Raw genomic sequence first — 60,217 nt, 5'->3', positions numbered from 1 at the left:
AAAATGACCCAAAAATTGGGACTGTCCCTATAAAATCGGGACATCTGGTCACCCTAGTTGTGTCCAGGAGAATTGCAGAAGTCAGCAGCTACGAACATGCTCTTTAAGAGATGAGGCAATCTAGGAACTCCTGCTGAGTGGGGCCCCATGAAGTGCACGTGCTCTCCCTTGGGGTGCAGGGGAAGGCAGGTTGCCTTTGCTTCGATGGCTGTCCAAAAGTTCATAGGGTTGATGTAGGGGTGAGTCTCGGGACTGACTAACCAGGGCTGGCCGGATCGTGTTGTGCAGAAAGACAACGCACCAGCTGGGGGAGGCCTCAGCTTAGTCACTGCTGAGACCAGGTGCGGGGAATCCTGGCTGTATCAGGCCAGGCCCTGGAGAAGTAGATCCAGTCAAGCGCCTTCCTTGTTCTGCAGCCTCATTCTAGCTAGTACTGGGCTGCACAGAGAAGAGGATTGGTTTGCTGCTGATATTAAGGTCTCTGACCTGGCTCCTGAGTTCCCCCTTTCAGAATTCCCCCCCTTCCTGTCATGCTGCTTTGCGGCTGCATGGGAGAGTTGTAGACTAAGGGGGGGAAGTGACCGTGAGGTGTCTCGGAGCCAAACAGTTGGTGTGATGAGAGACAGTGAGGCCGGAGTGTTTGTTACACTGGTGCTAACCAGAGTCACTACAGCTGCAACTTACCTTCCTCATGTTGGCTGTTGCCCCTTTCCCAAAGGTGCTAGGCCCAGGGAGTCTCAGCCCTTCTCTGGCAGGTGCCCCTACTGCTGTTTGGGTTCCTAGCACTGCCAGGGAAAGTACAAATTGCACCCCCACATTTCTCCAGGGTAAGAGTTGAGAGGGAGACACCAAATTCTAGTGGCTAAAGCCAGAGGCCATATATTTGTGGTAGTAGCTGGGGTACTTATCACAGCTGTGCTTTTGAGTGCTGTAGAAGGGTAAGAGCAGAGAAAAGGAGTGTTAATTAGTCCTTTTAAGGAAGCCTAACCCATTTGTCCTGTTGATTTGTAGGTATTGATGGCTGAGTGCCCTCTCCCTTGACAGCCCACTGCTCATAGTCTGCTGCTTTTCCCAGGAAGGACCCAGGTATGGGGAACTATGTAAGGGAAGGCAGCAGGAGACCTGTAAGGGAATTTATTGGTCCCCTTTCTTTTGTTTGGCTGCATCTCAGCCAGGCAGCCTGAAAAGACTCTTGCATCTTAGGTACTGGCCTTTTTGCTGACCGAGTGTAGACACAGCGCTCTGGGCCACCTTAACAGAAGAACACTCTGCTGAAGAAGTGCTGTCCTGGGTCTTTGCAGCCTGAGGTATCAACTACTGATTTCCCCCCCACCCCCCTGCTGCTTTGTCCTGTCTGACTCCCCGGCCGGAATGAGATTCCAGCAGGTCCCCTCACACCCCTCTTTGTTCCCTGGTTCCTCAAGTGAGCAGCAAGGATTAAAGGAAGAGGTACAGCTGCTCCTAGGGGGGCACAGAGCTCAGGATGCCACAATCCCAACCCAGCTGCAGCCTGCACTAGGTCACCTTAGGGAGCTGTAGAACAGGTGCTGCCCCCTTGTGGCCATGGGAGAGCCAACCCGTAGCATTTCACAACAGGATGCTGCCATCTGGCAGGCGCTAGCCCCTGTGCACCTCCAGCAGCTGCTGGATCCCACCTTGGCACAAGCCGCATTTCAGGGTGGGTGATGTGATCCCTGTATTGAATGGGCATGCTGTGGCCAGCCCCTGGTAGCAGTGTGGCTCAGTTGGCAACGGGGGCTGTGCCTCTCCAGCCAGTCCCTTGGAGCTTTAGCTCCGCCTGGGGAGGACATCTCACTGTTCTCAAACAGGACCCAGGGCTGGACTGATAGTGGAAGCTGCAGGTGGGGGTACACTAGCTGGCCTCTCTGAAGGGGTAGCTGACTTCCTGTCAGGGAGCAGCCAGGGAATAAGTAGCTGGCAAGAAGTGCCAGCCCCTGGGAAGTGGGGGAAGGTAGGGGAGACTATAATGGGCCATACTGAGAGGTGAACTGTCAGGCTGGAGGGAGGTTGCTAGAATTCCACAGGGAGCTGTCCTGGGGCCAATCTTCATTAACATTTTTATTAATAACTGGCACAAAGTGGGAGGGTGCTAATAAAATTTGCAGATGACACAGCTGGGAGCGAGTGCCAGTCTAGAGGAGGATGGGAATATCCTACACAAAGATCTGGATGACTGGGGGCATAAAAATGGGATGAAATTTTAATAAGTGCATGACCTTGTACTGTGCACTAAGAATTTTTGCTAGAAGAGGGGGATGTATCAGATGGAAGTACCTGAGGAGAAAGATCTGGGTGTATGGGCTGATCGCAGGCTGGCAATGTGATACAGGATGTGAAAAAGCCTAATGCAGTCCAAGGATGCATCAGGCGAGGTATTTCCAGTAGACAGGGAAGTGTCAGCATCATTATACAAGGCACTGGTGAGACCTCCTCTGGAATCATGTGTGGAGTTCTGGGCTCCCTGGTTAAGAAAGATGAATTCAGACTGGAACAGATGCAGAGAAGGGCATCTAAGATGATCCAAGGAATGGAAAAACCTACCTTCTGAGAGGAGATTCAGAGAGTTTGAGGGGAGACACGATTGCTCTCTATAAATACAGCAGAGGGATAAACAGCAGGGAGGGAGAGGAGTTGTTTAAGTTAAGGGCCAATGCTGGCACAAGAACAAATGGAGATAAACTGACCCTCAAGTTTAGGCTTGAAATTAGGTGTTTTTTTAACCCTGAGAGGAGTGAAATTCTCAAACAGCCTCCCAAGTGGACCAGTGGGGAAAAAACCCAGTATCTCCTGTGGCCAATTATGGGACACTAGAGGGTGAGGGCTCTGAGTTACTACAGGGAATTGTCACCCCGCTACCCTCAGATAAGAGCCCAAAGCTAGTTCCCACACCAGGCTGCCTAGCACCTCACTTCTCCCCCTTACCTGTGGCTCCTGCTCCCACAGTGACAGACCGAGGCTGATTGCACTGCCCCTGTTCAGCATGAGGGAAGCCTGGCCCATTCAGCCAGCCTGGCTCCAGGGCCATGGAGCCAGTGCTCAAGCGCTGAGCCCCTCAGAGGGAAGTTGCTACCTCTGCACTAGATTTATTACCATTGACTCACCAGGGTGCTGCTTGCAGCCTGGCCCCCAGGGTTTCTGCAGGTGTGGAATCTACCCCAGTGAAGGTCCCCCCAGGGAATGAGTTTCCTGTGAAAAGCCTCATTTCTGACATGCAGCTGCGTTGGTTTCTCCTTCCAGAATACTGCTGAAAGAAACTTGGGCCAGGCAGGGATAAGATGGCACAGCCAGCCAGGACCCTGGCTTCCACCGCCGTGGCCCGGCCCAGTTCAGGAAGAGCGAAGCTGTACTCACCTGCAGTACCTGAGCTGCACCTGGGGCTCAGAGCAGCCAGTAGCTTCCGTCCATTTCTGCCCAATGGCTCCTGGTTACTGCTGCAGCAGGAAGACAGAATCCACAGCAAGCTGCTGTGGAGGGGGACTGCAGGTCCAACACAGCTGAAGGGGCAGGTGCCCCTGACAGTATGGAGCAGAGCCCAGGACCCTGTTTCACCTGCTTGTGCAAACCTCATTTATCACCGGACACCAAGCGGGTCAGGAGCAAGGGGCTGCTTCTTCCCAGGGCCTGGGCCCAGCCTGGCCCCCTGCTCCCATCAGTCACAGGGATACAGCCGTGACTCTCACTTGCGGGCAGGGGTGGCCAGTTTTCCTGCCCCTGTGCAAGTGCAACCTGGACCCCTCCCCTCTTCAATCCCATAGGGAGGTGCAGCACCTGGAAGCTGCAGGCCCAGCCTGGACTGCAGAAGGGAAGCGTGACTCAAGCTAAAGCATTGCATGCTGGGACCTGTAGGCTCCAGGTCATGCTGCCTGCCATGCTGGGTGTAGACTTGGGGCCAGCCCCAGGCTGCCGGGAAGCTGACAACGTGATTGGCAGCTGGGGGGCAGGCGCTGACCCCCACAATAAGAGGGTGAACACCCTTGGTGCTCCCTGGGCCAGCGGCAGCGAGAAGAGAAAGGCTGGGGGCGGCGCACTGGTATACATCATACATTTATTAGTGAATATCCCTCTCAAAATCAGCCACAACATTAAAAAAAATAATGATTGCACTACTTGATCAAGCCGAACTAGCAACTTTCATTTTAAAAAAAGTACAAATCTGTTAAAAATTTCAATCCGTATAATACACATATATATAATACAACAGACTAGGTATGTTAAATGCTACAAAACCAATATGAGTCCAATGGAATGGAAAAAAAACAAACACTTTTAGAGCTTTAAGAACCTTTTTCTCTATATATTAGCCTTTTCTCAAATACATACATGGGAAGATGAGGTAACTGTAAAATGTGCAAGTAACAGAGCAAAAAAATTATATATATATTTATATATATATATATATAAACCTTTCTAACACAGAACACACATCCTAGCACCGTCCAGGGGGGCTGCCTCACTGTGGGGGAGGCGCCGAGCTTTCCCTCTGGAGGGCCCGGGGACTGGAATAATAGAACAGTGAACAGTCCACTACCCCACCACAGGGACTCATTGGTAACAGTGGTATCTACAGCGCAATCAGCAATCACAAACATCCTAAATAATTGGGGGGCTGTTTTTAAATGAGACTTTAGCTGCTCATTGGAATAAATTCTGCAGCACATGAGCTGTGAGCTTTCGAGTCACCATCAAAAGAACCGTAAGGCTTTTCACAGGGCAGCTGTAAAGGGGCTTTAAAACTGGGGGTGCCAACACTGCGCCGAGTGGCTCTACACAGAGACACGTCACTGCGGCTATGTACAGAAGAGACCTTTGGTTATTCGTGTCGGTGGAAAGCTGGGGGAGGGGGTGCTGGCCGGGCTGCTGGTGTCTGTGCGGGTTGCCCGAGCTCAGGAGCCGGCGCTGGCCTGGCAGGCAGGAGGAGCCAGGGGAGCTGCTGGCTGGCCCCAGAGCAAACCCCAGCCCCCTGCCTCAGCCGGCTGGAAGGGCAGCTCTCCCGGGGCAGTGTGAAAGCTTCCGCCACAATCTGGATTGTGCATAATGGAGCAGCTGGGTGCGTCTGGAGACCATCACGATCCTGCTGGCCACAAGAGCAGGAAGGGCCTTCGCTGTTGCCACAACCCAGGCTCACGGTGCAAGAGGCCTGAAGGGGCCAGGCTGGGAGGCTCCCAGCTCCACCTTGAGCTAAGCTGGGGGGGGGTGGCTGGGGGACCATCCTCCTGGGACACAGCCCCCCGCCCACACGCTGCCAGCTGGATTCTGAACACCAGCTCCCCCCCAGCACCGACCACTGGGGGTCTGGCTTCCTGGGACCCCTCACCCCCAGTCAGGAACTCCAGTGAGCAGCCCGGCTCCTGCTGCCCAACCCCAAACCCTGCATGGCTGTGGGGACCCGGCCCAGTCCCCCAGGCTACATCCCTGGACGCCCCTCCCCCCCGCTCCAGAGCACAGTATTGCTGAGCCAGCGCATAGCACTGACCCGCTGTTTTAAAAAGGGGAGCCCCCACCACTCCCCATCCACAAAACCCCTCACCCCACCCGCTTCCTGTCCTAGCTACGGCCACCATGGCCCAGCCAGGGCTTCCCAGCAGCAGACAGTCCCACCTCCCTGCCCCGCTCCACCCTGGGGGAGGGTGCAAAGCCCCAGTCTACCTGTGGGAAGCTCAGAGAACCGGGGGCCATTCTGGCAGCCAACCCTCGCCCCAGGTGCAAGTGAGCTGGGGGAGGGGTGGGGCACAGCAACTGAGAAGGGGGTGCTGCTCTCTCTGACGCCTCCCTCCCCCCCAGCTTCTCACCTCTGGCCGGTGGAGAGGGAACATCAGCATGCCTTTGTTGGTTAAGCTGGCTCCTCCTCCCTGGACTCCTCCTGACTCAGTTTACCTTGGGGGGAGGGGGGAAATGTCCTGAAAGTCTTACGGTCCTCCAGAGGTGCTGGCCATGTGCAGTCCGGTGCCCGGCAGTAATCAGCCGAGCACAGAGTCCCTCGCCCCCGCTGGCCAGGGAGTCAATATGACGTTCCAAGCCGCCCAGGCACGCATGCATATAGTGAACGTCGACCTGCGGCCGGCGTCCGTCTCCCCCGCCCCAGGAAGACAGTTCTTCTCGTTACATCATGCAACACAACTTCCACAACAAACACTTCGGGCACCGGGTTGGCCGCTCCCTGGCTTTGACTGGGAGGTGTCTGGGCAGCACAGCGCACGCCCACAGGACCAGACCCAGGGCACAAGCAATAGATCATGCAGAGGCATTACCAGGGCACCTTCTCCCCGGGCTGGGGTGGAGGCAGAGGCAGAGGGAGGGGAGGGGGAGCACCAGCTCAGCTTCTCCATGATACAAGCTGGGGGAAGGGAAGATCCATAAATCAATGCCCACCTGCTGCCCCCCTCACCCCCACCACCGCTCAGCGCTGGGCCCTGCTGGGAGCCTTGCAGCTGCCCGACAGCTCAGCACAGAGCAGCCGTAGCAGGACTGGGGGCACGGGAGGCTCCTCCGTCACCCTCTGCACAGGGCAGTTACAATTCACCTCGAGAATATCTAAAAATGAGATAGGAGCCCGCTCCGGGGCCCCTGCCCGGCAAGCTGGGACGTGTGGCATGCAGGGTCCTCACTCGGGGATGGCTGCTCTCCAGCCACGGTGCGGGGGGCTCCCACCGGGCACACAGGCAGGGATGGGTCAGCGAGGCGCGGGAAGAGTATAGCTGGAGCTCAGCCTGCTTCCCCACCCCCGCCCCTCACTCCTGGCAGAGCGGCCGGCCGGCCCAGGGAAAGGGAAGGACAGTGGAACTGGGACAAGCCAGGCCCAGCCCGACCCACTCTCCATGGGAGGCTGGACTAGGGGGTGGGAGAGGCCTGGCCCCTGGTAATGCCTCGGGTTGCTGTGCCTGGTGCACCACTGACCATTTCCTCCTGCTGCCCGCCAGGGCTCCGTCCATCCCGGGCAGCTCGCCTGGCCCTCCTGCTTCGGGCTGCTGGTGCGATCAAACCTGCCAGGCTTCCTCCAGTGCTGTCCTTGCCGTGCCCGGGGCAGGCGCCACATGCGGGGCTGGGTCACGCAGCCACAAACGCAAACTCAAGAGAAAACCCAAACCCAACAGATACAAAGAGCGGAAAGCGATGGCGCGAGGCCGGTGTCTTTGGGGTGCACGGAGCACGGGGAGGCGCCTCCGCCCACACCCCCAGCACCATTCCAGGGCCAGCTCCGGCGCCACAGGGAGTGCACCAGGCCCAGGGAGAGGAGGAGGGGTGTCCGGGACCCTAGATTGCTTCTATTCTCACCACAGCCGAGGAGAGCCTTGGGGCTAAGCACACGGTCGGGCCCAGGGGGCGGGCTGGTGGCCCGGGCCCCTCGCCCAAGGTCCTCTTCCTCTAGTGAATTGTGCGGCAGAGGGTCTGTGAGCCTCACTCGGCCTCCCGGTGCACCTCGGACGCGTCCGCCCGGCAGATCGGGCACGTGCGGTTCGCCTGGGGGAGAAGGACAGGAGGGTGAGACCAGCAGCCCTATCCCCTGGGGACAGAGCACCACGTCTCCAGGGCACCCCAGCCAAGAGACAGCCGCATTCGTCACCAGAGACCAGGGCTCTTCCCTGCGGTAGCTGGCTCTTCGGGTGCTGCAGCCAGCCAGGAACCCAGGACACCGGGGGGGTGTTTAGAGAGCAGGGGCTGTGCACATAGACACGCTACGCCCCCGTGCCAGCCAGCTGCCACCCTGCTCAGCTCCCACCCTGTGCAGCCAAGGGCTCTGAAAGCGGGCTGGGGGCAGGTGGTACGGTAAGGAAACACGTGTCCCTGTCCTCCCTGGGCATGGGGGCGTCCTCTCGGGACTTTGCAGTGTCTCGCTGCAGGAGTGCACAGCTCTGCAAGGCACCCTGCGTGGGCCTGGCTTTGGCATCTGGGCAGGGCCCAGCCTCAGCACCCTGTTCTCAATGCCCGTCTTACACGTCGACGACGGCTGCTCATCCCCCAGCAAGACTCAGGAGCTCGTTTGCTCCATGGGCTGTCGCAGGGGAGTAGCGCGTGGCGTGTGTGACCCCCGAGTCCAGCCAGGCAGGGTGGGGAGCGGCCGGGTTAGGGGCTGTCTGACCAGGCTGAAGGCTCTGGCAGGGTTTGAAGATGTTTAGCCTGAGCTAAGTAGTAGCGGGTTGCACACATGCCCAGTCCCGGCTCACTGGCATGGGCAGCAACAGGAGCAGGGGGGGAGGGCACCCACCCCGCCCTTCATACCCTCACACGGGCACGTGCATGGCCCCGAGGGACAGGACAGTTCAGCCACACCCCGTTTCACACACGTGCGCTGCAGGGGGATCCCCACTGACACTCCAAGAATATCGGGTTTACGCAGAGGAATCAAGGGGTATGGGGCAGCAAGACCAGCGATTCACCCCACCCCTCTGCTGCCCCAGAAGCAGCTACCCACCACCAGAGGGAGCTGCTGAAACCCGCTCCGGGCTCGGATTCACAGAGGCACTGGATCCAGCGGCTCGGACACCCCGGAGCCCTCCCCAGGTGGGCGCCCAGCTCCCCCTCCCCCCCGTGTATCCAGGCGGAAGCAGCCCCCAGCGCAGGTACCTTTAACCATTTGTCGACACACTTGGCGTGGAACTCATGGTTGCAGGGCAGAACCCGGAGCAGCTGCCTTGCTTCGAAGTCGCTGAAGCACACGACGCACCTGGGGGAAAGGGAACCATCACCAGGCGCCAGCCCCAGCAGCGCCCCCACGCCTGCGCTCGGCAGCACCGGAGGGGACATGCCGGGTCAGTGCAATGCCCTGAGACTGGCCCCAGCTCCAGCCCCCTGGGAGCTCAGGTACACCCCGCATGCTCCAAGTCCAGCACCCCGGGTGCTCAGATACACCCCCCATGTCCCGAGCCTGGCCCCAGCCCCCCAGGAGCTCAGGCACACTCCCCACGCCCGGCATCACTCACAGGCTCTGCTCCGACTGGTGGCTCTCGGGGTTGAAGCGGTACGATGGGAGGTGTTCGATGTCTGCTTTGGTGAGGCCTCGCGGCTTGGCCTCGCCCAGCCGCTCAGCCAGGTTCAGTAACGCCTGGGGGTAGAACGGGGACACAGAGCTCAGCTCCCTCTTGAAACTCCACACACAGGTCCCCAAGCCCCCCTGGCCAGGGGCCAGCAGCCCCTTCCCCAGCCCTCATCTGAGGGGTCCCCGCAGAGCGCCTACCCCTTCCCCGAGTGTCTGCCCCACACCCCCACGGCAAGGTTCCTCCCCAGCGAGCAGCTGAAGTTCCAGCGGGAGAGGCTGGCACACCTCGTAATTCTCCATCTCCACATCGTCCACATCCAGGTCGAGGCTGAGCGTGGGCCCCACGGCCGTTGGCGACACGGGGAGCATTGAGCTGGGGAGAGAGGGGGCGGGGCAGTTATCCAAGAGCAGCAGGACCCTGCAGGGTGTGTGTCACATTTTGGGGGGCGGGGGGTTCAAGAAACCACAACCCAATCCCCCACCCCCAGCGTAGCAGACACCCCCTGGCGGGGCAGAGGCCTGACACCCGCCCCTGGGGGTGGGAGGAGACCCAGCCCCGCAGACGCCCCCCGTGGGTACTCACAGGAAGTACGGCAGGAAGCTGGGGTAGTAGGGGGGTGGCGGCGGTGGGGGGGGGCGGCAGTGGCTGCTGCAGTCGGTATCGCTGGGTATTCAGACGCCGTGGCATCATGGGCGGGTATGGCTGCAGGGAGAGAGCACGGGGCCAGGTGAGCGGCCCCTAGCCAGGAGGGGCACACCCAGCCCATACCCCACCACGCAGACCGGGCAGAGGGGGAGCAGCCACCCCAGGCAGCCGGCGCAAGGGATCCGGGGCCCCAACTCCACCGAGGACACCCCTGCTTCCCACCAGCACGGCCCTGTCCCATCTCCTCTCTGGGGGTGTGGCTGCATTCCCCGAGCACAGAGCCGGGGGGGGGGGGGGGGAAGGCTTCCCCTGCCCCAGCCGCCCCACTCCCCACGTGGGGACTTACCACGCCGAATGGCAGATCTTGGTGCAGCGGGTCGTGGGGGAGGTAATGCAGCGGGACGGAGGGGGACAGTGCTGGGGCGTGGGGAGAAGGCGGGTAGGCGAAGCCTCCAATGGGATGCTGCTCCCCTCGCAACTCCACTTCATTGTCTATCCTCTGCAGAGGCTGGAAGGGGGGGGGGGGAGAGAGCAGGAGCTCAGTGTCGGGGTCCCTGCGGTGCACATGGGGGCAGGAGGAGGGGGGCTCGGTGACAGGGGTCCCTGCGGTGCACACGGGGTCGGGGGCTGCTCTGCCCTGCCAGTGAAGCCCCCATGGGGATCGGCAGCTCACACAGACACCGCCCTGCAGGAAACCTCGCCCTCCCACCTGCTCCAGACACGAGTTCATCCCAGGAGCACGGCTGCAGCGCGGGCACTGGCCTGGCAACACGAGCCCCAGAGGTCACCGCGCCCGCCCTGCCCTGCCGAGCTTGCCAGGGCCAGGCAGAGCCGGAAGTGCCCCTGCCCAGCAAAGCTGCGCGCCAAGCAGGGACCCCGGAGGGCAGACTCACCCCAGCCCATTCCATAGCCACAGGGTCTGCTCCATGGCCAGGAGCCCAGCCCGTCCCCCGGCAGCACGCGGACACCGTCCCCGTCCCCACACTCACCATGCGCGGGTGCTGGGCCTGCAGCGGCAGGAACTGGCCGAGGGAGGCCATGTGTGGGGGCTGGTGCGGCGGCACTGGCGGGGGCGGGTGCAGGATGTAATGGTCGCTGGAGAGGATGGGCGGGAACGTCTGATAGGAGACTGGCAGCTGCTGCATGGCACATGCCTGGATGAGCTGGGAAGGAAGGGAGAGCGCATGGGGAGGGGGTGTCAGTCTCCCAGCACCGCACCCTCGGAAAGCCCCCTGGCTGCCCCATCCCGATCGCCCAGCTGGGGAGGGGACAGGGGGCAAGAGCCACAGGGTTTTGTGGCTGACAAAGGTGTCACAGGTCCAAGCAGCTGTATCCCCGCCGGGCCACTAGCCCTTCACTCCCCCAATCCCTCCTTTTCAGGGGCTCCGTCCGGAGCTCCCCTTGCCGGTTACCGGCCCTGCTCCCTCTCCCTCGGCATTTCCCGGCTCGGCATGCCCAGAGGTCCCGCGCTGGGCCCAGGATGCCGGCTCCCCACGAGCTCCAGGGGCTGGGCGCCCCGGACTCACCGGGGGCGGGAGGCAGCAGAGTGGGTAATGCTGCCCGCTGAACATCACTGAGCATGCGGGGAGCTGCTGCGTGCTGCACCCGGGGATGTGCTGGCCTGCGTGGATAGGAAAGCCCTGCGTCGTTACCGTGGTCACCGTGTAGGAGAGGGGGACAGGGCCCTGGTGCACCTGCAACGGGAGACACATGAAGCACCGTCAGAGGGCCCCTGGCGCCTGCCCCAGCCACGGCTGAGCCCAGATCCCCGTGGGGCCATCGCACCAGGCCGTGCGCTCCGGGCCCAGCCCTGTGGCTCCCAGCACCTTGCCAACGCAGCCCTTGGCTGGGCAGAGACTGGGCACGGCCCCTGGCAGGAGCAGCTCGAGGTGGGGCAAGGGGCTCCCCCCAAAAACAGCCTCTCTGGGCACCCAACCCTTTGGCACTGGGCATCTGCGTAAGTGGAGCAGGATACGCCGCAGGGCATCGGGGACATCGCCCCATGGGTCATTCACCCAATAGCCCCTGGGGGTTACCCTCACGACACACACCCCGGGAACCTGGAGCACAGCCCTCCCTGCAGGGGAAGGGAGGCTGCCGAGCCGGTTCTGGGCGAGCCAGGCAGGCACGGGGTCTCCAAGCGTGCGCACAGGCAGCAGGGCCAGGCACCGCCACAGCGTGCATCTGGGGTGGTCGGAAGGAGGCCCTCCTGCCGCAGCACCCCGGCTGCTCTGGACACAGATGGCCGCAGGAATTCAGAGTCTGGCTGCGGTTAGCTCTTGCCGAATAGCAGCTGGTGCGTGGCCAAGCTGGGCCGGCAAAGGCTCATAATCCGGACTCCACAGCCACGCACAATCTCCAGGGAGGAGAGACACCCATCGCCTGCGGGGCTGCGGCTGGCCAGGCCACGGGGTGCTCGGTGGCCCTTTGAGAAGGGGCATCAATCAAACCGGACCCAGGACTCAGCTCCCCTAGGGCTCTACGCCAGCGGGCAAGTCAAGGGCTCAGCCTCTGCCCAGCCGGGTCCTTGGGCCCTGGCAGGCACTCCAGGAACCTGCGCAGGGCTGGACAAAGCTGCCACGCAGCATGTCAGAACTTGTCTGCTACCCCCTGGCTCCAGCCCCAGGGACATCCATTGGCACCTGGGCGATAACTGCTGACCTCTGGGACGTGGGCCTGCAGGGAGGGGGCTCCGCAGGGACGTCACCCTGGCCCTCTCCCTGCTGGGGAGGTCCACACCCCTGCCCCTCCTGCCCCCAGGGACAGCGCAGTCCCCACCCCTGCCCTACCTGCTCGTGGAGATCCACCATGAATGGGCTCTGGTGGGGCGGGTGAGCAGCTGGGTGAAGCATTCGTGGCGGCGTGCTGGCGAGAGCGTACGCTCGAGGCTCATCTACAGGGAGATGCTGCTGCGGGGAGGGGAAGGCAGGGTGCAGGTAGTTCTCATCCTGGGCCAGCAGGGTTTGCAGAGGTCGGTCACGTCGTCCCCACAGACGCCTGGAAGGGGGGCTGTGTGGCCGCCATGGGGAAGGAACAGACCAGGAATGACCTCAGGGCCCTGCAGCCGGCACAGACAGGGCAGTGCCTGGGCCAGCCCCACGCAGACATTACACCCTGGGAAAGCAGAGGGAGGGGCTGGCAGGACTCAGACCACAGCAGCACTGACCATGCGGGGCTGGTGCTGCATGGGTTGGAGCAGAGCCGGCTAGGAGAGCACCCTGGGTGTGCAGAGAGCTGGGACATGAGGTCCCCCCTCAGCACCCCCAAGGGCGCAGCTCCTGCAGGGCTCAGCTATGAGTCTGCCCGTGAGTGCCAAGTTCAGACCAACACACCTCTAGCACACCCCATTCCCGGGCAGGGTGAGCCTTGGCCGCCTGGCTGGAGTCGGATACACTGGGGTCGGGGGCACCCAGCCATGCTTGGCTTTGCCCCAGCAGGTGAGGTCGGCCGGGCCCCCGAGCTGACAAGCTCCCCGGGCTGACAAGCCCCCACGCTCTGAGTTCCGGATGCGCTGCCATCTGTCCCGCCAGGCTCCTCGGAGGGAACGGGCACAGCCTCAGGCGTGGGCCGGCAGCGTTCCAGGGGTGTCCCCAGGGAACCAGTGCCCGGGGTCGTGCTGCTCACGCGGCCGGGAGGGGCCCCGTACGTTACAAATCACTCCCCTACCTGCCCACTAAGATCCCAAAGAGCTGCTGAGCAGGCAGAGGAGATCCCCTTCCTCCCACTGCAACGGCCCCAGAGCTCTCCCGGCGAGCCGTGGCTGCCCCAGCCCTGCCCATGGAGGAAGCTGAAGGAAAGGCCCTTCTTTGGCGAGAGCCAGCAGGTGGTGGCAGGGGCACTTCCGGGTGAGGGAGGGACTGTACCTTCGCCTGAGGTGCTCGGGGCTGCTGCAGGGTCCCCCCGAGAAACGCCACGGGTTGAAGGGGGCAGAGGGAGGCCGCCTATTGACTGCCAGTTCCCATGGTCGCATTGGTGACGTTGGGGAGGCAGAAGGGCGCGCCGGGCCTCAGGCTCCGAGCGGGACGAGACACCAGCACCTCACAGCCTGCCAAGAACGAGAAGGCAGTGAACCCCCTCAGCCCTGCGAGCCGCCCGGCGCACCCTGTCCAGGGCTCTCCCACCCGTAGGCAACAGCACCAGGGGCCTCGGCCCCAGCGGAACCCCTACTTCACGCCCCTCCCGCACACAGACTGTCCGTCTCCGTCTAGCTCTTTCCTCTGATCCCCGAGTCCCTGCCCGGCGTCTCCCCCGTGCGCTCTGCTCCACCTGCCCCCCAGGGCTGCCGAGAAACCGACACGCTCCCATTGCTGCTCCCCTCCTGGGGCAGGAGAAGGCAGGGAGTGCCAGACCAGCGGTCTACACATGCAGGGGTCCCCCCCAGCAGGGTGGGGCAGACGAGGGAGAAACGGGAGCGAAGGAGGAGAGGAGGGCACGAAAGCAGCCGTGCCAAAGAGAACCAGGGGGGAAGGGGGCTGACCTCCAGCGCACACCCCTGCTCCAGGCCAGCTGACTGTTCAGAAGCACAAGGGCCTGGGCATATTCTATTCAATGTGGTAATGATGCAGTTAACAGCTGGCCCCGCAGCACGGGTGCCCCCAGCTGTGACCCCGACGGCCTCCTGCGAGGGGCTGGGCAGCTCTCACTCCACGCCAGCATCTAAACCCCTGGGATTAACATTTTTGTAATGCTTTCCCACAATGCCCAGGGCCTGGCGAGGCCAGGCACCCGCTGTACCAGGTTCCCATAGCGTCTGCACTGCTGCTAGTGCCAAGACCTTTCGGGCCCTGCTGCCTATGGCATGCTGGGACCTGCAGAGGCACCCTGAGCAGCTACAGGAGGCCTCGGGCAGTAGGGCGTGGTCAGCGCCCGGCGAAGGAACGAACATTCCCGATGGGGCTTTCTCCTGAGCAAAGGGGGAGCTTAATGGGGCAAGCCCACTCCTTGGGGCACCCTGGTTCGCTGGCGTGCCAGCCTGCTCAGAGCCAATGGCACAACAAAGCTGGCCTCCGGGAGGGGCCAGCCCCCACCCCCAGCAGCGCCATCTTGCTGGAAGTGGCTTGGTTGGGGCAGCGCAGCAATGGCGCGTAGCTGGGCTGCTGCTCACAGTGGGAGGGATGTCACTCAACTAGACAAGCCTCCGGGCGCCACCGAGGACACGTGCCGACCTGCTGCCACCAGTTCCTGTTGGGCTCTGGGCCGCGCGCAGGGGGCTGCTCTCCCTGGGGACCCGGGCAGGGCAGAGCGCGCATCTCATAGCTAGAGCCAGGGCTCCTGGGTTCTCTTCCCACTTCTGCTACTGCCGTGCCATGCCTCTCCCACTCCGTGGCCCTGAGCCGCCTGCCCAAGCATGAGAGACTCCGGGCACTGGTGTCTCTAAAGTGCTTGGGTTCAAACCGCAGGGCGGCGCCTGCCCTGTAGCTATGAGAAGGGGCAGTTAGGGGGCCATGGCCCCTCCTGGCTGCAATGGTAGAGAGAACCTGAATGGTACGCCTTCCCCCGCCCACCCAGTGCTGCTCCCCAGCCTGTCAGCACCAAGGGGCTCCCCAGTTCTGCCAGCTTGCCCCCTCCACACTCAGGTGTCTCGCTGTGGGCTGAGGAGCCTCAGGGAGGCCCTCAGGGAGCTGGGTTCGGGTTTTCTCCACATGGCCAAGTGCTCCTGGCCCAGGCTCCACAGTAAAGCCTCAACCGGGCACAGGGCGCTGGCCCGGCTCACACAGCTGCTGGCACAGCACTGGGGTTTCACGGGGCCGAGCCCACGGCAGGGGGAGAAGCGAGCTCTGCCAGCCACAGCCTCAGCCTTCCCGTCCCTGCGAGCACCACAGCTCTGCACCAGCCAGCGCCCCAGGATCGTCCTGGGCCCCTCGCTACACCAGGCCTGCTGTCGTCACCAGCCCCCTCCAAGGGCCCCCTATGCAGGCTGCTGCCCGGGACCTGCCCTCCTGCCCCTCAGGTCAGCCAGCTCCCAGGGCTCCACCCCGCTCCCTCAGGGACACAGGCACTGTCAGCGTTCCTCCCGGGGGCAGCCAGCCCACCCCACCCCGGGCACCAGCGCGGGGGGGGGGGGGGGGGATGAGCCTCCAGTCCTCCCTGAGGCTACCCAAGAAAAGCAGAGCCCGAGGGGTGCCGTGGGGCAGTCACGCTGGGGGCTAGGCAGTGGTGCGATGCTGCTCCTGAGAGCCCATTGCGAGACCACGTTCTCCACAAGGGTCCGGAGATCGGGAAGTGTTGACGCCCCCAGGGTGCCACCTTCCCCTTTTAATCCTATCCAGGAGCTTCATTCGTTCCTTAGCTGGCCAGCCGCTCTCTGGGGCAGGGAGCGGCTCTCTCTGCTCTGGGTCTGCACAGCACCAAGGGGCCCGTGGGCAATACAGCGATACACACAATCAACAGGAAGGTGAAACAGCATCGTGGGCGCTCGGCCCATCAGCCAGGCCAGCCACACCACAGCAGCCTGTGAGCAGGCCCCAGCCTTCCCATGATAGGGAGGTGGGATTACTGAAAACCCTACCCTGCTCCCCCAGAGATCACAGGCAGCTGTAATTACGCAGGCCCTGACACGGCTGGCCAAGCGAGTGGGGTCCGAAAGCTGCGGACCCCCTCACCGCCAGCTCACACCTTTGGCCGCACTAGACCTCAGTACCGTGTTAGCACATGCATTTCCCAACACCTTCCCAGGGCAGGAAACGCCCCCTAAGAACTTCGACTGAAACCCACCCTCTGGGCGAGGCTCTGCTAGGGCAGCCGGCCCCCTGCAGCTGTCGCTCAGCCACCCGCCCTCACTGGGCGGGCGCAGACCCCTGACCCAGACCAACCATTGAAATGTCACACAGAGGCTGGCCTTCCCCCACAGGGGCACCACCCCAGTGCTTCCACGGGGAATCCACCTCCTGCTCCAGATTCTTAGCTTTAATTTTACATTAGCCCTTCTGGGTGCAAAGATAACCATCCCACTGTGACTCAAGCATGACCAAGGAATGATGTCTGGCTGAGTCTGCAGACAGCCTGAAGCAAGAGCTGTGAGGGGCATGAGGGGCTCGTTCACCTCAACCAGCGGTTAACTCTGGAACCTAATAACGGTGATTTAAGTGTCAGTCTCAACTATTTCACTGCTGATCAAAGCACACTGGAAAGGAGAGGGAGGCACTCAGATGTCTAAATAAAGCAAGGCCACCAATCCAATAGCCCCACGCTTTGGGGAGGAGTCTCATTTTGTCATAACTTTTCCTACCCACCCTCGATTACAGAGCACTTTCAAGCCCTGCCTAGAAACACCAAGTTCCCTGAACTGTAGGGGCGTTCTGAGAAACAACATTATACACCAACGAGAGACGAGACACAGACATGGCACTATCTGAAAGGACTGAGTTTTAGAACAGGCAGAAAACTATAAAGCGAAGCCCTCTGTAGCTTCAGCTGCGCTGGGCCACCCAGAACGCCCCGTCCTGACCACGGAGATTCGAGAACAAAAGGCAGCACTTCCAAGGAGGGGGTGTAACGTTCCCTGCCCCGGGGCAGTGCTCTGCTAATAACTTCTGCTCTCTATGCACCCAAAGAGTCACAGGTGGCAAAGTGTTAGCAATGCAGAGGCAGGCTGACCAGCGGTTAGGGCACTAGAACCAAGGAGACCAGTCTCTGTTCCACCAAAGACTTCCAGTCACGCAGCTTAAGGCCTGAACTCCTGTACATCTCAGGCCACCCCCATGCCAGGCCCAACCACCGGGAAAGCACCATAGTCCTCCAGAGACTGAACTGCTGGCTGCATGCCACGGGCAGAGAACGGGAGCACTGAGATAAACCAATGCCCGAGGCTCCTGCAATGGCAGGGAAGCGACTTAGTGTGAGATAGCCAGACAATCCCAGCAAGCGACCTGAGCCCCACGCTGCAGAGGGGGACAAAACTCCCCAAGGTCCCTGGCAGTCTGAGCTGGGGCAAAACCCCTTCCCAAACTCACACATGGCGATCAGTCAGATCCTGACCATGTGAGCAAGAACCAGGCAGCTGAGAGACAGACTTCCTGGTGCCACCTCAGAGCCCCCGAGGTCCCCTTGCCTGGGAGGGCTCCCTGAGGCTTCAGAGAAAGGAGACAAAAACCCAAACCAGAATACACCGGGCGGGGAATGGGTTTCCTTCCTGACCCTACAGGTGACCAATGGAAGCCCTAAAACATGAGCTGTTAGAAAGAGAAGACATAGAATGGCCCCCCAGGCTGCTGACCCCTGCCCCCCACCATCAGAGGTAACCCCGCCATACAGTCCCACTCATACATCTGTATGAAAGCTAATTACGTTCTCGCCCCCCACTGCTCCTGTGGGGCGGCTGGTCCAGAGCTTCACCCCTCTGCTGGTTAGACCCCTTCCCATTTCCAGCCTGACCCCACTTTTGGCCATTTGGCCTGGGTCCAGCACTGATCTCTAGCTCCAACAGCCCTTGGGCCCTCCTGTTGTTCACCCCCAACCTGCATTTCTGGACAGCAATCAGATCCCTGCTCAGCCCCGGCTTTGCTAGGCTAAACATATGAAGCGCTTTTCCCTGGTCTCGGAGGACCGGCCCTCCACACCCCGATGACCACCGCAGCCCTTCTCTGCACCAGTTCCTGTCTGAATTCCTCTTTCCTGGACATGGGTGACAAGAACAGTGCACAATATTCCAGACGAGGACTCACCAGGGCCTTGTACAATGGCATTAACACTCCTCTCTTTCTACTGGAAACACATCGCCTGACCCAGCCTAGGATAACGCATGCCTTTCTCACAGCCCCAACACACCGGCAGCTCACGGTCACCCTGTGATCGGCCTACACACCCAGGTCCCTCTCTCAGTTCCAACTGAGGAGCCCCAAGCTTAGAGCGCAAAGTCTCGTTACTCGTCTCCAAGAGCACGACCTTGCCCTTGATGCTATTAAACGTCATCCCTTTTCTATTACTCCAGTCATCAAAGGCATCCCATTCTTCCTGAAGAATATTCCGATCCTCCTCTGTACTGACGATCCCTCCCACCTTTGTGTCACTGCCCTCACTTGGACTGTCCATGCACCAGTTCCCTATTTGCGAAATGGAGATCATACTGTTACCCTGCCTCAGATACTACACAAATGGAGGCCCTGTAAGTCCCATACACGGATAGAAAACAGCACCCTACATAGACACATTTCATCTGAGCTATCGAGGGGTAGCCATGTTAGTCTGTATCCACAAAAACAATAAATCTGTTAGTCTTTAAGGTGCCACCAGACTCCTTGTTGTTTTCATTTTAGCTGAACATTTCAGGGGGTTCTGAGCCGACAGCTGACCAGCCAGGAATTTCTCCCCAGACCATTCAGAGCTGAAGGTCGGGGCATGTGCTAGTCAACAGCCATTAACTCAAAGACGCACCAACAGCCTCTGTGGTGGCAGAGAGGCCAGAAGTCCCAAGTAATCTTGGCTAGAAACTGCCAATTTATCAGACTAAAATTTATATTTGCCAACCTCCATCTTCCTTTTAGATCAGACCATGGGCCTCTCCACAGCAGCAAGGCGCACAATCGGAGGGAAAAAAGAACAAAAAAAACAAGAAACTAGCACAACTAGCAAGAGGGGCTGCCACGGCTCTGCACAAAATGTGGCCAAACCTCGGCCTGGCTCAGGCACCAAGCTACGAAGCATGTGTCCCACACAAGGGCTCACAGAGGCAATGCTGGGAGCGACTCTCAGGAGACCCAAGGAAGGGCCTTAGCAAGCAAAGAGAACTCACAGCATTAGAAGCAGCACCGATCAGGCTTTGGGGGAATCCAGACTCGCTACTTGCAGGGGGGCCCCTTTAAAGAGGTGCGGGGAGCCATGCACACCCTGAGAGACAGAACAACCACACCCCCAGAGCAGGCGCGCAGGAGACCCCAGCAGCCCTGAGTCACCACTCCTGAGGGTGGGTCATAGGAAAGAAAGCAGCACAGAAGGCCAGTCGCCTTCAGTTCACAGGAAGGCCCAACATTCATGGCCATAAGGCACTGGCATTCCAGGGCCCTCCAACAGTTTCGAGCAGGCCCCAGGGGTTGGGGGATCTCTACGCCCCCAATGAAGGCTGTCCCCTTCCTTCCTCCTTCCCACTTAATGCTGCAGGCCACTCCACCCCCATGGCTAGGCATGTGTCTCTGCTCCCCTCCCAGCAGAGAGGGCAGTGAGGAGTGCTCCAGGACCACTCCCTACCTGGAGGCCTGGGGGCTCACGCTCAGCCCTCGGTTTGTCGCCCTTCCAGTCCCATTACTGCTACCCTTTGCCTTCGCTAACGTGCTTATACAACATCCAGCTTCCCGCACCCCAGCATCTTCCTGGTGCAGCTGCGCCGGACAGCGGGGGCAGAGGCTTACCACCCTGTCACTTAACCTGCAGGATGGTAAAAGCGTCCGATTACACTACAGGGAGAACCAGGGGCCTATATTCCATTCTTAGCGGCCCCTCCCTCTTTGTCTTGACCATGCCCCCTCCTCCTCCTGCCAAGAGGGGCCGAACTGCAGGCCTCCAGACTGGAGTGCTGGGAGAAGACCCGAACCCAGTTTGACCCCCGGGGGTTTTGGGGTGGTAAAAGGGCATGGGCTGCATAAACCTTCCCACCCGCGGCATGCGAGTGCTTTCAACCAGCGCCGCAGGGCCGCTCTTTGATTAGACAGAACTGACCCATGTTGGAAAACCGCTGCCAAGAACAGAGCCAGACAAGAGCATTCACACACACCCCCCTCCCCAATCTGGTAGCACAGACCAGCCCTCCAAGCCTCTCTTGGCTAAGGGGAGCCTCCTCCAGCATATACATGCCCTCTGGACCAGCCCCCTAATATCCATCATCACCCGAAATTCTCCTCCCCCCCTTGCATTCCAGAGCCTGCCCACCCCCTGGACGCCACCCCAGTACACCCCTGCTGAAATCCTCACCCCATCTCCACAGGCCTCAAGCCCTGCAACTCCCTTCTCAACAGCCTCCCCAAATCCCAGCCCCTGGGCTGCCACTTTCTCACAACCATTTCACCAGCCCTCTTCCCAGACACACCCTCTGCCTCCCCGTTCCCACCCCAACTTGCACTGGGCTCCTCCATTCTTTCACATCATCTCAAGGTTGTTGTTCCAAGGACCTTGTCCTCTGCCACTCCCACCATCTGTAGAAACCTCCCGCCTGTTTATTTACTCTGCTCCATCTGTTTGCAAGTGCCAGCTGTAACCTCTTCGCTCCTGGGTAATTCCCCTTCATTTCACGCTGCCCCACCGCCACTGGCTCACAGACACTGGGGGACGCTGTTTGCAGAAGAGATGATACACAAAGGGGCCAGACTGTCCCTTTCATTGCTCAGGGAGGAGACTAGAAAAAATCAGGAACTCTCTGGGCTGGTGCTCTGCGGTCACTGCCCAGGGCAGATGCACACACATCCCGCACCCTTCGGCGCAAAGGGGCTGGGGAGGGTACGCGGCACCCATCGGGACAAAGGAGAGCAGAACTGGGGCGGGGAGGGATAGCTCAGTGGTTTGAGCATTGGCCTGCTAAACCCAGGGTTATGCGTTCAACCTTTGAGGGGGCCATTTAGGGATCTAGGGCAAAAATTGGGGATTGGACCTGCGTCAAGCAGGGGGTTGGACTAGATGACCCTGAGGTCCCTTCCAACCTTGATATTCTATGATCTATGCTTAACTGCACAAGTGCCAAATATCCAAGGAAACACTCCACGGGGGTCTTTGCTCCTGACACATACAGCTGGAAACTCCCTGGCCTGGGTCTGGGGGCACCCCATAAACATCTCGCCCTGCAGACGCCCCAGGAAAGGAACCACACGGCCGAGGAAGCACCAGCAGGAGAAAGTCAAACTAAGTTTGGAGGTCACCAGGCGCTGTACTTCGCCACCCCCCGCTAGGCACCCCTGGACCGAGCCTCTCCGGGAGCGCCCCAAATCCATGCCACCTCCCCAGGAGCAAAGGGTCCCAGGCCAGGGGGGCCTGTGGGACCCCCCCCATAGCTCAGCCCTGGCCCGGCTGCTGCGATCACTGCTGAACGGGGGGGTTCGCGCGGCGCTGGGTTTTCGGGGCGCCCAGCCAGCGCCCCCCCCCCGGGGCAGGGGCAGGCCCCCCCGGCGGGCCGCCCCCCCGCTGGGCCGGCCCGCGCGTGCGGGCGCTGGGACTTTAAGAGCAGCCCGATCCCGGGCCATGTGCTCGGGGCCACACAAAAGCAACAACAAAGGGAGCGGGGCCGCGCCGCGCCGAGCCCGGCCCGAGCCCCCCGCGCTCCCACAAAGCGCCGGCGGGCCCCGAGCGGCACGTGTCGGCTCCGCCGCCCCGGGGCCAGCAGCGGGGCAGGGGCAGGGGCCGGAGCGCGGCCGCCGGGGGTGGGGGTGGGGCAGGCGCCGCCCCCGCCGCTGCAAGGACCCCGGGGAGCCCCCGGCCCGGCGCAGCCCCGCCCGGCCCTACCTGCGCCTGGGTCCCGCGGCTCGGTGTGGGGGGGGGGGCGGCGCCCGGCCCCGCCCCGCCCCGGCCTCTGGCCCTTTAAGACCCGACGGGGAGCGGCGGCGGCCGGGGCGCTCGATTCACAACATTCGGGGCCGGGGGCGCGCGCGCGCGGCGGGGCACGTGACCGGGCGCGTCACATTCCACCGCCATCTTGCACCGGGGGGGGGCGAACCCCTCCCCCCCCCGCCCGCCCGCCACGCGGGGCACCCGGGCACGGCGTAACCAGGGGCAGCGGGTATCCTAGCAACCGTCGCCGCGCAGCGCGGGATGGGGGCCTAGCAACCAGGGGCGCCGCGGGACCGGCCAGAGCCCGCGGGAGGCTGCGCCGGGCCCAGCCGCCCAGCGCACGAGGCCGGCCCGGGGGGGGGGGGGGACACGGGCAGCGGCTCCTGAGCCCCCCGCCCGGGCCGGGGCCGGCTTCTCCCCGGGCGATTCTGTCACGCCGTGGGGCGGATCCTCTCCCTGCAGCGCCCCACAGCGAGCCCCCAGGGCGGCGGGTTCGGGAAGGGCCGGGAGCTGCGGGGACACCGTCCTGTGGCACCGGCCGTTAGCGCGTCCCAGCCTGAGCCGGCCCGGCCTCTCTCCCCGACTCCCTTTGCCCGGCCGGGGCCTGGCCCGGTGGCCCGCGGCCCTGAGGGGCCCGAGCTGGAGGCTGTTCAGTTTATGGGCTAAATTTGACATCCCCTAACCCTGTGTCTCCCTCAAAGCTGAATCCCCCATAAATACCAAGAGAAGAAAAGGGGGACGTGTGGCACCTTAAAGACTAACAAATTTAGCGCCAGCCCTTCCTGGTGAAAGCCAGAGACTTCGTAGGTGCCCCAGCTCCTGCTTAACTTCAAGAATCTCCCCCTCTCCTCCCAGCACAAGCAACCAGGGCCCAGAGGGAACCATACCAAGATCCTGGCTACGGCCTGTTCTTGCTCTGCAGGAGCCAGTAATGGAGCTTCAGCTTTCACTGACGTTTTACGGGTGGCTTTAATCAGAATCTTAGACTTTTTTTTCAAAAAAAATGCATTTGTTCATTGTTTTTCCATCAGGCTTTTCAGCCAAAGCCAGCAAGTTCTCATTGTAACCAGTCTGTCAGCTTCTTCAAGTATCATCATTTCTAGAGTTCAGAGTACCTTAAGGACATACACATGCCCCCGAGTCCCCCTGCCAATCTGCAGTTTCACAACCATCTTCTCCTTTTAAGTTGTGTGAAAAAAAACCACAAAAGGGGGCCCGAGTGCAATGAAACCCACTCCGCACCAAGTGCTGTTAAACACAGAGTAAACCAACTGTAAAAAAAGAAAATAAATCCCCCCTCTACTCTGGTATCTCAGATGCAGACAGAAGTGTTTGAACTGATGGTATCACGAACACTGACTGTTTACATTTTTTTTGGCAACAGAAAAGTCCAATTGGCATTTGGAAAGGCTTGTGGCTTTATACTGGAACAATGAGGGAGCACTGAACCCTAAAAATATACAGGAGGTGCACCAGAAGCAAACTGAGGAAGCCCTGCAGTTTGTGCCTAGAGACCAGGGGAGCATGCCAAGAGACTGTGCTACTAACTGTCCACTGATCCTCTGGAAACTCACTCAGCTGCTGGGAGTCACACCAGGTACATAGTTAAATGCCAGATGCTGCGTCCAAACTAAGCCTCCCTACTAATATAGAGGCATTTAATGGACACACTGAAAGTCCCGTGAAGAAAGAGAGCCAGCTTACAGCTATGATGTAATGGGAGGAAACAGTCTACAGTCATGAAAACATCCCTGTAAAGTATGAACAAGGCAAAGGGTTTGTGGAGCTAATGAATGTGTAGTGTCATCACTCTAAAAGAAACACTCCAAATGGTCACAACGTTTTAACCAGTCAGGAAGGCAGCAAGCAAATCAACACAGGTGGCCAGGTCACTCTTGACATCACAATCCCATCAATACTGCACAGTCCAGAGTTAATTCGAGATGAGCTAGGTTTCAAAAACAGCTGAAATACTTTAGTGGTTCCAATTCCGGATCAAGACAAACTTCCGAAAACATGATGGAGATGCCCCTGGGCGTTCTACTGAGCAGCACTGGGCCCTCTGTCATCAGGTCCCCGTCCGAGCCCGCTATGGCACATAGCCTCATTGCTCAGCATCCCCACCATCTACATGTGTCATTCACACCAAACAGAACCCCAGCAAACAGCATTCATGATAGACAGAGAGCTGGGAAGGGTCAGGAGACAGTTCAAGTACCCTGCAGCAGGCAGATCTGTAGAACTGTAGCAAAGGTTTAACCATTACTCTTGGGTAAGCAGCCCACTAAACATAATGGTGTCCGCTGCCAGCCTTGCAACCTTCCAGTCGGCAGTTTCTGTCTAAACTGGGTACATACTTGTGGAGCCAGAGAACATATGTTCCCACCCCTCCCATGGGAGCTTCATTACTGAAGTGAATTTAGTGCTGATGAAAGGTACCCGAGTGGCAGCCAGAGAGAGCAAAAGCCTCTAACTGATCTCCAGGGCAGGTGCGAAACAGCAGGCATGTAAGCTTCACGCGTATTGACCAACATACCGCACCCTGCCCTGGAGGTCAAGGGAGTTAAGCCTCTGTGCTGAGGCTGTCAATAAGTACCAGCAACTTTGCAATGTGGAGATCGGCTCAGCAGGTAGTGAGGCCCTCAGCCTCTCTCACCTATGACCCAGCAGATGATCAGAGGGCAGCAACTCTTGGTCAGTACTGAGCTGGGCTGGGAGAAATTCCAACACCAGTCACAAGGGCCCCAGTCTCCTTCCCCATCCTTCTTTATTTAATCTGACCCACACCTTGCTTGTAAGTCTGTGACTTGCCTCAAAATCAATCATTCCCACAGGCTGTGCTCACAACAGCACACCACAGCCTTTGGGAGCTCACCAGGCAACTCTTATCATGCTGCGGCTGCATGCCAACGCTTCCTCCAAGGGGATGTCACAGGCACTCATCGGCTGCTTTGCAGCGTGAGTAAATACACAGCCCATCCTCTCCCTGGTCGCCTAAATCCAAACCTCCCTGAGTCCAACCTCTTTAAGACACCATCTGCTGCTGCAGACATGTACTGCTTCCCATGACCTAGATATAGGACAGGTCTGTAGTAGGATTAGATTGGGTGGGTTCAAGTGGCTCAGTGCATCTCCCTTAAGAATTCTCTTCCCTGATCCTCCCCAAAACCTCCTAGCTGCTAACAATTTTTGCTCAGGCTCATTTTGGTTTCTTCTCCAGGAGCAGAGAGCGGGGAAAAAACCCTCAGCAGCCAACAGCCAGGCTCGGAAACTGCCCATCCAGAAAGCAAACAAAGCGGTCGGGTACCCAAGCCCATAAATCCTTCCAGGTATGTCTACACTGCACTTAAATACCCACGGCTGGCCTATGTCAACCTACTCGGGATTGTGGGGCTTGGGGTAAGGGGTTGCTTAACTGTGGTATAGATGTTCAAGCTCTCAGACCCTCCCGGGGTCCCTGAGCCCAAATGTCTACACTGCAATTGAACAGCCCCATGAGCCCAAGACAGCTGACAAGGGCCAGCCACAAGTTATCATCTGCAGTGTAGACATACACCTAGAGCGCGCAGGGCAGAGATGCTCTTTCTATCCCAAGACCTGTCACAAGCTCCAGGGGCTGCACCAACGCAGCCTTGCTTAGCTGCCCCAGGATAAGCCACTTCCCCCACAGTGCTCCCTCTCCACTCAACTTGGTGCAGTGATCTTCCCAGACAGTACAGGCAGGACGCCTCAGCTTTGACTGCCCACCTCCCACTCACCCCCAAACTGACAGCTGCAGTAATACTCACAGGACAGACATTAATGTGAAAGAAAAAACCCACAAGCCCCCCACGCCCCCCGGGACACATTCTCTTTCTTCACTTGCCCCAAGGTCACCATATCCCTGTGGCCTGGGACTTCATGTCCCCAGCAAGTCAGACACTGCAACAGCCAGCTCTGACCTGGGTACTTGCACAGCAAGGGGAACCCCTCATTCTCTGAAGCCCCTCCCAGCCGTCTTTCAGGAGGGTCCATGCATGCAGAGCCATTCTGCTTGTGCTGATATATTTTTATTCGATTTGAACATACCATGGACCATGCTGCCTCGAGGTTGCTCCGGCAAACAACTCCCCGTCCCAGTGTCTGCAAAGGGCTGGGAGAGGTCTCCTCCCGCCTTGCCATGCCACACCACAGCAACCTTCTTTCTAGGGAATTCCCTACACCATGCGGCCCCTGAGGCTGTTCTCATTTACACCAGAGGCCAACAACAGCCTCTGAAACAGCCTGGCACCTCACAAAGTGGCATAACACCCCCTTTGTTACCCTCCCCCTGCCAAGAAGGCACAGCACAGAATCGGGACCCATTGCCATGTTCTAGAGCAGTGGTTTTCAAACTGCGGGTCGCAACCCAGGAATGGGAGACACTGGGTTGCAGCGGCTCTGGTCAGCACTGCCAACTGGGACATTAAAAGTCACGTCGGTGGTGCTGCCCGGCTAAAGCAGGCTAGTGCCTACCTGTTCTGACACCACGCTGCACCCCCAGAAGCGGCCAGCAGCAGACCATGGGACCATGGGGCGCCGAACGCTGCCCCTGCCCCGAGCACTGGCTCTGCACTCCCATTGGCCAGTTCCCAGCCAATGGGAGCTGCGGGGGGGAAGTGCCTGTGGGCAAGAGCTGCGTGGAGCCGCTTGCGTACCTCCGCCTAGGAGCTGGACCTGCTGCTGGCCGTTTCCGGGGCGCAGCGCGGTCCGTGGTGCCAGGACTGGCAGGAAGCCTGCCTCTGCACCCCCGCTGTGCCCCTCACCGGGAGTCACCCAAGGTAAGTCCACGCCCCAATCCCCTGCCCTCAGCCCCTGCAAAACCCGGAGCCCCTTCCTGTACCCCAAACCGCTCATCCCCAGCCCCAACCTAGAGCCTGCACCCCCAGCCCAGAGCCCTGACCCCCTCCCGCACCCCAACCCTCCTGAGCCAGCCCAGAGCTCCCTCCCACACCCTCTCATTCCTGGCCCCACCCCAGAGCCCTCACCCCCATACCCTAACCTTCTGACCCAGCCCTGAGCCCCTCCCACACCCAAATCACTCATCCCCAGCTCCAGTGGGTCACAGGCATCAATTTTCTTCAACTAGGTCACCAGAAAAAAAAAGTTTGAAAAACTCTTCTCTAGAGTGAGGTGTGTCCATGTACCTTCCCTTTGACTCTAGCCTGGACATTACCCCCCAGACGTCAGAAAGGACAGAATGTTTTTCCCTATCACCCCCTCCTTGGCGCTTCAGAGTGAGCGGCGGCTCTGGGGCAAAGAGCTGGATCTCAGACCCCGTCCACAACAGAGTCCCCAAGACAGTTCACTGTACACATCCGTCTGGCTCTCACAGCATTTGCAAGGCAGCCTTGGGCTAGTGCCTAGGAAGTAAAGTGAAGCTGAGAAGCCTAATCTCACTGCTCAAGCTGAGAAACCCCAAGAGCAAGAACCGCATCAGTGGTGAAAAGAAATTTTGTTACAAGTGGAAACACTACGTAGCCACCTAGGGCGCTAGAAACAAAGTGAGGAAGTTGGTTTGGGGGCGTTTTTTTAAGCATCAAGCCTTTCCTTTGACTCTGTCCCTTTAAAGGGACATGGACAACTGGAAATCTAATCATTTCCAAAAATGAGCTGACAGTAGTTCCACTGGAGACACCTGCTCCAACAGGATCTGTGATTTTCAGAGCCTACTTCTCCTTTTGCCCCAAATTTTCATTTGCACTTTGCTGAGAGAGTGCTGCAAGCAGACAGCCAGCTTTAAGGGACACGTGATAACACTACGCACAAAGTGCTGTCACATGCACCGAGGAACCTCTCCAATACAACAGAGAAGTAGGGTTGTTCCTGTGCTCCCGGTTACAGCACCCTCAGGTATTGCCTGCACCAGTAACAGGGCACATGTGCAGAGCTAACAGCACCCCTTTAGCAAGCGCTGCTACACCGCTGGCAACAGATACACTCAGGGCACAGGAGCCATCCAGCCCTAATTACAGCTCCTGCCAAAGGACCTCAATTGTTAGCCACGTTCCCCGCAGCGCGGCCAGCAAGAGCAAAGCACTTCAGACACTTCGAGCCAAAAGCAAACATGGCCAGCCAGCCAGATCCAGGATGGCAGGGAAAACTTATGTGCTGGGGGCAGGGGGCAGAGATGGGCTGGCACAAGGTCCTGGCTGCAATGTTAAGTGGGGAATCAGGGTCTGGTTCCTCATTTCCCTCCGCTGGTCGGGTCTCTGTTTCATCCAGGGCTTCAAGCAGCGCTCCTCTGCGATGAGCAACCAAAAACGGCCCTTTCCCACTATGCAGATTGGGCCTGCCCCCATGATACACATGTTTCAGAGTAGCAGCCGTGTTAGTCTGTATTCGCAAAAAGAAAAGGAGGACTTGTGGCACCTTAGAGACTAACAAATTTATTAGAGCAGAAGCTTTCGTGAGTGAGCTGTAGCTAAGGTGCCACAAGTACTCCTTTTCTTTTCATGATACACATGTATCCGAGTCAAAAGTTCACACAGCTTTTTACTGCTGCGAGCCCTGCATTGCTCAGAGAGTCTGTCCCTGCTTGCTGGTCCCTGAGCTCCAGGAAATGACACCTGTGCAAACCCACTGAGGGCCCCAGGTGTGAGAGGGAGGCAGGGCTTGGACTGTAGGTGCTTTACTCATCAGGACAGCGCACACGGTGGAAAGAGTGCAGACTGAGTTTGCAGTTCCCAAAATTTGCCCTGGTGAGCTGAGCACATTTGCTTTCGAAATCATGAACACCCAGCCATAGAACCCTGCTTCCAACCTCCCTCCATCCGAGTCAGACGCTTTGCAGAGCAGGATCACGCCTGGAGCAGGAGAGCCCTACAAAGCAGCTCTCCAGCCACTCTGAGCTGCCATGGCTGGGCCAATGCTGCAGAACAGTGTCCGTGAGTGTCAGACGTCACCCCGGGGTCTGCGCAAGGCAAATACCCTACGCATTGAGAGCACTATGTGGATGTGGGTGTTTTCTTTAGGAAAAAACTGGAAATTCCAGTTTAGAGCAACACCTAACCCTTCCCCGCCCCCAAGCGCACCCACATTTTTCAAAGCACAGAAATGCCAAGACAGGGTGCCTTGGGTGACCCCCTAACTCCCCGCCATGGCCCTTCCCTGAGGGGAGCCAGCAATTTGCAACCAACCTCATTCCCCAAACACAAGACAGTTGCAGATTCCTACTGCCCCAGCGCACACTCCAGCCCACGAGGCCCTAGAGACTGCGGCCTTTGCCAGCTCCAGAACCACAGGCAACAAATTCACCTCTCCTCAAAGAAATACCGCATGCCAATTGGCACACAGCTTGTGGGTCTGTGGGCAAAGCGGCGGTCTCGTGATCGTGACTGGTGACAGCGTTACAGTTTGTATCGGACAGCCGTGTCTAAAAGCAGCTGCTCCCATGTGCAAGACCCCACCCAAACGGCACAGAGACACTGGCTTCTCCCACTACAGGATGCCCTGAGGCCAGGTCAGCAGCAGAGACCGGGCATTTGAGTCCAGCCAGCCAAGGTGTGGAGGGGGCAAAAACCAGAGTTTTAGGAGACCTCTTTCTTTCCCTTTATTGGAAAAGTCAGAACCCCACTTTTCTAGAGCCCGCCTAGCTCACTGCATGGGGCTGCTTTTCCTTCCCACCCTAGCCCAGCCACTGTGGGCCAAGGTTTTGGGCAGATCAGTCACATCCTAGGTGAATTAGGGGCACATCCCGTATTGGCTTTTTAACAACAGGTGACTCTGCTTTAATCACAGAACTGCTCCCACAGCCACCAAGCGCTGCCCAGAACAGCCCACCAGGGCCATGCACCTGCAGGAAGAGCCCTCAGCCCCCCTGGTAATCACTGCTGCAATCCTCTAACAGGGGTAATTCAATTCCCTCTGAACTCTCTTCCATTTCAAACAAAACTCCATCACCCCAATTTCATTAGCTGTCTCTGGGCTCCCAGCCCAATCAGTTCCCCAGTACAGAGCCCATGGCCTACACAGGCAAAGCCACACACACACTCCCATCACAGCAGTAGCAACTTCCACTGCACAAATCAATGGGGATTTTAAAAGTCTCTTTCTCCTTTATTTATTCCATGTGCTCCATGAATGGGAGCCATAAACTACGGCAGTCCGAGGCAGCAGGTTTTACTGCTCCAGGGACCGCTACTCTACTTGCTGCTTTACAAGTCAGATGTAGTGGCTGCCATGAGCAGAGGACACACCATTCACGCTCCAGCGCAGGGAGTGCCAGCACACACACCACCCAGCACTCGCATGGGGGCCGGCCAGCCTGGCCCTGGAGTGCTGAAGGGCACTGCTGGGGAATGCTTATTCCCACCAGGTCTGCAAACACCAGGCGGGGAATCTAGGCATCAGCACAGCACTGCACTGGGTAGGAAAGGCACCCGCCTCAGCTGGATGCTGCTCTAACCTCATTGTGCAAGAAACGGAAGGCGCTCAGCTTGCAAACCGGAGAGCACAGCGGCACCATTTCCTGCTGTTCCCCAGAGCTGTGCATCTGCCCTGCCGTGTGAGGCCTCTCCCTGTGAGAGCGTGCCGCTCAGGTCACCGGAACTGCCGGGGGAACTGCCGGGGGCTCCAGATGGCACTCTCCGCTTCCTGGCAATCTCTCCTTTATTACAGCGTGGGAGTTCTCGGCTCCCGCCAGCAGGTGGAGGGACCCTGCAGAGCAGAGACCGGGGTGGAGACAGCCCCGACCTGAAGGCTTCAGCTCCGCTGGACTTGAGCACGAGCCCTCTCAATGGCCAAGAACAGCCCAGAGCTTCATTCTGTCCACGGGCCTTAGTGACTGCAGGCTCAGGGCACGCCTGGGGGACGGGCACTGTCCCGCCCCCTCCTCTGGGACCCCAGGGCAGCTGCCCAGAGGAAAGAGGAGGTGCTGCATGCACCCCCCCCCGGGTACTACCACCTCTTTCTCAGGCTGAGAGGCCTTTCCCCTCACAATCCCAGAGCCACCAGGACTGAGGAGATGGCCCAGAGGAAACCATGCCACCGCCCACTTCCCACCCAGACCCCAGCACTTAGAGCAGCGCCAGCATCCGAAGAGGCAGATTCCACTCAGCCCACACGACTTGGTTCTCTCCACTCCCTTGGCTCCCGACCGACTCACTTCCCCAGCCCAGGAGCCCTTTCATTAAGTCTGTTTCAACGGGAGACCTCTGTGCTTTCGCTCAGCCCTGCTGAGCACAAGCTCCAAGTTCTCCGTATGGCCGTACAGATACCAGCCCCAGCCACCACACGGCACCATCTCCAAGACCAGGGCGCACGCTCCTGGGGAAGCAAAAGTGCCTCTTCAATAGTCAGAGGCAGCCCACGTGCAGGGTTGCCAACCCTCCAGGATTGTCCTGGCGTCTCCTGGAATTAATCTTTAAAGATTAATCTTTAATTAAGGATTATGTCATGTAACAAAACCTCCAGGAATATGTCCAACCAAAACTGACAACCCTACCCACGTGCTTTGGGGCAGTAACAAAATAAGAGACGCAGGGGTTTCTGCCTTGGGGTAGGCCCAGCCCTGCAGTTTCTAGCTCCGTGCCCTGGTGCTTTGCTCTGACCGGATGCAGAATGTCCAAACAAGGGAATCAGGGGTGGGGCCAGGCACCCTTAAGCCAAACAACAGCTGCCAGCCCCCTAAGCCCCAAAGAGCTCACTTCGCGCTCCATCCAAACTAGACATTGCCAGAGGGCCAATCAGAGCCAGTCCTGGCCGTGTTCTGTGCCAGGTGGGCACCCAGCCACTAGGATCCTACTCATTTCACATAGGTTCCCAAGCAGATGGGGATCACCACTGGTCACTGCTGCTCTGGGCTGGATTCAGGTTGGGGGAGAAAGGCTCCCTATCCCGTCACCCAGCTCCCTCAGGAGGGGAACAAGTCGCTCATAAGAACCTCCGCCTGCACCACGCTCTCCTGGACTCACCCCAGGAGAGACTCCTGCACCGATCCCACCGGAAGCGCCACCTGAGGGCCTGTGCTGCCCCTTGGAAACAAGATTCGAAGCAGGGCCAGAATTCATCTAAAAGCCCAAATCCCACCCCAAGAGACTCAGCTGCACAGGGGGCAGCTTCCCACAGCAAGGCTGGCTGCAAAGCAAACACCCAAAGGTGACAAACAAAGGCACCTCAATCAGCTTGCTGCATTAGTCGTATTTTTAGACACCGCTATGAAGCTGGCCTTATTATTTTCATAGCAATGTGCATAATTACCCACAAAGCACTGCAGTGGCATAAGAAACCAGCTCACTCTCCCTCTGACAAGAGCTAGTAAAGGGCAGCCCTGCATCAATTCTGTACTCCTATTATCCTGAGAAGGAGGGGCTGGGGAAACTGAGGGGTGCAGACCTAGTGCAGTGTGTGAATCACAGGGACCAAGAGTTGGTCCTCTCGAGCTCATCCTCATCCAGGAAGCCAGGGAGGGATGGTGTCCAGAAACCAGGCTGCATGCCTCCCCAGGATGAGGTGCCACCATTCAGCCTGAGAGACGGACACCCTGGGGTGACTCAGAGGACAGTGGCAATTTGACCTCCTCCTCTTCTCTTGGGTCAGCACTTGTGGGCCGCTCAGGATGAGTCTGTCTGCAGGACGGGCTGGGAGGGGGAGTCCGTGCATGGGGGCAGCAGGCACACAGACAGGAGTGAGAGTCAGGCAGCGAGGCTGGCATCATTACCACAGCAACGTGGGACACCACCAGAGACAGGACCCAAGAGGTGGCCATGGAGGTGCGGACAATGGGTCAAAGGGGCTGTGGGAATCGCCCCAGCCTGTCGCAGTAGCAGCTATGGGTTTTGGCAGACTGCAGGGAGAGCCAGGAGGCCAGAGAGCGCAGCGATTATGGCAAGCAGGTCCAACCAGCATTTCAGCTGCCAGAGTGGAGAGGAAGAGTCGGGTTTTCAGGATGTGGTGGAGGAAGCAGCCAGGGGAGCATGACGATTCCTTCAGCCTGGGGACGGCAGCACTGCCCACAACAGAGGGGACAGGGCAGAGCGGTTGGCAAGAACAACACAACGCTTCTGCTTTGGCACCGTTTAGCTCACACTGGCGACCAAGTTTAGCCAGCGGAATTTCCACTTCTAGAAAAAAAACAGCCAGAATGATTTACTCTGCACATGGCCCAGGCCAGGCTCACTAGAATGCACTGCTCATTGACTAGACCTTTAAACACTGTATTTAATAAGCTAATGACCTACATTTTTCTCCCCTCACCCCCCATGAGTCCCTAGATGCGAACGGGGCTTTTCAGAAGCCCGCGTACACTGCATACAAGTAATCAGAGAACTATGGATGGATGCTGGCTGCAAAGCGTGTTATATGCCCTGGCAGGCTAGAGAACAATGGCCAGGCAGTTTTTCTATTGCTTTCCATGTATTTCTTTGTAAGCCTCACTGCTAGTGGCAATGTTTGCCAGGCACTTAGAACCAAGATCTCCCTCCCTCCGCCCTCTCCCCACCCCATCAAATCTGCTCCTTCTCCATTTGACAAAACATTTTCCTGGGGTTTGAGTGGAGCTGAAAATTAGTAACTTCAGTAGAGAAAGCAAGTTCCCCCCAGCTCTGGGGTAAGAGCTCTTAGCTGACTGCTCCTGTTGAACCAGAAGAGGGAGCTCTGTGTTTCAGCAGGTCTTGTACAAAGAGTCCTTTAAATTCCTCAGGTTTCAGAGTAGCAGCCCTGTTAGTCTGTATTCGCAAAAAGAAAAGGAGGACTTGTGGCACCTTAGAGACTAACTAATTTATTTGAACATAAGCTTTCGTGAGCTACAGCTCACTTGGTAGCTCATGAAATCTTATGCTCAAATAAATTAGTCTTTAAATTCCTCAGGGACTGAGTGGGGGTGGGGGGGCAGTAAGTAAAGTTTGGAGACCCTTCCATCAGATGAGAACCAGTTTTAAAAGCTAGAGCTGAACTGGGGGTGTCACCCTAACCAACCTGCCTCCATAGGGAAAGGCCAGGCTGCCTCAAGCCTACAAAATGGGGGAGTCCGAGAGGCGGGGAGTCCTGTCGCCTAGCAGGGTAACTAGGTGAATAAGTGAACACGGCTGAGCCATTTTTCAAGAACAGCCAGCCACGGCCAGGCTCAGCAGCCTGACAGAGGCTATCTGAGAACAGATCTGTAACTGGAAACGCAAGCCCACTCTCTCAGTCATTTCTCTTATAGAACCCTTTCAAGTAAAACAAGTCTGGAGTGTGCATCCTATTCAACTCTGCTACCAGGGCCAGCAGCTCTGCTGCATCTGGCCTGCCCAGGGTCCATCGTACAGCCCCCATCCCCTCAGGGAGCTGCCCACTCACAGGGGTGGACCCAGCCTGGGAGAAGGGTGATCTCAGATGCAGGGTTTACAGTGGCCAGTTCATGGCACCCTGTCCTAGCACAGGCTTTGTCAGGAGCTGCAAGAAACACTGTAGCTACTTCCCCCAGCAGCATGGCTTAAGAGATGACATCATACTGGAGTGAATAAAGTCCAACTTAGGTCTACAATGCAGAGCTGCCGCCTGACGAGACTAAATCCCTACACGCAACGTGCCTACGGAGATGCAAGCCAGTACTCTCGGAGCAAGGTTCTGCGCGTTGGGTCTAGGACCTGGGATGGGCATGTTACAGCAGAAGACGGCTACGTTTAACTCAGAGACCGAGCACCATGCAAGCTGCCAACACAGTCCCTGGCTGGGCAGAGTTTGGGACCCCTGTGCAGTATTCACAACCCCCCCAAAATGACCCCATACAGAGCTTCCTGTATGCAGGGCAGCACAGAGAACCAAAGACGCCTTGAAATCCACTAGGGACCTCGTGATTCCAGGCTGGTAACGGGGAGGCGCTCCAATACCACGGTGATGGGTGCCAAGACAAAACCTGAAGTCCCCTGCAGCACTCAGAACCTCCAAGCTGCAGCCCGGCAGCAGCACCCGAGAACTCGTGAGCCAGGCTGACTGGTCCCAACGTCTAAGCGGAGCGAAAGGCAAGGGCCAAACAAGCAGCTGAACTGGGCAGCCCGTCCCGAGGGGAGAGTGACATGAGAGGAAATGTGTTTAAAGAGGCAAACCAGGGCTGTGCGGGCCCATGGTGCTAAGCCGGCAATCCAGGGCAAGGGCCATCTGTCACTGGATGCTTGTGCAGCACCAGTGCCGTATGAACACCTGATGATGATAATTCCACTTCCTTCGATCCCAACACTCCAGCTCTAGCTGCCAGCCCCAGAATCATCAGCAGGCCACAGTGGCCGGGGTCAGAATCCCTGCCCCAGGAGCCACTGGCTAGCAGCCCTGGTCCGACAGCCTGCAGCAGGGGCACGCAGCAAGAGTCAGCAGATTGTCCAAGCTGAGCTACGCTAATATATGGCAGCAAGAGCCCTTGGCCTAGCTCAGCTTGCCATGTGGCTAGTTACCACCTCCCATCCGCCAGCCAGAGGCTTCTCCCCTTTTACAGGGGCTCAAGTAACCATCCTCTGCAGAGAGACAGAGTAACCTCAATGCACCCCCAGCCCCAGGCACTGCCTCCCCCGGCCCCCTTCCCTGCTGCCTCGGATGCTGCCTATGCCCAGACCCCTCCCCTGCAGCCCCTTTGCACTATACCCTGATCCGAACAAAGCCACCACCACGGACCCTGCCCCAACTTCACACAACCCTGCACAGCAGAGACCTTCCCTGCAAAGCCAGCCCCCTGCCTGGGAGCACCTGTCCCCGCATCCCAGACAGCTGAAGAGAGATAAACCCATTGATCCACCCCCCCCCCTTCCTGCCCTCCACATCCACCACCAAGGGCTCGGCCTGTCTACCAGAACCTGGGACTGGACGACAGGGGACGGATCACTCGATAATCGCCCTGGTCTGTTCACTCCCTCTGAAGCACCTGGCACTGGCCGCTGTCAGAGACAGGACACAGGGTCAATAGGACCATTGGGCTGACTTATGTGACCGCTCTTACGGTCTGCCTCCCCAGGCCCACACCCCCTGCACCGGGCTGTGTGTGTGTGTGTGTGTGCGTGCGTGCGTACCTCCCCCCCAGCCCACACCCCCAACACCAGGCTATGTCTGCACACACCCCCACAACCCATCCCCCAGCACCTGGCTGTGTACGTGTGTGTGCACGCACCTCCCCCCAAGGCCAACACCGGGCTATGCCTGCACCTACCACCCCCAGCACCGGGCTCTGTGCGTGTGTGTGTGTGTGTGTGTGCGCGCGCGCGTGTGCGTGTGCACGCACCTCCCCCTGCACTGGGCTATGCCTGCACCTACCACCACCACTCCCACCACCGGGCTGTGTGCGCGCGTGGGAACCTCCCCCCAAGGCCAACACCAAGCTGTGTGTGCACACCTCCCCCGCCCACACCCCCTGCACCGGGCTGTGTGTGTGTGTGCGCACCTCCCCCGCCCACACCCCCTGCACCGGGCTGTGTGTGTGTGTGCGCACCTCCCCCGCCCACACCCCCTGCACCGGGCTGTGTGTGTGTGTGCGCACCTCCCCCCAGCCCACACCCCCTGCACCGGGCTGTGTGTGTGTGTGCGCACCTCCCCCCAGCCCACACCCCCTGCACCGGGCTGTGTGTGTGTGCGCACACCTCCCCCCAGCCCACACCCCCTGCACCGGGCTGTGTGTGTGTGTGCGCACCTCCCCCCAGCCCACACCCCCTGCACCGGGCTGTGTGTGTGTGTGCGCACACCTCCCCCCAGCCCACACCCCCTGCACCGGGCTGTGTGTGTGTGTGCGCACCTCCCCCCAGCCCACACCCCCTGCACCGGGCTGTGTGTGTGTGTGCGCACACCTCCCCCCAGCCCACACCCCCTGCACCGGGCTGTGTGTGTGTGTGTGCGCGCGCGCGCGTGTGCGCACCTCCCCCCCTGCACCGGGCTGTGTGTGGGGGCACCTCCCCCCCAAGACCAACACCCCCAGCACCGGGCTGTGCCTGCACCTACCCCCGGTGTGTGTGCGCACCTCGCCCCCCCCAGCCCACACACCACCTACACCGCCCCACGCTCCCCCCTCCAGAGCCCGCAGGCCCCTGGCCAAGCCGCCCCACGGGGGCAGGGAGCGAGGCCGCCGCCCGGGGTCCCTACCTGCCGCCGGCCGGCCGGGCTCAGCCCGCTCGCATGGCCCGGGCGCTGGAGCCCGCGGGCGCGGTGCAGCTGCCTGGCGCTGGCTCCTCGGGCCCAGCGCTCAGCCCCGCCCCATGGTGCCGCCGATGGAACCGGCCGCGCCGCACACAGGAGCAGCCTCCCCCCGCGGCGCGAATGGACCAGTCCGCGGCCCGCTCCACCCTTGCAAGGAGAGGGGGCAGCTCGGGGCAAGCCAGGGCGGGGCCGTAGTGCGCCTAAAGGCTGCGCCTCACAACCTCCTGGGGCCGGGGCCGTAACGTGCCTAAAGGCTGTCCCCGAAAATCCTGCTCGGCGGAGCCCTGGGCTCGGGAGGATAGACTGCACCCACAGCCGGCGCCTTTCAGCCCCCCACGGGGCAAGTGGGCAACCAGAGCAGGGGCCATAATGCACCCAAACGTGGCGCCCTTTAACTCACCAGGGGGGAAGCACAGACCCTCCCAGGGGAGGGGGCCACCCAGAACCAAAGCAGGGGCCACAATTCACCTAAGCACTGTGCCCCTTGAGCCCAAAGAGGGGGTTCACAGCATGCCCAGCGCAGGGCGTCCCCACTGCACTGGGTACCCCACTGCACTGCCAAGGAGGCACAGCTGCTAATGGGCCAAGGGCAGGAGGGCACACTCCAAAGGCACCAAAGCTACCCTCGCTGGGAGCCAGGCTCTGCAAGGGGGATGCTGCCTGTGGTAGCCCCAGACCAGCCTGGAGACGCCTGGCACAAACATCAGCAGAGCCAGGTGGCAGGAAAGCTGTTCAACAAGGTGCCCATGGCAATAGGTGAGCAATCAGAGAGTCCCATCCTCCAGGCTGCCCAAGAAGGGCTTCATGTGGCTGCTGCTTCACCTCACACCAAGTTACCTTAGCATGCAGGGAGAAACACGTGATCTTGGGCTGGTCAGGACCTTTATGCCCATTTCCCAGATGGAGAAACTGAGGCACAGAGACAGGGATGGGCTCTGTCCCAGGTCGCACAATGAGTCCGTGGTGGAGGCCTGATTTCCAGCCATGCTCTGTGACCACTACATTGTACTCTCCTCCCAGAAATGGACCTAGAACCCAGGTGTCCTGATGCTCTGTACTAATGTAACAAATGCTTTTTAAAATTAAATATGTAGCAAGAGCAGTAGGGATTTTGCAGAGCGGGAGCCCCTCATATGGCTCAGCCCTGCAACCAGCCTCCCAGGTCAGCCTGGAGCACCTCCAGGCAGGCCGAGATGCCAGGCATAGGGGTCTCCATGGGCAAAGGGGAATGAAGATGCGGAGGAGGGGCTCACTGGAGGTCACTCTTAGACGCAACCAGCAGAGAGGGGCAGCCCTGCTTTGATCCCCATAGATTACCAGGCTAGGTGGGACCAATGTGATCATGTAGTTTGACCCCCTGTATAGTGCAGGCCAGGGAACTGCCACAATACCTCCTTTCCCTGCCCCCAGTGGGTTCCCCGGGCACCCAAGCTAGGTTCCGGAAGTGACCCAGATTCTCAGCTCTCCGCTGACCGGAAGCAACAGCTTTCCCCAGTGCCCTGGCATGTGGCTCAGGGGGCCCCTCGCCCCAGAAAGCAGCCTTTGGTGTGAACATTCCCTGCGTTTCAGAGCAGGCTGGGGCAGAGGGTGGGGGAGGGAGTGCCATAGTATCCCCAATAGGGGTGCTGCCAGGGGGTGCCAGGATCTCTGGGTCCCAGGAAGCACCTCCTAGCCAACTGGCATTGTTTCTACAGCTGCATGTTGGCCTGGTGTCTGCCCTCCCGGGGGGGCCTGCACAGCCTCCTGCAGTGCCTGCTCCCCCACCTGGGAACTTCCTCGGCACCCACCTACCCAGCTCTTTCCGCCAAGGGTACCATCCCTGTCTCAGACAGAGCAGAGCTGTAACTGGACTCAGGGCAAGATTCCTGCCCATGGCCCAGCTCTCCAAAGGTGTGTGGGGCTCCAGGCAGGTGAGAGCTGCACCCAGCACCCTGTAGGGTGGCACTCCAGCCACCCAGAGCCTCCAGCACACCGGACCAGGCAATTCTGTGAGGCTGGGAGACGCAGCCTGGCATGCAAGGCCTGACGCCCAGCATGGCAGCAGGCGCTGGGGAGGGGACAGTTGTTCTTTTCACAGTGCGGGACATTTGTTAGTAACTAGCTGTGGCTGCCTGCCAGCCCCCAACACACTGCTGGAGCACGTGGGCAATCAGCTGCTGCTGGGTCCCTGGGGACACCCTTGCCTGGGCACAGCTGCAAGGTGACGGGCTGGAGCAGTGGGGCAGGCTATCGGTCCAAGCCCTGCCCTTTCTGCATCCTCCCACTAGGGGTGGGGCTGCTCACCCTGAGTCCTGTGGGCAAACCCCACAGAGCAACCAGCCAAGCTGTCCAGGCTGGCGCAGCCCCATAGTCTGCTGGCACCTGGTGCCAAGGGAAAGCATGGTAGATGCGCCTTCCAGCAGCATGCTGGGCAGCACCTGGGGCCAGGGAAATGCTCTTGGTGGCACCCACAGCCCTCGAATGGGGTGGCTGCTTCCCACGTTATGGGCTGTGGATCCCCAAGGAGTGTGGCCTGGCCTGGCTCCAGGACCCTGCAGCAAGTCAGAGGGGTCTCTTGGTGCTGAAGTCAGACACAGCCTCTGGCCCACAGCCTCTGTCGGCCACCCTGCCCCTCCTGGGGTAGCCTATTGCCCAGGGTGGAGATTCCTTCCGCATCCCCGTGCCCTTTGGACACCCTGACGTCTCCGCTCTCTTGTTTATTGATTGGCTGGTTGGTTGGTTTGTTTTTTTCCAAACTATGGTGATAACGTCAGAAAATAACCCGGGATGGCACAGGGAGAGCCAGGCTCTGAAGGGGCAGAGTGCACCCCCACTCCCCACCCCAGGAGCAGAGCCCAGGGAGGACACTAGGTGGGTCCATGCCAGGTCTGCAAGGTGTGGTGCTCTCAGGCACATCCATCAATGTCACAGCAGAGCCGGGTACTCGGGGAAATCTTGCTCTTAATCACAGGTTTCAGAGTAGCAGCCGTGTTAGTCTGTATTCGCAAAAAGAAAAGGAGTACTTGTGGCACCTTAGAGACTAACAAATTTATTAGAGCATAAGCTTTCGTGAGCTACAGCTCACTTGCCCAAATGAGAGCGGAGGCCTTCTGGCCCCATATGCCCACTGGGCTGTGTGCACTGTGCCCCCAGGGCACCAGACACCCACCGCCCGTGCCTCTGGCTGCAATGTGCCATGGTGCATTTGGGTCATTCACACTGATATCTTCACCCTGGGAACTGAGCGGGGGCTGGAAGGGCCTGTGCCAGGATGCCCAGAGACGTGAGGGGGGAGGGGGAAGGAAAGGAGTCAGGCCAGCACATGGCAATGACAGTTCCCAGATGCGGGACTCAGGGGCAGGTGTGAGTGACTGGGGGGGCCCAAGAGCTCGACTGCAGATCTGGCCCGGAGGGGGGGGGGCGGGGACTTCCTAGCACACCTCTGGAAGGTGCTGTCTGCTCCTGGCTTCCTGGCCTGTTGTCACGGGTGTGGGGAGCCTGGGGGAGCTGACCCAGCCTGTTTCTGGCTGGGAAGCAGGAGGGACAGGGGTGCTAGAGGCTCCGTGGGGATGCAGTTTTGGGGGTCCCATGGGGAGTTATCACCAAGGCCCCATGTACGCTGTGGCCAGATGGCTGGGTTGCGGCACGGTCAGCCCTTGGGGGTGGTATCACTCACCCCAAACCTGCAGCATCCCTGGGGTCACCAACCCTATGGGGGTCACCTGGCTCTTGCACTACCAGTGCACTGCATGGGGTTGTCTTGAAAACCCCTAACAGGGCCTTTGAAGCTGTCAGGGCGCTTCGGCACTGGGAAGGAGGCTTTCAGGGATGTGGGCTGGGGCTGGTGGGGAGGCAACCCCCTGGGAGAGTATGGGGTGCAATATGGGGTGCACTGCCATGGACAGTCGTCATGTGGGCTCAGAGTGATGGTCCCATTGAGGTAAAGGGGGCAGCTCCCTCCTCTCAGAGCCTGGGCCCCAGGCTAGGGGTTGGCTGCCCCCCAGAGGGGCTAGCAATGGGATTTCCCTAAGCTCTCAGGGTCCTGACCAGAGCTGCCTAGCCCACAAACAGGTGCTGCCATGCCAGGGAACCTGGCTGCCAGGCACTGCCACCCTCCACATGCCTGGAGGGGTCCTGTCGATCCGGGTGGCTCTGAACTTCCTGCTCCCAGACTGTCCCATTCCCACCCGTCAGGGTGCCCCATTCCAGCCAGGCTGGGTGGCGGCACAGGGCTTTCTGCACTCGCTGCGCCTCCAGCAACACTGCACCCCACAGGTGGCTGGCCTCATTTCTGGCCCCGCTCGCTCCCCGTGCCTTTACTCCAACCCATCTTCCACTTGAGAGGAGCCGCACAATCCCCCCTTGTCCCTGCGACCTGGAAGTAGGCCACGTGAATCCCTGGGGCGGTTCAGTGCTGCGGTGCGGGGTGAGCTCTGGGGCCCTACTGCGCCAGGGGAGGGGCTCCTTAGCCCCTGCCAAAAGGCAGGATGGGGGCAGGAGCCCCGAGCTCTGCAGTGCTCCCAGACAGCAGGATGTGAGTGTGGACGGGCCAGGATCCTGGGGTAAGACACGAAACTGGGGGCAGAACTGCCTCTCATTTCACTCCCACCCATCGGCTGCCTCCTTCCATCCCCCTCGGGGAGACCAGCGTCTCTCCATGGGGCTCCATGCCTGGAAGGGCTGCAGTGGACTCCCGAGAAGCTGTGCCCACCCAGGAATGAATTTACCCCGGGGGACTGGGCAGAATCACCACCCCACAATACAGACAATAACTGAGGGGCAGGGACTCACCCGGGGCTGCGTAGCCAGTCAGAGCCGGGAAGAGGACCCCAGCATCCGGGCTCCCAGACCCATGCTTTAGCTGCTGTATCCTGATTCCTAGAGGTCAAGGCCAGAGGGGGGCATGAGATCAAGTCGTCTGACCTACTGGCGCTCATACCGCTTCGCTCAGGCTCCCTCGGACTCCTGGGTCCTGGGCTCTGCACAGTGCAGCCATCCAGTGTGATGCTGCAGGGGCCCAGCGGCTCCTTGTGAGTGTAGGGTCACCCCCCTCCACTCATGGACAGGGCCTGAATGTGCCCGGAGTGCCAATCTGCCCACCCCCCTGGCAACCCTGGCACTGCCAGTTGCACGGCCCTACTCAGGGAGCCCTGGGAGTCAAAGCTGGATGGCAGGGCAGTGGGGCAGCTGCTGAGCACCCGGCAGGGTGGGAGGAGCTGGGGCGACCAGGCAGCAGGGCCCCAGCACGACAGAGATGTGGGGCGGATCCCCCTGAGTCCAATGTGGGGAGTAGCGGGAGCTCCTAATGCCCCAGCTGGTAGCACCAAGGAGCCACCCCTGCCTAGGGCTCCCCCCAGCTCCCAGCAGAGTCCACGGGCCTGCTACTGCACCCTGCCCCACAGCATTGGAGAGGAGGGGCTCAAGGAAGCAGGAAGGGGAGAGCTGGTTTGTAACCCACTAATTGCAGTTAATGATTGATCAGTCCAACTACAGCAGGAGCCAAAGGTCTGTTGTGGTCTCAGAGCTGAGGTGCCAGCAGGGAGCAGGGCAGCATCCCCCAGCGAGCCCCACAGTGCAGGTAGGAGGCACAGGGCAGGGCCACGCTTGAGGTCCTGCTAGCAGCAGGGTCGTGCGCTGCGATGGGGGAGCCGAGACGGCTGGGCTGGGCCTGGTGACGTCACAAAGCAGCACCCCGGGAAGCAGGGATGCAGGGGTCCGTGGGGCCCGGGACAGGATTGCTCCCTGCTGTGGATTCTGCAGGGTGCTCTCTAGGCCCGAGCGACAGGCGCCCACCCTTCCCAGGGGGACAGCCTGGTGGGCCCCGCACAGAGTCTGGATCTTCAGCGTGATTCCTCTCTGCTGTCATCCCACCCTACACTCACCACCAGCCAGGCCCCTGGGAGCCCCTCGTAAGCCCCCCGCAGACAGAGCTCTCCAGGGTGGCTGGGTGTGTCCTCCCCATCGTATGCTCCCACCCTGCGTGAGCAGCTGGGGCTGGAGATCATCACCCTGCGGGAGGGGCAGCAGGAGCCTCTGGGCGTGGTGGGGCCGGTGCTTGGACTGACTTGGAGTGGAGCTCCAGGACACAGGGGCTAAGATCTCCTCTCACCCGCCTCCTCCACGGGCTCAAATGTCCCAGCCTGGGACTGAGGGCAGGATCGGGCCCTGGCCTCCTTGCTCTGGGGGATGGACTCGCTCGCCCCAGCGCCGTGAATGCCGCCTGGGATCCCGGAGGCGCAGGGTGTGCATTGGAAACCCAGCTGTCTTGGGGTCCCCCACATCCACTGCCCTGCCCACTCCAGGTACCCTCCCCTGGCCACACTCTGCCCCTGCTAGCAGGACCCATCCAGGTGCACACGGCTCTGGGGCTCTGGTGTGTGAACTGCTGGGAGGTAGCGGGGGGGGTCATGTCCCAGGAGCTCCAGTTCAGCCCTTGCGGCCAGGAGATGCTGTTCCAGGAGGGGCAAGAGGAGCGGGGAGCCTCTCGCTGAAGCTCTGTGTTCCCCCTCCCGATGTGCCAGCAGGTCCCCTTGGCAAGATGGCCTGGCTCCCACTGCTGCTGCTGCCCTTGCTCTTGGTGGCGGGTAAGGATTTCACTCCCTGGCTGGCGGGAGGGGGGCATGGCACGCGTGGGGGGGCGAGGACGGAGTGGGCTGGGCAGTGAGGGTCAGGTTCTCCAGGGCAGGTGCCTCCCCCTGCAGCAGGCAACCTAGGAGACCCAGAGCAGCTGCCAGCACTGGGAACTGAGTGCCCTCCTCTGGGCAAGGGGCCAAGCAGTAACCCCCAAGGACCCAGCCTGGAGTCTGGGTACCTCCTGGCGTCCCAGTGGCCTGGGGAGCAGCTCAAAGCCAGCTGCTCAGGGAGAGCCATGCCAGGGGCTGGGCTGACACCCCCTGGGCGGGCAATACCCTGGCAGCAGGGCAAGGGGAGCTCTGAACAGCTCAACGCAGGGGTTAACGCTGGGCCAACGTCTCCCTTGCAGTCTCAGGGAACACGGCCCCGAGGTTCAACATGAGCATCGTCTCTGTGCCCGAGGACCTGCCCGTGGGTGAGTGCGGTGTGGAGGCGGGGGGACCAGGCCGGGGTGATGCAAAGAACCAGTCACAGGGTTCAGGCCAGACAGCACCATGGATGCCCAGGCTGAGCTCCTGACAGCCCCACCCGCTCCCTGTACGGCACCCAGTCTCCTGCTTGGCCCCCGGTGGGCTGTCAGGAGATGGAGAACCTACCCCTGCCCAGGGTGAATCACCCGCACTGGGGACAGCTGCCTTCTGTCTCATTGGAACAAGTCAGGGTTCCTGGTGCTACGCCCCAGCTTTGGAACAGCCTCTGGAGGACCCCTGCAGTGTGCCAGAGCCCCAAGGGGGCTCACACTTCCTCCAGGGTGGGCCCCACAGCCTCACCGCCACCTCGGATTGAACCTCGGCTCCAGCCCGCCGGCTTCCCCGGGAGCTCTGCCCAGCGAGTCCAGCTGAGCCAGACGCCGCCGGGAGAGACGTGTCCCCTCCGCGGGGCAATGCCCCTCGCCCAGCATTTGCAGCGACACTCACCCAGCGCTGGGGTTGGGCAGGCAGCGGGCACAGCACAGGGAGTCCTTAGGGGAGCCCAGAGAGAGGCAGGTGAGAGCACGGCCGAGCCTGGCCAGCCCAGAACCCAGGGAACCCCATGGGCCGGGGCTGTGTCTCTCCCTCTGACCTGCCTGGTCAGATCCCCGGTGAGAGCCCAGGCTTCTCCCAGCAGCCAACTCTTATCTCCCCTCTGCCCCCCCACCTTCCACTCTTTCCCCATCGCCCCCACGTGTTTGTTCTCCATCTGGGATCTGTGCCCAGCTTCCCTGCTGGGGGAGGGGGACCCATCTTCCTGTGGGGCGCGGGGCGCGAGGGGTCAGTATCTTGGCGACTGGGTTTACCATTGTCTTCTTGGATGCTCCATTGATATGGGGTCGGCCTTTTCAATGCCCCACCCTGGCTCAGACAGCAGGAGACATGCCCACCTATGTCTCTTAGCCTCCCTGAGAGCAAACTGTCCTCCTTTCCCCCCCCCGACCCCGCCCGAAGCCATGCACAGTATATGGGAAACTGAGGCACACACAGGATTCATAAAACTTGACAGAAAATTCCCACTTCATCTGGCTTCAGCTTCCCATCACTGGATCTTGCACAGCCTTTCTCTGCTTGATCCAAGAGCCCTTTGGGACCCGGGATTTTCTCCCTGGGAAGGGCCTTACAGCCTGCACTGATCTCTCCAGCTCCGCTTTGATGAGCTGCCGGGCTGAGAGGAGCTTCTGGTCAGAGCTGGGGCTACAGCAGGTGGCCCTCGCAGGCCCCAGCTCTGCTCCAGCCAAGACATCTCTCCCTCCCCCCGCAGGAGCCAGTGCCTTCTGGCTGACGGCTGTGGACGCCGATGGCGACCAGTTACGCTATGGCATGAGCGGGAAGGACGCCTTCTATTTCTCCGTCAACACCATGACGGGCGAGGTGCTGCTGGCGGCCTCTCTGGACCGTGAGGTGAGGGGGGGAACTGGGGGCTGCTGGGCACGGAGATAATAGAGACCAGAGCCAGGGCAGTGGGCGATGCTCAGGGGCCATTGCAGCCCCTCTGCCCTTGTGCAGCCCAGGTGGCACCAGGCCCGCTCCCTGAAGCCCCTCTCTCAGGCAGGGCCAGGCAGCAGACACAGATGGGGCCTGGCACTCTCGGATCCACGGGGGAGAAGGCGTCCTTGGCAGGCCCTTGGCAGCGGCACCAGGAGTCTCCCCAGGGAGGGGCAGCTCCCCGGTGGAGCTCCAAGCCATTCCCCAGCCTCTGCCCTCTGAGCAGGGTGCTGGAGGGAGCCCCAGAGCAGCTCCCCTGGGGAGCACTGGGATGGGGGCAGGGGCTGGCAGGGGCTGGGATGCTGATGCTGCAGCCCCTCCACAGCAAAGGGAGCAGACGTGAAAGGAGTCCCAGACTGGGGTAGCTGGGGGCTGTAGGTTGGGAGTGAGGGGCACTGCTGTTCCCCCCATGTTTGCAGGGAGGGGACCTCTGGGGAGTGCAGCTCGCTTTGGTCCCAATGAGCTGCCTTGGGAGGCGTTGAAGTGAAATATGGGGCGAGTCAATGGGAGCGGGGAAGGGGGGCGAGAGGGGGCTGGGCATCCCTTGACCAAAGCACCCCCCCTTATGTTTCCTTCCAGGAGAAAGCCAAACTCAGCGTCACCATCACAGTGACAGACCAGATCAACACCGAGGTGAGGGAGCGGGCAGGGGGCTGGCAGGGGCCATGCCTGGGGGGGACAGGGGCAGGGCGGGGGCCTGGTAGGGGCCGTGCCTGGAGGCAGTGGGGCAGCAGGTATGCGGGTGGGCACATGGGGCGTAGCAGGTTATGCACCCATGGGCGGGTGCGTTGTGCTGGCAGCTCTTTGGGGACAGAAGTGGCAGCAGCTGGTCTGGATGGGTCTCGTCCAGCCCTGGCATAAGCCAGTGATTCCTGGTGGCATCTGCGGGGGCTGGTTGGATCCACGCTGTGCCTGGAGCCTGAGACACGGCGTCCCTGGCGCAGCACCCGTCGCGGCTGGGCCCCTGGGGAGCTGGCCCTGAGCTGGCACCTCTGCTCCTGCAGGTCTCCGGGAAGCTGACCATCATTGTGGAGGACCGGAACGACAACCCCCCCATCTTCCAGAAGCAGCCCTATATTACCGACCTCTCAGAGGTACCGAGCCCAGCCAGGCCTTCCCTGACCCTCGCTGCAGCCCCGCAGCCTCTCCACGCGTCCCGGCTCCACTCCCCCCCCGGCCGGGCAGCCTCCCGTGGGGCAGTGCAGCAGAGCCTGGCCCTGCTTTTCCTCAGCCACCCGGCCTCCCATGGGACAGAGCCACAGCTCTTGGAGCCAGCGCCCCCCCCGCAGGAGCCAGCCCCTGCCCCGAGGAGCCAGCGCCTGCCCCAAGGAGCCAGCACACCTGGCACTGGCTGCCCCATGCCAGCCAGAATAGGATGGGCAGCCGCTCTCCTCTGCAGGGAGAGGTGCCAGCAGGCAGCCTGGCATGGCGCCTGGCATGGTGATGGAGCAGTGCATGCTAGGAGAGACCTGCGGGCTCACTGGGCTGGCGACCTCAGGGCGAAGTGAGGACAGTGGGACCCTCGTGCACTGGCGTCAGGCCAGACACCTTGGCCGCACCGGGGCTGCCCCGGGGCCGGCAGGGCTGCCAGCGCACTCCAAATGGGGAGCTCCTGAGCCAGTCTGGGGGGGCTGTCACTGACCCGTCTCCCCGGGTCGGGCACAGCGGGGGGCGCGTAGCACACGCTGATTGGCAGGGGCATTCGCCTGGGAATTCGTAGGGAAACACCAGGGCTGCAGTACGCGGGGCGATGGGTCCCCAGCGTCTAGGGTTCCCCCAGATGTGCCAGCTCTGGGCACAGCACCCTGATCCCCTGGGTGGTGCATCCAGCCCCAGAGCTGCTGCTGCGAGTGACCCCGCTCTGTCCGCTGGGAGTGCCCAGGGCTGTGCGCCAACTTCCTGGCTGCCAGGTGCTGCCCCGGACCTACAGGCCCCTCCCAGGCCAGTCCCACCCATGTCCTGTGTTTCAGACCCGGCCGATAGGCAGCACCATCTACAGAGTGCTGGCCACGGACGCCGACTCGGGCAACGCCGGCAGGGTGCGGTATGAGATCAAGTCGGTGAGTGCCGGGGCCGGGGAGCCGGTTTTGCGGGGCCCAGGGAGGGTGGGCTGGTTTTGCGGCCGGGGACCCCTGCGGCTGGTGGCTGATAACAGCCTGCTGCAGGCTGGGTGGGGGTGCCCAAGGCTCCTCCTGGGGAGGGCTGGCCTCAGGAGCTGCGTGGGGGGTCCCTCTGTGAGCTGGAACGTGAGCCCCCCATGCCCAAGGAGAGGGCAAGAGCGGCTCCCCACTCCTCCAGCCCCAGGCACTTGAGTGGGGCGAGGGGGGCAGGGACAGGACCCTGCTTGTGGCTGCCCAGCGTGGGGTGGGTCTCAGAGAGGAACAAGGGTCTGGCCCGAGGCCTCTCCCCAGGGAGACGCTGCCCAGCAGATGTGACAACCAGCCTCGCACTCGCCACCCGCCCCGTCCTCGGGCAGCAGCGGGGCCTGGCACCCTCCAGCGCGGATGTCTGCCCCGGTCCGCCAGCCCCCAGGCCAGGTCCAGGCTGCTCTGGCAACCCACACCAGTGAGACTCACCAGCCGGGCACTGCCAACTCCGCCGGCAGCCGCTGGAGAGCAGCATCGTACCATGCTGGCCTCCAGCCACGTGTGGGGGGCAGCTGGTGCAAGAGAGCAGGTGTCCTGTGGGGGGCTGAGAGAAGGGGCATGTGTGGAGTGCAGGGGATGGGGGGCAGCAGCCTGCGGTGCAGACTCGGGGGCGTGAAGGGGATTCTGGGAGCCATGCTGCTAGGGGCAGGGCTGGGGAGGGGCTATGGCTGGAGTGGGTGTGGGGGACCTACGGCTGGAAGGGGGAGCCTATGGCTGGAGGGGTTGTGGGGGGCTACGGCTGGAGGGGGTGCAGGGGTTATGGCTGGAAGGACTGGAGGGGGCTATGGCTGGAGGAGGTGTGGGGGGCTACGGCTGGAGGGGGTGCGGGGGTTATGGCTGGAAGGACTGGAGGGAGCTATGGCTGGAGGAGGTGTGGGGAGCCTACGGCTGGAGGGGGTGTGGGGGTTATGGCTGGAGGGGGTGCGGGGCAGGGCTCCCACTGAGGAACTATGCAGCGCCCTGGAAAGCCCAGGAGTGTGGGGAACACGTGGGTTAGCTCTGCCCCAGCCCCGCCTCGGCCGGGGGCAGGCAGCTGGCACTCACTGCCTGGCAGGGGCTGTTGGCGGAGCTTGGGGGCAGCCGGGAGCTGCTGGGAACAGCACGGGGTGCCGGGGGCTCCGGCTGGCTGCTCCCTGGTGACCGCGGCAGGGCGTGGGCTCTCTGTGGACAAGGAGCGACTCCCCTCCTTTCGAGGGTCCCCCGTCTCCGTCCCTCCCTCGGTGAGTCCCACGGCTTTCTGTGGTGGGGGGGGGCGTTAAAATGCAGCTCCCGGTGCAGTGTCATCTCAGGCTCACACACGGCCACTCTCCTGCTCCCCCTCCCCCAGGTGACCCCCGACGACGCCAAGAATCACCGGCTGTTCTACATCCTGCAGAACGGGACGGTCGTGCTGAACGGTTCCCTGAGCTACAACAACCAGAGCACCTACTACCAGCTCCAGATCAAGGCCACGGTGGGCCAGCCCGGGGCAGGGGTACGGGGGAGGGGGCACTGGGATCTCACAGAGTCTCTGCTGCCCAGGACGGCGGGGCCAGCCGTGCGGGGGCTGGAGAGAATGGGGGGATGCAGGGTGGCAGGGGGCACAGAGGGGCTGGAAGGAATGGGGGGATGCAGGGTGGCAGGGATAAGGGGGGGCTGGAGGGAATGGGTGGCGCAGGGTGACAGGGGACACGGGGGGCTGGAGGGAATGGGAGGCACAGGGTGGCAGGGGGCATGGGGGGGCTGGAGGGAATGGGGGGCGCAGGGTGCACAGAGGGGCTGGAAGGAATAGGGGGGATGCAGGGTGGCAGGGGACACGGGGGGCTGGAGGGAATGGGAAGCACAGGGTGGCAGGGGACACGGGGGGGCTGGAGGGAAAGGGAGGCGCAGGGTGGCAGAGGACACGGGGGGGCTGGAGGGAAAGGGTGGCGCAGGGTGGCAGTGGGCACAGAGGGACTGGAAGGAATAGGGGGATGCAGGGTGGCAGGGGACACAGGGGGGCTGGAGGGAATGGGGGGTGCAGGGTGGCAGGGGACATGGGGGGGCTGCGGGCGCTGGGATCTCACAGGGTCTCTGCTCCCCAGGACAGCGTGGGCTGCGTGGAGAACTGCACCTATCTGAGCTCCGTCGCCTACCTGTCTGTGAACGTGGTGGACAAGCCGGACCTGGCCCCGCAGTTCCTGAACGAGCCCTACGTGGGGTCGGTGCCCGAGAACTGCCCCCTGGTAAGGGGCGCCTGCTGCCTGTACCGCCCCAAGGCCCTCCCCTCTGGCCAGAGCCTGGGCGCTCCTGACATCACCGTGTGTTGCCACGGAGCAGAGTGAGGTCAGGGGGTCCCACGGCTGGAGCGGGCTGCACACCCAGAGCCCCCCTTGAGGCTGCCCTTGACTGGCAGGTGTCAGCGATTCTTGTCTGCCCTAGGCAGGCGGGGCCCATGGAGACTACAGCCCCCATCATGCCTTGGGCCCGAGCATGCTGTGGGGAGCAGGGGGTGTCTGCCATGGGCTACAAGGCGGGGCAGGGGCCTGGGGTCTCACGCTGGCCCCCTTGGGGGTGCTCCCAGTGGGTGGGTCCTGTGCTGAGCAGGGACACCCTGAAACCCCCATTCGATGCCCTGGGTCCCAGGGAGGGAGAGGCTGAGACCCGCTCTCCGGTACGATCCAGCCCTGTGCCCCGAGCCAGGAACCTGCCCCGCCGAGCACAGCCTGGCTGTGGGAAGGGGGTGAGCTGGGCAGAGGAGGATGGTGGTAGCAAAGCCGGTATGGGGTGCTGCAGCGGGCCGTGCCCTCACCAGGCTTCTCGTTCCAGGGGACCACGGTGCTGACCGTGTCCGCCATCGACAGAGACAAGGGAGTGAACTACGCCCTCAACTACAGCCTCCCAAGTGAGTGATGCTGAGGGGCAGGAAGTGGGGCAGGCCGGTGGCATGGGGGACTCCCTTCAGCTCCCTCCCCGGAGTGCTCATGCCAACATGTGTGGGAATTTTGGGTGCATGGGGGGAGTTGGGGCACTGGGGCAGTCACCCCAAGAGGCTGTGTTTGGGGGGGCAGGTTGGGGGGGCTGGGACAGTCACCCAAGGGGCTGAGGTGGGGGGCAAGTTGGGGGGGCTAGGGCAGTCACTCTGAGGGCTGAGGTGGGGGGCAGGTTGGGGGGGCTGGGGCAGTCACTCTGAGGGGCTGAGGTGGGGGGCAGGTTGAGGGGGCTGGGGCAGTCACTCTGAGGGGCTGAGGTGGGGGGCAGGTTGGGGAGCTGGGGCAGTCACTCCGAGGGGCTGAGTTTGGGGTGAGGGCAGGATGGCTGTTGGGGCATGAGCAGGGGCCCAGCCCTGTGCAGCAGCGAGGGGCCCCATCCCCTCTCCATGCCAGGGTCTGGGTGGCTCCTGAGCGGTGGGAGAGCCGCCATGCAGGGGCACTGGGGAGCTCAGGGCACATTCGCCTGGGGGCCTAGTTCAGCTGCACTCATAGGAATCACGGACCCAAGGGTGCAAAATCAGGCCAACCTACTCGTTTCCTGGGCTGGTGGCAGGGGAGGCCCTGGCAGGAGAGGTGGGGGATTTGGAGACCCAGCGAACCTGCCCTGCAGCATCTCCTGCCCCCGGGCAGGGCCTAGCTTCCCGCTCTGGGGGTCACACCCCGGCATATGGGATAACAGCATCCCGCTCTCCATCACAGCAGGGGCAGCTCAGCCAAACCCCAGTGGCACTGGGACCCATGTGCCAGGTCATAAGTCCTGGAGGGGGGAGCCGTCTCTGCGGGCTGGGGGGACTCAAACCGGGCTGGGATCAGGGCTGCGGGGCCAGGGCGGCGGGTGCTGAGGCCCCCATGGACTCAGTGGGTGCCATGCCCCGGGGGAAGGTCCTTGAGTGCTGGGGCTGTGTCTCACAAGTGGCTCTGGCCAGTGTCCCATGCCGTCACCCGCTGGCTCTTCCCCATTCCCCAGCCCACATGGCCAGCGGGCACCCAGCCCCTCAGCTCTCCTCTGCCCTTGTCCTCAGATGCCAGCGTGCCGTTTGCCATCAACCTCGCCATGGGCACCATCACGGTGCGCAGCGCCCTGGACAGAGAGCAGCTGCCCAGCGAGGAGGTGCTGCTAGAGGTGCTGGTGAGTAGCAGGCAGCTGTGAGAGCCCTGCCCCCCCCCACCAACCCGTCCCCTCCCCTTCTCCCCAGTGCACCCCCGACCCATCCCCTCCCCCTCTCCGCCCCCCCCCCCGCTCCTCTCCCCTGTACCCCTGCCTGACCCGTCCCCTCCCGCTTCCCCTAGTGTCACGGAGTCCCCGGGCGATGCTCTGGAGCTGCTCCCCACGAAGCCAGGCAGGACTCTGGGGGAGTCTCCTCTCTGGGAGCAGCCTGTCTGCAGGACACACAGCTCCCCCGGCTCCCCCCTTCCTGGGTCTGACCTCGGAGCATTCAGCATCCTCTGCCCCTCCATGCGCTTCCCACAGCCAGTCCTCCCAGGCGGGGTCCTGGGGAAGCCAGAGGATCCTGCCCCCCAACTCCGCAGTCAGACGTGACTCTCAGCCAGCCAGTAAAACAGAAGGTTTATTAGACGACAGGAACATGGTCTAACACAGAGCTTGTAGGTGCAGAGAACATGACCCCTCAGCTGGGTCCATTTTGGGGGGCAGTGAGCCAGACAACCCCATCTGCACTTCACTCCATGTCCCCAGCCAGCCCCAAACTGAAACTCTCTCCAGCCCCCTCCTCTGGGCTTTGTCCCTTTCCCGGGCCAGGAGGGCACCGGATCCCTTTATTCTCCAACCCTGTAGCTCTCACCTTGCAGGGGGGAAGGGCCCAGGCCATCAGGTGCCAGGAAACAGGGTGTCGGCCATTCTCTGTGTCCAGACCCCTGAACCCACCTGCCCTCTAGGGCTCTGCAACGATCATACACCCTTATCCCACCCCCTACATACTTAAGAACTACGTAGGGGAAACTGAGGCACCCCCACAATATTCAGAGGAAACATTAAGAACAATCCTGCTTTGTCACACCTGGTGCCCCTGGCCTCCCATCTGATCCTTCCTCCTCTGGTACCCCTGGCCCCCAGCCTGACCCGTCCCCCCCAGTGCCCTTGGCCCTCCACCTGACCCATCTCTGCCAGTGTCCCGGCCCCTACCTGATGCATCCCATCCTCCCTTCCCCCAATCCCTCACCCCTCTGCTGCCCCCACCTGACCCGTCCCTTCTCCCTAGTGCCCTTGCCCCCCCCGCCTAACCCATCCCATCCTCCCTTCCCCCGACCCCTCATCCCTCTGCTGGCCCGGCCTGACCTGGCCCGTCCTCTCCACCCCCAGGTGCAGGAGGAGAAGCTGGACATCTACGGGCAGGTGGCTCAGGCCAGTGCCACGGTGACCGTCCAGGTGACCGATGTCAACGACAACACGCCCCAGTTCTACGAGTGTGAGCTCCCCGCCTGCGACTTCACTGCCAGCCCCCAGAGCAGCTTCAGGGGTTCCCTCGAGGAGCATTCCTCCACCAGGGTGCCCGTGGGTGGCCTCCGCATTGTGGCCCACGACCCTGACAAGGTGGGCGCTGCTGGGCTGCCCCCTGCACCGGGCATCCTCCACCTTGTGCAGTGGGATTGAGGGGCATCGGCCAGGCTCGTAGAGCTGGGACTGGGGGTCAGGATCGGGCCACTAGCAGGGCTGGGGTCAGGATTGGGGGGATCAGCAGGGCTGGGATAGCGGGAACTGGGGGTCAGGATTGGGGCCCCCAGCAGGGCTGGGGTCAGGATCCAGAGGATTGAGGGGATTGGTAGGGCTGGGGTCAGGATCGGGGGGATCAGCAGGGCTGGGATAGCAGGGACTGGGGCTCAGGATCGGGGCCATCGGCAGGGCTGGGGGTCAGAATCAGGGGGATCGGCAGGGCTGGGGTCAGGATCGGGAGGATCAAGGGGATCGGCAGGGCTGGGGTCAGGATCGGGGGGATTGAGGGGATCGGCAGGGCTGGGGTCAGGATTGGGGGGATCGGCAGGGCTGGGGGTCAGGATTGGGAGAATTGAGGGGATCGGTAGGGCTGGGGAAGTGGGGGCACAGGTCAGGATCGGGACCAGTGCACCACCCAGTTGCTGCCCCGTGGGGTCTGGCCGGTGTGGAGCAGGCCCCCAGCTGCCGGGTTTCTCGCCCTCCTCTCTCCCGGGCAGGGCTCCAATGGCACCTTTGAGCTGCGGCTGCAGGGCCCAGACGCCACCTCCTTCTCCGTCTCGCCCACGAGGCTCACGGGCACGGGGACGGTGCAGGTCCTGGTGAAGGACCCCAGCACCGTGGATTATGAGCGTGTTCATGTGATGACCGTGGAGGTGAGAGCCCCGGAGGGTGCAAGGGGACAGGCCCCGGAGCCAGGCTGGGCCAGCGTTGGGCCCAGCCAGCTACCGGTCCAGGGGGCAGACCGTCTCCAGCGTGCCAGGGGAGCTGCGTCCCGTGGGGCTGGGGAGGTGGGGAGGTGCCACCCCACTCCCTCGGGGCTTCCCGATGATCCTCATTCGACCAAACTGCCATCCCGCCTGGGCTCTGAGCCTGGCATCAACCGGCCTGGTTCCGAGCCCAGAGCCCCAGGGGGCCGGGACCTGCCATCCCCGCTCCTTGGGTCGGGCGGGCACCCAGCGTGGGCAGGGCATCTCCAGCCTCATGCACTGAGCTCAGTGCCAGGCAGCCCCAAGGATGGCTCATGGGGTCAGCAGGGTGAGGGGTGGGGATGGGGCAGATGTGGTCCCTTCCACTGAGTATAGGGGGTGCTCAGCAGGTTTGCGGGGGGACGCAGTCCCTTCCCCAGGGAGGGGGGCCCGGTGGGTTTGGGGGGGACACGGCCCCTTCCCCAGGGTGGGGGGCTCAGCAGGCTTGGAGGGGACGCAGCTCCTTCTCCAGTGTAGGGGGGCTCAGCCGGTTTGGGAGTGATGCGGTCCCTTCCCTGGGGAAGGGGGGCTCGGTGGGTTTGGGGGTGACGTGGTCCCTTCCCTGTACCACAGATCATTGCCAATGACACCAGAAACCCCGGGAACTGCTGCTCCATTGCCACAGTGACCATCCAGCTGCTTGACATCAACGACCACGGCCCCAAGTTCGGGCAGAGCATGTACCGGCTGCAAGTGCTGGAGAACAGCCCGATGGGCACTGTCATCTCCAGCAACATCACGGTGAGGGAGCCTGCGGGGGCAGTGGCACTCAGGGGCACCCCCGGGCGGCGGGGTTGGGGCAGGCACTGGGGGCTCTTGCTGGGGTCCAGCCCCCCTGATGGCCCCCCAGGGGCTGGGCCCTGCTGCTGCTGTGATCAATGGGCCCTTCTGGCTTTTGCAGGCCACTGACCCAGACAGCGCCGACTTTGGCAGGATCACCTACAGGCTGCTGCCCGAGACCATGTACGTACCCTGCCGTGCCTCTCACTGCCATGGGGAGGTCCTGGCCAGTCTCCAGAGGGGCTGGTGGGACTGTGCCTGGCGGTCTCCAGGGACCACGCCTGCCTCCGGCCTGCCGTGCCGAGATCGGACGGGTCTGTCTGTCCATCCGTCCCACTGGGGTTGCCAACTTTCTAATCACACAAAACCAAACGCCCTAGCCCCTCCACTTCCCCAAGGCCCTGCCCCGCTCACTACATTCCCCTTCCCTCGGTGGCTCGCTCTCCCCAAACCCTCGCTCACTTTCACAGGGCTGGGGCAGGGGATTGGGGTGCGGGAGGGAGCTCTAAGCCGGGGTAGAGGGTTGGAAGGGGGGTGTGGGCTCTAACTGGGGGTGGGGGCTCCAGGGTGGGGCCAGAAATGAGGGGTTCAAAGTGCTAGAGGGGGCTCTAAGTTGGGGCAGGGGGTTGAGGTGCATGTGGGTGATGACTCTGGCTGGGGGTGCAGGCTCTGGGGTGGGGCTGGGGATGAGGGATTTGGGGTGCAGGGGGGGCTCCAGGCTGGGGGTGGGGCAGAGGGGTTCAGGGTGTGGGAGGGGGCTCAGGGATGGGGCAGAGGGTTAGGGCTTGGGGTGGGGGCATGGGCTTATCTCTGGCAGCTCCTGGTCAGCGGTGCAGCGGGGTAAGGCAGGCTGCCTGCCTATCCTGGCACCGCGCTGCACCCCAGAAGCAGCCAGCAGGTCCGGCTCCTAGGTGAAGTCACAGCAGGTGGCTCTGCGCGCGGCTCTCGCCCGCAGGCACCGCCCCCGCAGCTCCCATTGGCTGCGATTCCTGGCCAATGTGAGTGCGGAGCCGGTGCTTAGGGTGGGGGCAGCGTGCGGAGCCCTGTGGCCCTCCCCGCCTAGGAGCTGGACCCGCTTCCGGGGTACAGCGTGGGGCCAGGACAGGTAGGGTCTAGCCTGGCTTACCCTGCAGCACCACTGACTGGACGTTTAACGGCCCGGTCGGCGGTGCTGGCCAGACCTGCCAGGGTCCCTCTTTGAGCGCGTGTTCTGGTCGAAAACCAGACACCTGGTCACCCTGTGTCCCGCAGCCTGGACATCTTTGCGGTGAACGCCAGCAGCGGGGAGGTGCTGGTGCACAACGGCAGCTTGCTGGACCGCGAGACCCGCTCGGTCTATTACGCCACCCTGCAGGCAGTGGACGGGGGGAACATGACGGGCTCCACCTATCTCGAGATCACCCTGCAGGACGCCAATGACAACGCCCCGGTCGTCAGCGGTTCCTACAACGTCTTCGTCAACGAGGGGCAGGAGAACATCAGCGTCCAGATCCAGGTGGCGCTGAGCCCTGGGGGCTGATGCCCTTGCCCCACTTCTCCAGGGGACCAGCCGGCCCTTGGCACCTTCCAGCTGGCCCCTTCAGCTGGGCCGTCTAATGAGGTTCCTTTAACCAGTGCTGGGGCTTTCCAGGGGCTGTGGGGAGCCCCTGCCCGCTCTTGCCCGCAGCACTGCCTGCCCGCTGGAGGCCAAGGGTCAGGGCTCCCTGGCTCCGTAACGATGCCAGGGCGGGGTGGGCAGGATGGTGACAGGTTCCCAGGCATGAGGCACCGTGAGCTGCTGGGCTTGTGGGGTGGGCGGGGGGAGCTCTGTGATGGGGGGCCCTGATACCTTCGGCGGCTTCGTTTCCAGGCCTTTGACAACGATGAGCCCGGCACCAACAACAGCCGCCTGCACTTCCAGCTGGAACCCGGGGCCTTCAGCGCCAACTTCACCATCGACCCTGCCACGGGGGTGCTGCGCAGCCTGGCGCCGCTGGACCGCGAGGCCTTGGAACGGGCACTGCAGGGGAAGGTGGTGGTGACCGTGCGGGTGCATGACCTGGGTGTGCCACAGCTCAGCTCCCTTGTCAACGTCACCATCACCGTGGAGGTAACCGGGCCCCGGCGGGGCTCCTGGCTGTGCGGGGAGGGATGAGGGTGCAGTGCTGGGGGGTGCCAGGCTGGGGTGGGCAGGGACCCTGGCTGTTCTGGTGGTGGGGCAGGCTGGGGTGGGTAGGGACCCTGGCTGTGCTGGGGGTGGGGGAGGCTAGGGGAGGTAGGGACCCTGGCTGTGCTGGGTCAGGGGGGCCATGCTGGGGTGGGCAGGGACCCTGGCTGTGCTGGGTCAGGGGGGCCAGGCTGGGTGGCTGAGGATTCTGGCTGGGCTGGGCTGGAGTGCAGAGGGCTTCTGTCCCGAATCTTTCTCCTGGGGCAGGGGAGCAGTGAGAATATTCCTGGTGCCCGTGCTGGGCAGGAAGCTGTGCTCCCCCTTCCCAGCCCCAGGGCTGAGTGCGGGCACACGTCTGCCGCCTCCACGTCTGGTCTGCCCCTCGCCCAGCTGGGCACCGTGCAGGGCCCAGAATAGTGGCCTGTGTTTCTCTCCACAGGACGTGAACGACAACGCGCCTGTGTTCCTCAACGAGCCCTATGTGTTCTCTGTGCCGGAGGGCCGGGCAGGTAAGGGGGCCACCTGGCCGGGGGCGGAGTTGTGGGGCGCATTGAATCCCAGCAACAGGCCAGTGGGGTCTGGGCAGGGCTGACTGAGTGCAGAGGCATGGGGAACTGTCAGTCCAGTGGCGGGGTGGGGAGACGTGGGGGGCGGACAGGGGGCCGTGTGGGGCACGGGCAGTTCAGCGGCAGGGCAGGGGGCAGCGTGGGCGCGGGCCGTCCAGCGGTGGGGCAGGGGTGGGCAGGGGGCAGCTTGGGCGCGGGCCGTCCAGCGGCGGGGCAGGGGGCAGCGTGGGCGCGGGCCATCCAGTGGCGGGGCAGGGGTGGACAGGGGGCAGCGTGGGCGCGGGCTGTCCAGCAGCGGGGCAGGGGGCAGCATGGGCGCGGGCCGTCCAGCAGCGGGGCAGGGGGCAGCGTGGGCGCGGGCCATCCAGTGGCGGGGCAGGGGGTAGCATGGGCGCGGGCCGTCCAGCGGTGGGGCAGGGGTGGACAGGGGGCAGCGTGGGCGCGGGCTGTCCAGCGGCGGGGCAGGGGCGGGCAGGGGGCAGCGTGGGTGCGGGCCGTCCAGCGGCGGGGCAGGGGCGGGCAGGGGGCAGCGTGGGTGCGGGCCGTCCAGCGGCGGGGCAGGGGGCAGCGTGGGCGCGGGCCGTCCAGCGGCGGGGCAGGGGCGGCGCTCACCGGTTTCCCCATCCCCAGGCACCTTCGTGGGCAGCGTGGAGGCGGGGGACGCAGACCAGACCGAGGTCCATCACCGAATCTCCTTCCAGTTGGGCAGCTCCAGCGGCTCCAGCAGCTTCCTGGTCCGCTCCATCCGCCTGGCCCCGGGGCACTACCAGGGCAACCTGTCCCTGGACCCGGACGTGGCGCTGGACTATGACCGGCTCAGTCCGGCTCACTTCAACCTGACGGTGCAGGCGGAGAACACGGGCACCGGCGATGCCCTCAACGTGGTGCCCACCACGGTGTACGTGCAGGTGCTGGACGTGAACGACGAGCCGCCCACCCTGGAGGCAGCCTCACTGCGGGACGTGAGCGTGGCCGAGGATGCCCAGCCGGGGCTGCTCACCACACTGCAGGCCTCCGACCTGGACACCAACCACTCCCTGCACTTCCAGGAGCTGGGCCTGGCCTGTTACAAGGGCGCGGGGAGCGCGGGCCACGTGTGCCAGGACTGGTTCTACCTGGCGCCCAATGGCTCCGTGTTCCTCAACAGTTCGCAGATCGACTACGAGGTGTGCGACCTGGTGACCATCACCCTGCGTGTGGAGGACACGCGCACCGAGGAGGGCAACCCCTACAGCGACAACGGTGGGGTTGGCCCTGCGACCTCGCCTCCCACTGCCGCCCGCACGACACTGGCTGCCCCGGCCTCTCCCAGCAGGGGTGCCGTGGGGAGTGGGGCGGGGTGCTGGCTGGGGGGGGTGATCCCGAATACTCTGGCCCCAGCCTTTCCCAGCAGGGGGCACTGTGGGAGGGGGGCGGGAGCCAGCTGTGCGGGGTGGTCCAGGCTGCCCTGGCCCCAGCAGCAGGGATTGGTGCATATGGAGAGAGGAAGGTTTTGAAGGTCCTATGGGGAGGGGCTGGGAGACGGGCCCGGTGCCTGGGGGAGCGGGGGGGGCACTGCAGAGACCCCTGATCTGTGACGGGGGCTCTCGCTTCCGTGTCCTTCGCAGCAACGCTGAGGATCCTGATCAGTGACGTGAACGACAACAACCCGGAGTTCCTGCGTATCAACGACACCTTCGGTGAGCCTGGGGTGTGGAGCAGGATGCAGGTGCTGCCCTGATGCCCGGTTGTGCCCAGCTCAGGGCTGCCCAGGCAGCTTGGGGAGCGGGGTGGGCTCCAGCAGAGGGGCGGCTGCAGCTGCCAGCCTGCCGTGTGCCGTTGGGAGCCGAGCCGCACGCTGGTCGTGTCTGAGCCGTCTCCCCGTCTCCTTCGCAGTTGTGGTCCCTGAGGTCTCCCCCGTGGATCTGCCGGTGGCTGTGGTCAAGGTGAGCAGGCTGGGGTCCAGGGGAGCTGCCCTTGGGGGCATTGTGGGGGTGCAGCCCGGAGCAGGGGGCAGTGCAGGGGGGGCCATGACATGCCCGGTCTCCTGTTGCAGGCCAGGGACGCTGACACGGGGCCACGGGGAGCCATCACCTTCACCATCTCCAAAGTCCTGTTCCTCCAAGACAACGGGCCCAACCACACGCTCAGCAGCGTCTTCAAGGTGGCGACGACGGCCGAGGGGGATCTCTACGTCGGCAGCATCCAGTAACGCTGGGACGGGGGGCCAGCAGAGGGCCTGGCACAAGCGGCACTCGGCCTGGGGGTGGGATCCCTGCTAGCTGGGCCTGGAGGCAGTGGGGCAGGGAGAGAGCTGGGCCTGGGGGGCAGTGGGGCAGGGAGAGAGCTGGGTTGTGGGGGGCAGTGGGACAGGGGTAGCTGGGCGTGGGGGGCAGTGGGGCAGTGAGAGAGCTGGGTTGTGGGGGGCAGTGGGGCAGGGGTAG

The 60,217-nt window shown here is 61.9% G+C and overlaps 2 protein-coding genes across 3 annotated transcripts in view; one reads left to right on the top strand and one right to left on the bottom strand.

The window, feature by feature from the left end:
* Nucleotides 1-4,049: 4,049 nt before the first annotated feature.
* Nucleotides 4,050-22,209, bottom strand: RNF44 (ring finger protein 44). The gene is given in 12 exon segments (XM_038412282.2): nt 4,050-7,479; nt 8,584-8,683; nt 8,940-9,061; nt 9,281-9,368; nt 9,579-9,634; nt 9,636-9,698; nt 9,988-10,149; nt 10,631-10,804; nt 11,168-11,335; nt 12,431-12,650; nt 13,505-13,686; nt 22,062-22,209. Coding segments are annotated over 11 exon segments (1,323 nt in total). The 5' UTR covers nt 13,612-13,686; nt 22,062-22,209; the 3' UTR covers nt 4,050-7,416.
* A 20,463-nt stretch (nt 22,210-42,672) lies between these two features.
* Nucleotides 42,673-60,217, top strand: part of CDHR2 (cadherin related family member 2) — a 24,790-nt gene continuing 7,245 nt past the window's right edge. Inside the window, exons 1-22 of one of the 2 annotated variants that reach the window (XM_043520567.1) lie at nt 42,673-42,774; nt 43,721-43,780; nt 44,179-44,244; nt 45,564-45,703; nt 46,367-46,420; nt 46,792-46,881; nt 47,758-47,847; nt 49,262-49,387; nt 49,998-50,138; nt 50,722-50,797; nt 51,908-52,014; nt 53,206-53,436; nt 54,054-54,209; nt 54,876-55,043; nt 55,204-55,265; nt 56,334-56,577; nt 56,932-57,171; nt 57,668-57,737; nt 58,425-59,036; nt 59,402-59,473; nt 59,670-59,719; nt 59,830-59,981. In XM_043520567.1, the coding sequence (XP_043376502.1) occupies nt 43,735-43,780; nt 44,179-44,244; nt 45,564-45,703; nt 46,367-46,420; nt 46,792-46,881; nt 47,758-47,847; nt 49,262-49,387; nt 49,998-50,138; nt 50,722-50,797; nt 51,908-52,014; nt 53,206-53,436; nt 54,054-54,209; nt 54,876-55,043; nt 55,204-55,265; nt 56,334-56,577; nt 56,932-57,171; nt 57,668-57,737; nt 58,425-59,036; nt 59,402-59,473; nt 59,670-59,719; nt 59,830-59,981 (2,993 nt within the window). In that variant the 5' untranslated portion in view covers nt 42,673-42,774; nt 43,721-43,734. Of the gene's footprint in view, nt 42,775-43,717; nt 43,781-44,178; nt 44,245-45,563; nt 45,704-46,366; nt 46,421-46,791; nt 46,882-47,757; nt 47,848-49,261; nt 49,388-49,997; nt 50,139-50,721; nt 50,798-51,907; nt 52,015-53,205; nt 53,437-54,053; nt 54,210-54,875; nt 55,044-55,203; nt 55,266-56,333; nt 56,578-56,931; nt 57,172-57,667; nt 57,738-58,424; nt 59,037-59,401; nt 59,474-59,669; nt 59,720-59,829; nt 59,982-60,217 lie in introns of both variants that reach the window. The other variant, XM_043520568.1, reaches the window with a different exon arrangement.

The sequence above is a fragment of the Dermochelys coriacea genome, chromosome 8 (genome assembly GCF_009764565.3).
Source record: "Dermochelys coriacea isolate rDerCor1 chromosome 8, rDerCor1.pri.v4, whole genome shotgun sequence".
Taxonomy (NCBI): domain Eukaryota; kingdom Metazoa; phylum Chordata; order Testudines; family Dermochelyidae; genus Dermochelys; species Dermochelys coriacea.
Note: the sequence above shows the minus strand (reverse complement) of the source record. Positions and strands in the feature narration are given on the sequence as shown.